Genomic DNA, 62775 nt, shown 5'->3' with positions numbered 1-62775 from the left:
GTCTCAGGAGTCTGAAACACTAAAAGAGACTCTTCTACCAGGGTGCTGTGAACACGACCTGGGCCTCTTCCTTTTTTTTATCTCAAATTTAACTAACGAAAGTAAATAAACACAGTTAGCTCAAGAATAAACTTAAATGCCTAATACCTAAACCAAGTCAACAAAATAAACAAATCACAAAAGCAAAAAGAACTAATGCAAAAATTGCATAGTCTTTCCCCCATAGTTGGCATCACCCAATCAATCTGGGATTGGAGTGGAGTGCTTCGTTTCAGCCCAGTCCAAGAAACTGTGTGGCTGCAGGTGTGGCCATCACACACACCCCCTCTTTGAAACTGCCGCCAGGACAGCGAGAGAGAAAGTCGGCCGTCACATTTTCCTTCCCAGGGATGTACTGGACCTTAAACCGATATGGTTGCATAGCCAGGTACCACCGGGTAATTCTTCCATTAGTGTCCTTCATGTGGTTCAGCCATTGAAGTGCCTTATGGTCAGTCTGCAAGATAAACTCTCTCCCAAGAAGGTAGTATTTGAAGGAATCGAGCGCCCACTTGATAGCCAAAGCTTCCAAAATCCTTTTCAAAATCTGGAGTATGAAGAACTGGATTCTTACTCAAAGATTGCTGGATGTCTCGAAAGACTTCTGTAGTACACTGAACCTGGTTCGGACACCGTGAACCAATCAAATCCATCAAGGCAGCTGCTATATCTGAAAAGTTTGGTATAAAACGATTGTAGAAGCCGGCCATCCCAAGGAAGGATCTCAGCTGCTTTTTAGTCTGTGGAAGAGGAACAGATGCAATAGCTCTGACTTTATCAACTTGTGGCTTTATAACCCCACTGCCAACTGTGAAACCAAGGTACTGTGTCTCCTTCTTGGCCAGGGAACACTTTGCTGGGTTGATCGTAAGGCCAGCTGTCTTCAGTCGGCCCAAAACCGTCCTTAGATGTTTCATATGTTCTTCCCAGGTTCCACTGTAAATGACAATGTCAACAAGATATGCACAGGCATAATCAGCAAGACCATACAGTACCTGGTCCATCAGTCTTTGGAACGTGGCAGGGGCTCCATGTAGACCAAATGGCAGAACAGTGAACTCAAACAGCCCCAATGACCTGCAGAAAGCTGTTAACTCCCTTGACTCTTCACTGAGAGCAACCTGCCAATAGCCTTTATAGAGGTCAATGGTAGATAGATATTTGGCTTTCCCCAGACGCTCTATAAGTTCATCCATTCGTGGTGTAGGGTATGAATCAAATTTTGAAATAGAGTTCAGATACCTGAAGTCAATACAAAACCTTATGGTGCCATCTTTCTTGGGAACCAAAACAACTGGATTGCACCACTCACTTTGAGGGCCGAATGATTCCCAGGGACAACATGAGGTCCACTTCTTCAGTGCTCTCAGAAGACGTTCAGGTACCCTGTAACTCATGCGTCTGACTGGCGCCTTCTCTTTCAGGACAATGTTATGTTCCACCAAATTTGTGTGGCCTGGATATTCTTGGAATATATCTGAAGTAATAAGAGTCTTTACCTCATGCCGTTGTTCATCAGCGAGGTGGCTCAGATCCACGTTAGAGGCAGACTGTGATGGTAAGTATTGATCAGTTTCTTTATCCTCTCCCACATGCTGGATGAACAAGACATCTGCTCCTCTTTCAGATTGTGGGACCCACTCTTTAAGCAGATTTACATGCAGCACTCTGGTGGATCGTTTGAGCCCCGGGGTGGCAATCTGGTAGGTTGAAGGACCCAACTTCTTCTACACTTCAAAGGGACCCTGCCACTTTGCCAGGAGCTTGCCATCATTTGTGGGCAACATTACAAGCACCTTTTGGCCTCATTCAAAACTTCTTTCCTTTGCTGAACGATCATACCAGGCTTTTTGAGACATTTGTGCATCTGCCATATGTGTTTGAGGGAGAAACTGGAAAAAATGAGTGCATTAGCTCATCTGTAGGACATAGGAAATGACATTAACTGGCTTCTCTCCTTCCTGGGTCCCTTCCCACATCTCCTTTAACAGGGAAAGAGGGCCCCTGACCTCATAACCATATAAGAGTTTAAAAGGGGAGAACCTAGTAGAGGCCTGGGGAACTTCCCTATAAGCAAAAAGGAGGTAGGGCAACCACTGATCCCAGTTAGAGCCCGTTTCATCCACAAACTTGCGGAGCATTTGTTTAAGGGTCTGGTTAAAACGCTCCGTTAACCCATCTGTTTGTGGATGATTTGGGGTGGTCCTCACGCTCCTAATCCCCAATAGCTTATATACCTGTTTTAATAAAACAGACATAAAATGAGTTCCTTGATCTGTGAGAATTTCACGAGGGAAACCAACTCTTGAAAAGAACTGTATCAGGATCAAAGAGAAGATTCAGTGCAGTCTGTTGTTTTCATATTGGCTCTGTGTGAATTAACTGGATTATGATTTCAATGAATTGAACTAATATTATTAAAGTGTTTTGAGATGACATTTGGTGCTATGTAAATGAGACTGAATTGTTTCCAGAGGGAAACAGTGTAGCTGTAAGTTAGCAGCAGATGCTAGCAAACATTGCTTTCTCATCAACAGTAACAGACCAAGCCGGAGACGTACACAGCGTAACTCGTAGTAATGCATGTGTACCGTTAATTAATGTGTTTAAACATTTTGGATACATTAATCTATTTGCTTTCCTGGTTTGAAATGTTTAGGTTTAATCATTTTTCTGCTCTTTGGAAACATCATTATTCTGCTGTGACACTCAGGAATGTGACCGAAGGATGTGGTGTCTGAAGATGAGTTGCCAATAAGCTTGTGCCTTGGATCTTAATTGTGTATAAATCCATAAAGTCTTGCAGATTGTTAGTTTTTTGTGACTTGTGTTTTCAATAAGCTAAAAGAAGCTATGTTAGCTTATCATATATGTTGTGGTTTAGAAAGGGATTCATTTCATTATGTGAAATGGTTTTCTATTGTTGTATTTAATTTATAAGTAAGTGATAGATTTATGTTCAGGCAGCATCTAATCATCATTTCTTTCAGGGTTGGAGACCAACAATGAAAGTACGGTTTGTGCGAGAAAGTTAAAGTGATGGGCAGATAGCTCAGACTGATAAAACACTGTGGTGTTAGAGTGAAGATTGAAGCCCAAAGCTGCAGAGGCACAAGCTGGGGGTGCTGTTAGGTGAATGATTTTAAATTTGGAGGCTCTGAGATATTCTTCCACACTTCTGTTTTGTCTGCCCAGAAGCTTTTATCTCTTCATTTGAGTTGTTGGTTTCAAAATTTGAAGACATATATGAGTGGAACCAGAAAAGGACTGAACTCCAAGCTGATCTCTAACAGCTGGAGATATTCTTCCTGACAGCAGTTTGGTCTTTCTTGAACCTTTTTTAAAGTTTTGGCCTTCAAAATGGAACCTGGTAAAGACTTGAACTCGGTCCCTCAGACTTCCCAAACTGATCTCTAACTGTTCAGCTCTGTATATTGTGGGACAGCCACAGACATGTTCAGTCATTTTTTCAAACTCCAAGTCAAGTCTCAAGTCTTTGAGGACCAATAACAAGTAAAGTCTGAAATGACTGAAGAAATTGTAAACTATATTACGTTTTAAATAAACACTTGGGCAGCTTAACGTGGATGAGAACTAGTCAACCTGGAATTTTATCAGGTGTCTCTGAAATTGTAAAAATTAGGCTATTTTAAAACAGCAATTAGATTAATGTTATGCTACATCCACGTAGACTTGGAGACAGACCCTGTCCATCCTGGAGAACACACAACACCCACTCCACCAAACTGATGAGACAGAGGAGCATGTTCAGCAACAGGTTGCCATCTGAGCTGCTCCAAACTCAAAAACTATTGTGTCCCCCTGGCTGTTAGACTGTATAACTCCCCACTGGGTGGCCAGAGAGGATCATGATTAAACTCATATTCACACACATAATCAGAACCATTTCCACACTTTTAAATTTTTTTATAGTTCTATCCCATTATGTTACTAATTGGGTTTTGTTTGTCATTGATACCAACCTGCCTTCAGGCATCTATGTAGCTGCTGAATACTTTTAATTTCCCCTCGGGATTAATAAAGTATCAGTTGATCTCTTCTTTTGCAGAAAAACTGGCAGACTGTTCTCATTTTTAATGTTTAGATTTCTGGATCCTCTCATCCTAATATATCTGCTATATTTTATGGCTTCACAAACACACAAAATGCTTAAAGTTGGAGACAAACAGGCATCCAGTATTTGTCCACCATTTTATTAGTTTGTGACAAGCTGCAACACAACTTAGAAAGCTTAATGTGGCTCAAGAACGCCATCTTGTGGCCAGAGTAGGCAAAGAAAACCATGTGATAAAATGCCCCCACTAGGAATGATTCTCAACCATAACGCTTACGAAATATACAGTTGACAAGTGGGTTTGTGTAAAGACAGTGTTTTATTCCATCTTTCATTGGAAACATTAAATAGAACTTTCTTTGCAGGATGACAAGACAGGTACATTTGCATTTTGACATGTTTTACAAACCAAGTGCTCCGAACTACAGCACCCCTCCTTCTGGTTTTCCACTCCTCAGCTAAACAGTTAAGATTGTTCAGATGTTTACGAGTGCTCCTCAGCCAGCTTCTCGGCCTTCAGAACCACTTCCTCAATGGGGCCGACCATGTAGAAAGCCTGTTCAGGCAGAGGATCGTACTCACCTAAAAAGGGAAACGGCACAAAATGTATTAGTGTGACGAGTTAAGCGTTACAAACGGAGGATTACAGAACACAAAGGCCGCCTCCTTTGCAAAACACTTACCAGCAAGGATGCTCTTGAAGCCCTTGATGGTTTCTTTGAGGGGCACCAGCTTGCCCATGTGGCCAGTGAAGACCTCGGCCACCTGGAAGGGCTGGGACAGGAAACGCTGGATCTTGCGGGCACGGGCTACAGTCAGCTTGTCCTCCTCAGACAACTCATCCATACCCAGGATAGCAATGATATCCTGAAGGGATTTGTAGTCCTACAAGAAGAAACAAAAACTAGTTAGCCTGAGAAATATTTAGCCAGTCCAATTGAAAAGCAGCAAGCAAGTTCCCAACCTGGAGGATTTTCTGCACACCACGGGCAATGTCGTAGTGCTCAGTTCCAACAATGTTGGGGTCCATGATACGGGAGGTTGAGTCCAGGGGATCGACAGCAGGGTAGATTCCTAACTCCGCGATGGCACGGGACAGCACAGTGGTGGCATCCAAGTGAGCGAAAGTAGTGGCGGGGGCAGGGTCAGTCAAATCATCAGCGGGCACATAAATGGCCTAAAGAGAAAATGGGAACTTGTTCAAATGTCCGAGTTTTTACTTGAGTCACTAAACTACAATCAGGATTTATCAGCAACATTCTGTTGCAATTATTCTTCCAATGCCAGTTTTTAGAGTTTGGACTAGCAAATACTACTCTGGCTGAAGATGTTGCAGCAGTGTTCAAAACATACCTGCACAGATGTGATTGAACCCTTCTTGGTGGTGGTGATTCTCTCCTGCATGGTACCCATGTCAGTGGCCAGAGTGGGCTGGTAACCCACAGCAGAGGGGATACGACCCAGCAGGGCAGACACCTGAGAGCGCAGGTGGGGATTTTACAATCAGCATCAAGCATGTCATTTAAAAAAAAAAAAAAAAAAATTATGAAATGCACTCAAAGCACAACTGCATTACAACTTATAATCCTAAATTTCAACTTTCCAAGAGCCAAATTAAATGCCGCTCATAATGTTCTGTCTGAAGTTACAGACCTCAGAGCCAGCCTGTGTGAAGCGGAAGATGTTGTCGATGAAGAGCAGCACATCCTGACCCTCCTGGTCACGGAAGTACTCAGCCACTGTCAGTCCAGTCAGAGCCACTCTGGCACGGGCACCTGGGGGCTCGTTCATCTGTCCGTACACCAGCGCCACCTAGAAGGGACAAGACAAAATCATTTGAGGTGTTTATCGTGGCAATAAAAAATAAATAAATAATTTTTTTTTTTAATTTAAGTGCATCTCCACACGTCTCACCTTGGAGGTTGTGTCTTTCAGGTTGATGACACCAGATTCAATCATCTCATGGTACAAGTCATTTCCCTCACGGGTGCGCTCTCCGACACCGGCGAACACAGAGTAACCACCGTGGGCCTTGGCCACATTGTTGATCAGCTCCATGATCAATACAGTCTTGCCTACACCAGCACCACCGAACAGACCTGCGGAAATGAGAAAGTAAGGTTAGCTCGACTTCAAAGACTCCTGCAATACGAGACATGTCCATGTATCCTGATCAAAGAAACAGATATTAACATTCTAAAAGACCTACCAATCTTTCCTCCCTTGGCATAGGGAGCCAGCAGGTCCACCACTTTAATGCCAGTAACCAGAATCTCCTGCTCCACACTCATGTCAGTGAATTCAGGAGCCTCGGCATGGATGGGTGCAGTTCTAAAAAAAAAAGAAAGAAATTTCAATTTAATATCTATACACCCCTCCATTGTGTTAGTTTTAGCAAGTTCATTTACATTTGCCAAATAGGACTTTGCAACCTAAAATAACACTTTGTTGAGAAAATAAATTAAAAAATAATTTTTCAAAAAAAATAATAATAATAATAATAATTAAACTCACTGTTTGGTGGAGATGGGACCCCTCTCATCAATGGGCTCACCGATCACATTCATGATCCTGCCCAAGGTCTCGGGCCCCACTGGGATTCTGATGGGGGCACCAGTGTCCAGAACTCTCTGTCCACGGACCAGACCTTCAGTACCATCCATAGCAATGGTACGCACTGTGTTCTCCCCTGTGCACACAGAAGGAAACTTCAATTCAGTCTTAAAATACAAGCAGTGCACTTACAGGGGTTTAGCGGGGGGAATTGTAATTATCAAACACGCTTACCAAGATGTTGGGCTACCTCCAGGACTAGCCTGGCCTCGCGGCCGGCGACTTCTAGTGCGTTCAGGATGGGAGGGAGGCCCTCGTCGAACTGGACATCGACGACGGCACCGATGACAGCCACAATGCGACCGTTGGCAACGGACGCAGCGGCGGCTGGAGCGACATAGTCTCTGCCTGTGGAGGAATGTAGACAGCGTGTCCAGTTATACCGGAGTCATCCATGTGTGCAGCGGCAGTGAGCTCAGTGAACCACTGCTGTTTATTTGGCTATAAGGGCAAGTCTCAATGTCAAACGATTGCCGTCGGCCAAATTGTGAGAAAGCATCTTCGTGCAATTAAATTTATTCAGCTACGAACTTCTCGTGTTCGTGACTTAACCAAAAAAAAAAAAAAAAAACCCAGCTTAAATTGTAACCAGCCATTTCTCCGACTCAAGCGGCGCTGAGTCTTAAGTGACAGCTGAATGAACTCTACTAACTCAGCTAACGTTGCTAATGCTGCTACTGTTATAGTTACTACAACCTATTGTTCAGCAGCGAGTGATTAGTTTTATATTTTTCCAAGCTGCCCTGGAACACAAATGTGTCCGTGGGTCAACTTTGCAAAATGCCGTGTAACCTTGCTAATCTGCAAACTGTAATGCTAGCTTGGCTGGCTCGCGCCGCCTCATGTCATTACACAAAGGTCATTTCTACTAACACACGAAAAGGACAATGTCTGCTCATTTTCTGAGGTATGACACAAGTTAAGAAGTCCATGTGGCTATGAGTACCCATACAATGTTATGAAATAGCTCCACTTGGTTTAAAAACTTACATTTCAATACTAAGGCCTAGTACGCCACTGACAGGAAAGCCAACATGTTGCTAGCACCAGCTAATATCTGCGCTCCCGCTGCCCTGTGCCACTTGCGCCTGTTTCTATCTTTTCTTATTACAATTTCGCTTAATAACACAAAGTATGCCAGACTTACGTGAAAGGACGGCTGGGGATCCTACAAGGGCTTTCAAGGGCTGGACTCCAGGCTTGAGAGCCTGCAGAGCCCCAGTGCAACAGCGTCCCACAGCTCCCAACATGATCAAAATGGCTGAAGGTGGAAAGAGACAGAACAACTTTGGGCTTTATAATGAATGACCGCTGAGGTGAACTGCGCATGCGTGCATCGTAACGAAGCTAAACTGAGCATGCGCGGACGTTAAGAACAGGCAGCTGACATTCTGCCCTCCACAGAGCTGGCCTGTTTGACAGTAGATGTGACTTTCTGAAAGGCATTCTAAGAAAAAGGTTAACATTTTTTAGGACATAATTGTAACGAGTGGTGTGGTTAATGTAGATCGGCATGGGAGCATTTGATGATCATGATGTAAATGGTTTACATTGCTGCACCCCCTGACATTTGCTATATAGTCTGAAATCAATATTTTGCTTATCATTCAATTAAATTAAATTCAAATGGAAAGCATATTTTGCTTATTACACAATTGAATAATAAGCAAAATATTGATTTCAGGGTCTAGTCTTATTATGGGTCTCTGTACTCTCATCTTCCAGAGGAAAAATATCTAGGGAATATGCCTAAGTCTTTATTTTCAATTTATATATATGTGTGTATGTGTGTGTGTGTGTGTATAATGACAAAACTGAAAATAAAGAGTAGAGTTGTCTTTTCGTATCCTTTAGGCTCTGTGCAGACAACTTACCCCACCACGACCGTTGTATGTTTGATTGGTTTCATTCATGTCTGTTTGGGAGGCTTCCGGGTTAGGATGCTTTCAAGTTTTACATGTCTTTGAACAGGAGTTTAGGCTTCTTATTTTTCCCACATTAGTACAGTTACTTCCGGGCTTTCTCCATGGAAATGTGTTACAGGACTGACAGGAAGTTCCATGTAATACTGAGTCCCAGAAACTATTGAACTGTTCTAATTCTATCTGTCAATCTGATATTTGTTCCCTTGTTTCTTTATTGTTCATAGTCTGGCCTTTTCACTTTGCAACACACGGCAAAATTGCTGTGAAAGATGGAAGATGTCAAGATAATGTGCAAGTGCACTAAAGCGCAATACCACTGATGGCCACTAGATGGTGGCACCAAAGCATCGCTGACTCCAACAGACTCCCATTCTGAAAGTTCCAACTTCTCTCATGAAATACTACATAAATATTTTCCCCACAAATACCAACTACAGCCACTCTTTCTGATCAGTTTTCTGATGATTATTTTGAAATTAATTATACAAATAAATAGATATCAGTTTTTAAAGATGTTTATATTTAAGCCCCCCCCCCCCCCCTTATCCACATAATCCATTCTGGCTTCAAAAAGACTAAAGGCTCAATTCATTTTTTCCGATTTCAGCCTCCTCATCTCCTCTTTCCTTTGTCCTCCTGCCAGTGACCCAGAAACTGTTTACAGCCAATTGTTTTGATGTCTTAATTCCTAAAATGCATCCAGACAATAGAGGATCGATGAGAAAGGAGGCTTGCAAGAGAAGCTATAAGTAAGGATAAGTAAAGTTATCCTTTGTGGAAGCCTTTCACAAAGCCTTGTGGCACCCCTGACATATGAACGGGGCGTGGCGCATTTGTCCAACATTGTAAATCGAATTCACTGTAAATATAAGGTTTTATCAGAAAAAAAATGCTCATCTTGCAGAAATAAGGGTCTGATGCAACAAAACAATGGTTTGATGAGGCAGCTGTGTTATATGTCATATAATTTGATGACAGGTTGAAGTGACTCTTCAAAGTAAAAGGCATTCCATTTTGCTAAATGCCTGTCACCATCCTCTCCTCGTGTTTGTCTTCGCCTCCTCATCTCACATCTTGCAAAGGGGATGTAGAAAAACAATCCTTTTCCCAGTTATTGTCGAGGAAAGTGTCAGAGCAGATACCATGTTACTAATGCAAACCTGCAGATGTCCAGTGGACTCTTGGGAGAGGCCAGTCTGGACAAACCAAAGCTATGTCCCATTTTCACAATGCAAAGTGAGTTCACTTTGAGAACTATAAACAAAAAAAACAAAACAAAAAAAAAACCTGGATGTTCACATGTGCTTTAGATCTTCTCCCAGAATGCAATGCACAAAGCAATGGAAGCGCTCACAGCTGCAGCGCATTAAAGCAAATTGTGGTCGATGGAAAAAAACAAAACAAAGAACAGACAGCCCCGGAGACATCTCAGAAACTAAACACACTAAACAGTTTCCATCAGTGAAAAACACAAAAAACACTTAGACTTTCTTGTTCAGCAGCTGAAAATAAGGGCAAAGATGGCAAACTGTTTGCACTTTGGGAAATGAATCGGGGCGGTGTGTAGGTGTGGATTGCAAGCCCTCATATTTTCACTAGAGGGTGCAGCTGTACCAAAGGAGATGGGAGATGGACATGTTGGTTTTGTGCCACTGGATGCATGCCTTTGCCACTCTAGAAAGCATATATTAGACATTTTTTGCCAGAAATATTGTAAATCATGACATGAAAATCTGTCCATGTACAACTCTTGAACAAAATTGCAGATAGATTTTACACACTGAACATGCTCACTTAGGCCTATAGAGTCTGAGATGTAGCTCTTGCATTCTTTCTTTTGAATAAGTCGAATCAAGTGTACATCTACTGTTTTGGGTAATACTGAGACTGAATGTAGAAGGCTTGGAATCATTCCCGAAAAACCACAGATGACTATCTGACCATCTGCATGCATAGATACGGATCTACTAGTCTGAATTTGTCTGCAAAAACACAGCACATACACTATTTGAAGTAAGCAGCCTTTGCATACCACAAGATAAAGACTGATGACTGATGAGTGAGATTACTGTGTTGCTAGGCTTTTGTGTTTTGTGTTGCTGGATCATTATTTTTACAAGTACATCCAGGAGTTTTCAGAAGTGGCCAACACCGACATTGACATTGTTACATCTTGAGGCAAAACTTGCCTGAATGTATGAGGTAAAAGAATGCTGAGATCGACTGTCAAAGTTTTATTACTGTTTGGAAAGACTGTGACAGTGTTGGTTTTCTGGTGCTGCAGCTCCAGTGATTTGGCCAAATGAGGTCACATCACTGTGAGAGGCTGGGTGATACAAGACTGGACGTGTTCCTTGCAACCCAGAGCAGCTGAAGCCAATGTGATTCAGATCTTATGTCAGCTTCATAGGTCATTAGGAAATCTGGTGACTGATAATCAAGGCATGTGCTCTTTCATTCCACAAAAGCAACCATCTCTTGCAAATATTTTCTTTTCCGAAAGCAAAGCCACACCTGCCTATTGTCAGTTGTTGCAAAGTAACTTTTTTGACGCTTGGGGTAGACTCACATGAGGTGATCTTTCCACCCTGCTAGCGGCATGCCTCTGGCCAATGTAGCAATGTCTTTCCCACTGTCTGTCAAACACTGTGCTTCAGAGCAAAACTCATCAACAATTCTAACATTAGCGCGCCGTAACAAATGCACAAATATTTATGAAGATGATCCTTCTGATGTTAAGTTTCCAGTGTCACGATATAAGAGATCTGCAACAGTTGGATTGGTTGTGGTAGATTATTGTACAAACCTTCATGTTTCTTTGTGGAGGAATGGTAACACATTGCTCCTTTCACTTTTAATGTCATCATCGGGCTGCAATGCATTTATCCCTTAAGACTTCTACATTTTTCCTCTTTAAAATGTGGACAATTGCACATTGGGATCCATGAGATGAGATGAGACTTTATTTATCCTCATATAGGAAATTAACATGTGGAAACAAATATTTAATACACTCAAGAAAGGTTATAAAAATTGTTTATTTAAAAAATAACCACTATTTTAGTCAATTATAGGACTTTTTAAAGACCTCATCCATTGATCAGTTATAACGTCCTTACCACCCACGTTCGCAAGTTCTCTTTATGCTACCATAAGAGCTCTGACCAGTCAGGGTGTTGACTAAAAAACATCGTGTCCTGGAGTCATTAGGAATAGCTCCTTTGAGCCCTGTGGGTTGTAGTGTGGGCTTCTCGTGTGGGACTTACTTGCCACAGATGCCACCCCAAAGGATATCCTGGTGCGTTTGGTGCCTGGGTGAACATCCCAGATAATTTGTCATGCTCTTTAAACCCTTCCAAAGCGGATTTTGTGGGCCGTGCTGCTGTCCCGCTGCCAGTTGTTTTACTGTAGGGGAGGGGTGTTGCCAGGTGGGTGGCAGGTGTCAAAGTTACATTGGTGTGAATGACAGAATGCAGGTTTTTGCAACTGAACAGTCCTCGAGTCGAGTGTTGCTCAGTGGCTCGGGTACATTTCCTCTTCAAGTGGAAATTAAATATAAACAAGAACACTAAAATGTAGGTTTTCTGGTTGATACTGGTGGGACTCATTTTTAGGTTTAGTATTTTGCTTTATAACTACATACATTCAAAACTAATAGCATTCCTATTACCCCAGTATTAGCTCATTCTAACATGCTAACTTTAAATCACTGCAGCCAGAACTGGACAATGCTGTAAACGCTTCACCTTATAAAGACTGGTTGCAGTTTATATTAATTATGCCGTAATTGTCAGCTCTCCTTTAGAGCACACAGATATGAAAACTTGTTGGGACACAGACATCTGTTTCTGACTCTTAGAAATCTTACGACGGTGTGAATTGATGCAACAATCAACAGTCACAGATGTCAGTCATCTTTTCATCTGTCCTGCAACTATATGTTTAAAGAACACGCGTTGTCTTGTATAAACAGTTGTTGAGCAAAGTCACAAAAACACCTTGAGGGGAAAGTTTCAAATAGTTTAGCGGTGGCTTCTGTAGTTTCGTAGAAGAAAGACCTTGGCATGGTATCCTCTCAGAGCATCACTGGTCTCTGGCTCTCTAAGACTTTAAATATAGCCGGGTAACAATGTCGGCTCATTATTTCAGATTGCCTGCCGGGAAATATTTCAAGAAAGTGAGGACCAAATGCAACCTCAAAGGTCATTGATTTGCATCTGCCTTACTTAGAGTTTCTCCAAGCTTTTTATTTTTGTAATGCATATGATATTGAAATATAGTGCCGTGTGCTGTCCTTTTACCTATTGGTGTGCAAAATGCCAAATAGAAACGTGTCTAAGCTACCAAACGTCCTGCGATTTGCACCATCTACCCAAAGCAAAAGGTAAAGCCAGGCATCAGCAACGACAGCTTCATCAGTGTCTTGCTGCAAAGTGATTCCAAGTTGACACCATCATAAAAGATAAAAAAATATATATTTTTAAGTGTGCTTTGCTTAATCAGCACGTAAAACAAGGAAAGCAAGCTGAAAAGGACCTAAGGAGGACTATCTTTTAAACAGGACATTCTTGAGTGGCAGCTCCCCTTTCACAGCTTTCAGTACGAGAGCAGGCAATAAAAATGCTCACTACAATCCCTGTTGCCCTTTTTATGTGACTTCGGGTTGCAGATTGCAGGTTGCAGACGTGTTATGGGATTATAAAAGTTCTCTCATCAACGTTTACATTGGAATTTTGAAATAATTATTGAGCGGAGACCTTTCTTTTGCACAAAAAAAAAAAAAAAAATGACTTGTTTCACTGTATAATAATCTCTTAGACTCCAGAGCTGGATCATACAGCACAATGTATTCAAAAATATGTAAACTACTCAGACCTAATCTTTTTTGAGAATATAAGAACAATGTAAATGAATAAAAATCGTGGAGGAATTCTAATGTTTCCATGTCAGAAACTATTCTTATGTGCATTTGCCTATAAATGCCACAGCTGCAGTATTCTTATTTACTTTGCTTATCTCTGACCTCTGAAACTATATGTTTACAGTGAATCATACCAAAGCATAGATAATAAATGCCGGCTCCTGGTGTTTGCAAAGGTGCATCCTGGTTGGCTGCTTTTGCAAGGTGTGTAGCCTCAAGGCATGAATCTCCAAACTTTTCCAGTTTCTGGATTATTGTCAAAGGGAGACTCAGGAGGTACAGTGAAACAAAACATAAACAAAAGATACTATAAAGCTGCTACACTATTTGTACAGTAACAACAGATTAAAAATATATTTTTGTATGTGTGTGTAAAGTGACTGTGGTTGCTTGTGATGGTAAAACAAGAGCTTCTATCATATAACTCTTGTAAATGAACTTTTTTAGTCTTTTGTTTTGGTTCACTTTCTGCGCTCTCTTTAGGCAGAGTTAATTTAAGTAAAAAAAACACAATGTCCACTTCTTGCTTAGATCCAAATAGTGAAGAGACACACAAGATAGACGGTGAACATTAGCAGCCAAAAAACAAATATATCCATAAAACAAAATTGTTTTAAATAAGTTCCTTTATCCAAGTTGAACCTGCAAGTAAATCTGTAGGTCCTCATGAAATGTCTGGGACGTACTTTGGTCAAAGAAACCACACAGATACAGTACAGCAGCTCCATTTCAAACCAAGTCTTTACAGCTTTGTTTGTAGCAGCTGGATCTAGCCCCCTTGACTTTGAAACATGTTACACTGTAAGAGAGAGCATTAAGTACCTTGCCTATTAGGACACAGGCACACATCAAACCATGATTCATTCTCAAATACATTATTCTAGTCTGCTGTTCGGCCACAGGCAGTTGGTACAGGAAGCATAGAAATGCTTTTATAACATGTCCCCTTTAACACCAACACTATAAGCCCTGTTAATATTGGACAGACCACGCTCAACAGGGTTTGCTTGAAAACAACCGATGTGTCAACCTCCAGTAAAGTAGTGGTGATGATGTCAGTTACTCAAACTGCAACAACCGAAGGAGCTTTGGACTGCACGGACCGATAGTTCTTATTTATATCCTGCACCTCTGCAAAAGATCGGCATCACATTACAAATCAGTTCCTCACAGTCACAACAAATTTATGAGTAAATGACATCTGCTGGAAGCCTTGCACACAAGTTCTCTATGATGGCAATATCTGTGCCACACAGAACCCACCTGGCCTTTGCACAAGGTATAGCACCGCTGTAAGTGTCTGTAGTCTGGCCTGGCTTGTCAGCTATAACCTGTTTTTACTCTCAGTCACTCAGATAGATTCTATTGTGACTTCAAGTGAAGCGATGTACAACATTTTCATTGCTGTTACCATGAATCATGAAGACATTTTGATCATAACACATTTATATAAAGCAAAAAAAAAAAAGAATATAGCACCGTTAAACTTAAAAATCTTTAATTTGGGTCAAGAGCCAACAGGTTATAGAATTAACTGGAATTTGTTGCGTTAAATTATCCATTGCAATTCAGATTTTTGACCACTTTACAGCAAGAGTGTGCTATATCTAAATTTAGCTTGCTTTCATTAGCATTACCCTCTGTGACGAACAAGTTCAAGTCTGTAAAAAACTGTGACTGTAAAAAACGAGTCGACTGAACTCAACGAGGGAGCATTCCATGAGTTTTTATTTGTGTTGGTGCTTTTGACAGCTCCAATCACACATTCTGTTAACTTTTTTTGGACATAAACCAAAAAAATGGCCTTTAAAAAGTATCGGTTTGATCCCCCGTAACTTTTCGGGCAAATTCCCAAGGACATTACCTTGATGTTCTCGTTCTTCCGGCTGCCACATAACACAGACAAAAAAGAATATATTCAGGCCTACTTTGATCTCAGCTACATGTCCTAGTTAAAAGACTAACTGCAATTCCCCCTGGAGACTTTACATCTTGCTATTGTTTAAAATAGCATGGGTTAAAAAGTAAAAAAGGCACTCTAAAACAAAGAAAAAGGGCACTCATTGCTCAGTGATGATGAGGGATTTCTCGACTGTCTCTGGCTCCTCATCCTCCCAACCCACACTCTTCCCAAAAGGGAGAGAGGGAGGGAGGGAGTTTAAAAAAAGGGCTGGACTTTCCTTCATTTACTGCAAGCTTAGAATGACTTGACTTTGAGGGAGTCCCATGAGAGCCAGAGGGAAGTCAAAACTTTTGGCAAGGCAATGCTGCTGCTGCTTCTGATTCTGCTTCTGGTATGAATGCATGGTGCCTACTTGACCTGGAGACTCTCAGCTAAGATCCAACCGCTGGAGGAAGCTTATCAAATTGAGAGTCTGCACATGGAACTGAACCAACTCTGAATGAAGAAGCTCTCTTCTGCCCTGTTTGCATCGTCTTTCTGAATTCGTCCATTTGCCTCCAGGGGAGCAACAGCACAGAGTGGAGCACATTGGAGACTTAAGTTAGCAACATTGTGAGGTATGCATGCTTGTTAAAGCTTGTTCTCTGACTTTGTGCAAGTTTTATTTCTGATGGTATTGAAATGGATAGATAGGTCTTGAATGCCAATTTATTTTTATTTAATTATTTTAAATCCACATCTCGGTTATTTTCAGCCCTCTCAGGGAAGTCATGGTCCTCTCTCTGCACTGGCTCCTGCTGCTGTGGAGACTTCAGTGCTTGTGGGCACAGGAGTATGAAGAAGACTACGAGGATGAGGTGGTGGCCACCAGGAAGCAAAGGAAGAACAAACTGTATTCACCAAATTCCATATCTCAAAATGGCAAATGTAAGTTTCTTGACTGAATTTATTGGGGAACCTACTGATACTTGAAAACAGTGGTATCGAATTTGTGCGGGGGAAACATATACACTGCCCCAGGTGAGGAAAAAAAATTACAGAACATGGTTTCTACATCGCTGCAGGATGCAATCCACTTGGACCGATCCTATCTCTCAGGCCTCAGAGCAATCCATCTCCAGTGTGACCGCTCAGTGCGCCATTATCCAAATGTTTCATTCGCTCGGAATCCTGTTTCCCCAGGCACATTCTCTCTGTGACATGTTTCTCTGAAGATTAATGTGGTTTATCTTCAGCCTATATTACATCTGTGACCTTCTTCCACAGCTGAAGGTTGATGCCAAGTTGAGTTGCTTTCATTTTGTCTTGAAAATTATGTGTCGCACTCATGAACTTATCACAATTTTCAGAAAAAGGCAACAGCCAATAGAGCCTAAACGGTCAATATATCATCAGTCCTCCTTCTGAAGGTTCCCAAGATAAAAATGTATCCCTTCTCATGGTGCCAATTTTCAAGTTGGGTCTTAAAAACTGGCTGGATATGAAAGTGATAAACATATATTGATAAAAATCTCAACAACCAGCATGGCAACAGCAAAAACTGGAAACAAATGTATCAGGTACAGTATGCTTAGTGTTTTTTTGTCTAGTCCAGACAGCAAACTTTAACTGAGGAAATATCAAAACATAACCGGATGTGCACCCTTTAGTATGAATGGCCTTCGTTGCTCCTACTTATTATGAAGTGAATACAAATTTGCCATTCTGGGAAATACAATTGGCTACACATTTGCTTTGTTTCTGAGAAATAAGAATCACAGTTTCACTGTCAAGCTGTGTTGTGCAAGTTTACTCTTCAGACGAGTAAAGTTCAAGTTCAAAGTTCAGACAGATTAAAATATGAATTATTCAAGTTCACGGTTCATCAATTGAAATTCTGAGCTAAGTTCACAGTCCTAAAATGAACTAGTTTGCCATCAATTCTCACATTTTTTATGAGCCCCTTTTAATTTTCCCACTTTATTTGACTGAGTTTAACAGAGGTGCATTTGACGGTTATTTCTGTTGGTTTCAATACAGCCACTTTACCCTCAGAAGTCACATGCTATTACAAAACGTCAGCTTCTGCCAAATTAAATAACACATGAATGGTTTTAAATGATCATAAACTGAGGAGCTCAATGAGTTAAATTTATCATAGATCAATTAAATCAACATGTTTTCAAAACCGCACTCTGGTGCCAAAACAGAAAGGAGTCAGCACCTTAGAAGATGGTCAAAGTGACCCTGCCCATCACAACATATGAGACACAATATACTCACAAAGTATGCAAGTATGCTATTAAATACTGCAGCCTGTCTCTCCTCTGTCTGCGAGTCGACATTTTCGTACACTGATTTAAAGCATATCAGCCAGAAGAGAGTAGGTGACAAACGCTTCAGTCGTACAGTTAACATCAAACCAACATAAGCTAAGGTAACTTCAGTGAAAAGTGGAAAATCAGAGAAAAAATGCAACTTGAAAACAACAGAAATAGTAAAATATGCCTAATAGAAGCTAAGCAGACGGGTAGCTGTGTGACCAAATCTGTTGTGTGAGCACCACCTCAGGTAAAATCCTACTTAATGGCAGTGTATGACAAGGAATACAGAGTCAGTGAGAGCGCCTTTTCTGTGCCAAGGTCAAAACAAAAGATTTTCTCTTTTCAAAGTCATCAGTAATATCCTTCAAATTCAGCTGGCAGGCTTCTAACACTCTAGACTGGTTGCCAGTTCATCAGAAGGCCACACAGCGACAAACAACCATATACTCCCACACTCACTCCTAGGGTCAATTTAGAATCACCAATTAACCTAGGATGCATGTTTTTGAAGAGTGAGAGGAAACCCGAGTGCCTGGAAAATGTGCAAAGTCCACATAGAAAGGCCCCAGTCAGGATTCGAACCGGGAACCCTTTCGCTGTAAAGCAACAGTGCTAACCACCATGCAGCCCTGATGCAGTTAGTTTAGCATTAGTATGATAATTACACCATTGTCTGGTGCAGAAATTTTCATAAAATCTGGTTGTTTTTGCCATCATTAGTCACATACCAGGTGGCATATTGTCATTTCACTTTTGTCAAGAAAACAAAAAAGACCTGAGCTAAATTCATAACAGAGAATGGAGAGTGGTGGAAATAGATTGTACCAGATGCAGCAACATATTTAGTATGATATCAATTCAACTCTGAGAAAAAGCCAGTAGTATTTCCAGAAAGTTTCAAACTGTTGCTTTCATTTTTGTCATCAAATGTCTCCTCTTTGCTTTTTCCAGCTCTCATTGATGAGGACTGTAGTTTGGAATTGGCCTTTCTAATCGACAGCTCAGAGAGCGCCAAGGACAACCATGCCCAGGAGAAGCGCTTTGCTGTAGATGTAATGGAGCGGCTACAGGGCCTCCGGCTGCAGAACGGCCGGGGCCTCAGCACCCGTACAGCTCTCTTGCAGTACAGCAGCCATGTCATCATAGAGCAGACCTTCAAACAGTGGGCAGGCATAGAAAACTTTAAGGCCAAAATTGCTCCTATTGCATACATTGGCCAGGGCACATACATTACCTATGCCATCACCAACCTGACCCGCATTTACTTGGAGGAGTCGAATACCAACAGCGTCAAGGTTGCCGTTCTGCTCTTTGATGGCATCTCGCACCCAAGGAACCCCGACATATTTTCAGCTGTGACTGACGCAAAGAACCAGGGTGTCCGTTTCTTCACGATAGGAATCACACCTGAAGCCAATGTGGTTGAAAATATCGAACGGCTACGTTCAATTGCTAGTTCTCCAGCCTCCCGCTACCTTCACAACCTGCAGGATGAAGGCATAGTGGATAAATTCATTAAGGAGATTGTGAGTAAAAAAACTTTTTACTTGTAACTTCTGCATGCAGTATCGTGAATTGTGACAGTGGTATGCAAAGTTGATTGATAGTGATTTTATAGTTTTGTGAGGTGTTGTGTTTTCCAGTACAGTGTTTTGCCACTACAACCCTCATCTTTGACAGGCTTGCTTAAGTCGTGAACATTCTTTACTTGTGTGATAGTTAAACACCATTTAAGTGTAATTCAGTGGTTTCAAAGCAAAGCAAAGCAAAAACAAATCAAATCTAATCTCTAGTCTCATCTGCAATGATGAGCTGACAGGATTGTGCAAATCTCACCAAATACTTGCAAATACATAAAAACAGTTTCATTAAACAGACGTACTGTTGTGTTTTTTGGTATCCATGCTCAGACTTGCACATAAACATCCCAGAGCCTACAAGAAACATTTCTTTGGCACTTACATCAGCTGTGGAACTGTATGCGTTTTTGATAATAGCTTTTAACCAGAGGGTAGAAATTTGTGGCAGATGAAAGCTTCAAAAAGCCATTATATAAACAGATATTTCCAAATTTTGGCATCTTTAGCTTCCTCATATAACCACAGAGCTACCCCCTCTGCTTCTGTCTTTGACACCGCCATCCATGATTTCTTGGCTTCTTGCCTTCCGCGATGTACACCTGCTGCGATAGTAACAGGTCTACACTCTAAACTTACATTTAGTCTTATAAAATCAGCTGAAAAAAATTTAAGCTTTGAGGTGTAAGAATATGAAAACATGTAAAGCTAAATGAGACGCCTCCATAACTATGCATGTTCGAAAGTTCATTTAGGAAATATTTGTCTTAATTTTCAATTGTTTAGCGAGCTTTGATGACTGGGATTACTTTTAATAGGTCATTAATTAGAATATGTGTTGGACAGCAACATCCTGGAGTCAACATCTGGTTGGAACATATGCTCCACATTAGACTTTTTTTGTGAGAAAATCGGGTGCAGTAAGTGCCGGAATCTAGCAAAAACATGCCTGCACGCAACATCATTCATGCAGGATGATGTCGCATCACTTCAAACAAGAGCTTTGTTGTTGACACAAGTGGTAAGCATCTAAAAATGATGAAGGAAAACTTTATAGAAAACCTGCATTCGGACTTCCAAAGCATTGCATTTGACAAACTGCATACTGCCTGCATTCTAGAACTCAGCAGCAGCTCTGCTCAGACTTTCATCTCATTTCCTTGTATGAGCAGCATCTGTATGTGATAAGCATGTGCCTCTGTCTCGACTGAGACACTTTCTTTTTTAGTCTCAGCGTTCAACGAATCATACATTCTTTAGGAGTAGACAAACTGTGTGCGACGACTTCACACTCCTGCCAGCTACAGAAACATCCCCCTGAAGCCTAGTAAGGCTAGTGTACGAATCAATGCATGTGGTTTGTGTTTAGTGTCAGTTGAGTTGAAAACTTTACTCCCCTGTGTAGAAAATGGGGTTTGCTTTGAACAGAAATGGAGTAAAAATCAGGGTCTGGAAAAATGTTTGTTACTAGAGGAAGTACGGGATGTATAACCCGACATACCAGATGGTTTGTTACACAGAACCATCTGTGAAGTAGTCTGTGGAAACTGTTCAGAAAATGGCTGACAGTCTTTGTATTGCTACTACTGTTGGCTGCCATCAGACCTAAAATATAATCCTAAATCCTAAGTAATCCTCGTCTTAAATTTAGTGTCACACACACAGCTTGGAGCCTTTAAGGATCAATTGGTTCTCACTTCTAACTCGTTACAAAGTGATGCTTTGTCAGGAGCTCACTGCCTCAATTTTGAATGTAGAGGGTTCTCCCATATCATCAGCTTTGGACGTGTAGGGTTTTCAGAGCCGGTCACGTGACAGTTGTTGAGTGTATCACCATGGCAACATGTGAAATACTGGAGAACTTGCCACAGTAAAATGTATTTAGTTGTGTATTTCTGTGACTTACACATGATGGTTTCCTGACTTTAAAGTGATATTTCTTATCTTTTAGTGTAGTTGTGTAAAGTAGAGTTGTAAGTGTCTCATCTGCAGTAGCCAGCAGCTGAAGTGCTCTCAGTTTTAGAGAATCAGACAGAAATTCGGACATGAGAGCGAAGCTAACAGTTTCTCAGAATGGGGACATGACAAAAGAGCAAATTTTTGTGCCATCTGACAAAACGCAAACTTAAGAAATGTCATGGCGTTTTGATCAAAAGCAATACAGTGGACTTCACTGAAAACTTTTAAATCAGACAGTTATTTTCGACAGTTAAATTTTTCTAACTGTAGAACATCCATGTTGCTCAGGGTGCTCGAACCGATCAGTCACAGATTGTCATTGGACGATAATAATGGAGAAATTGTCACAAAAAAGCCAAGGCAAGCAAAGCCTGTTGGGCAACACGAAAACTCATAACTGAAGTTAATTCAGCTAATTATCATTTATTTTAAGCTAACGAGGCTTCACATTCAAGTCATATCACACACATGCCGAATTTAATACATGCCCAATGGCTAATTAGCACATTGTTATGGAAGATATTCCTCAAAAGCTGCAGCTGTATTCATATGTCACTGAGAATATACACACAGCTCTTATTTTCCTTGCAAGAATAAAAAATAAAAAAAAACTACAAGGCACCAAGATCACTGAATCAGTTGGACAGACATTATGGCATAAATTTCTTCATTCAGTGTCAGCGCAGAAAAAGGTATTTACTCACTATTTCATTCATTCATTCGTTTGTGGACCACTTACAGCTCAGTAACTAAAGCTTCACGGCCTGGGGGTAGGGGATCCCTGACCTTCTAAAAAAAAATAAAAATTAAACAAAATTAGATGGAAAACGTGAGGGTCACAGGGAAAATGTGTTCATTTTATTGCCTCAGTATAACCTATTGTTCATTTGGTGGTATTGTACTCAATTAGCTTTTATTCTAATTCTTATTTGATAAAATGTGACTGATTTGTAAACTATTTTTAAGCTCTTAGTTGTTCCCAATAAACAGGAAGCTAGGATGCTACTGTGGTTTGAAAGAGTGAAAAGATGTTGCAGCTCTCTAATCATGATAGCTTCTCATCTCTAAATTCATCACATAGGAGGATGTTAACAATAGCACATTAGTAAAAACTATTACACGATAAATCAAAGCTTTAAATACACAATGTGATTGATGATCAGTATCAGCCAAATCAGCCCCAAAAATCTAGACTGGAGCACCCTTACATGATGAAACATCGTCTTTGGTAACATAACCCGTGTTATACTGACACAATATGGTAGTAGTCTGATAATGCTGGGGGGGTTAAAATAAACAATACAGGTAGCAAAAAAAATTCACCATGACTGGCCCACTTCTGACTAGCAGTTACCCAAGTTCCCTTGTTAGAATTTCTCTTTTTTTTCCCCCAAACTGAGAGCGTTCTGCTCTGTACTAAAGGCAAGACACTACTCATAAATACACACAATGCAACTTTAGAAAAAAGAAAAAAAATCTCTTGAGCCAAATATTTCTAATGCCTTTAGTCACATCACATAAAAACATGTTATTTACTACTCAGTCAAACATAAATTATTAAAACAATTGGCAAGTAGATAAAATTAGGTTTTAAAAAGTGAAAATGAGCCGTGCTAACTGCTCTCAGGATTGGTTCCCCTTAACACCTTGGTTTAAAGGTCTCACACTAATTCGTTTGAACTGTTTGAACTTGTTTCATTGAAAATTTCTATCACCTTCCGTCAGCGGAGTTCTCAGCATTGTTTAAAGTGTTAAACAGACTTTACAGTGGCAGGTGTGTCCTTCCAAGGATTCATCAGCGATATTGGCACAATGGGAGCACACCAGCAGCGGAGGGAGAGACTCCTCCTGGCTGTTGTATCAATATATCAGTGTATCCATTGAAATCTGTTCCATTTCAGGTGTCTCTGGAGAGGGTTTGTAAAACTACTTGACTAAAAATTAGATGAGTGTTATTGGGGAACAAAATTGAGCCGATGTCCGTACTAACTCTAGCCTGGCTGACGCGTCCACATCTCGATGAGATGGTGGTCTGGGAACTAGGTGTGCATTTTCTCGTATTTGAGGCGTGATTTACGAATGCCTAGAGCCGTTTATTGGGCGCTACGAATGTCTATCAAATGGCGTCTGGTTCTTCCCATGCTGCTTTGCGTGCGATTCATAGCCAATTGTATCACTTATACCAGATAACGTATGTAGAGAGACAGAAATTCGACGAGGAAGAAGAAGAAAAAAAAAGTTAAATAAAAGTAAACTTGCGTTATAAGCTACTTAAAACACTTTCTAAGGCTGCATCAAACGGTAACGTTGTGTCCGCTGCCATGTTGGATTAACACTCTACAAGCTTCGGTGTTGCGCATAGACGTCGTCATCGTCTTGCTGCCCCCCCCCCCCGTTTTGTTATTGGTTCCCTAACTCACGCAAAAATAAGGGCGGTGGTTCCCAGGCTGACTTTGCAGTGTGAATGAAATCGCGCGCAAAGCAGCATGGGAATTCCCAGGCTATACTAACCCCCAAATACAAGCAAATATAGTCCCACAGGGGTGGTCTGTGGCATAGTGGGTACAGCAGACACCCCATGTACAGAGGCTATAGTCCTCGCTGCAGCTGGCCCCGGTTCGAATCCCGCATCGGACGGCCCTTTGCTGCGTGTTATTCCCCCCTCTCGGCCCCCTGCTTCCTGTCTCTCTCCACTGTCCTATACAATAAAGGCATAAAAAGCCCCAAAAACTATTTTTAAAAAATATATATATATAGTCCCACAACAGCTGCAAGGTGAAAGCTGCAAGAAAAAGCTAGTTTTTGAAACCACACGGCTGAGAAACTCCCACCCCTCCCTTCAGAGCTCCCTCCAAAGCCAAATATCTGCGATGCGTGGACATGCACCACCCAACTCAGCTGGAACAGCAGCTCGTTAGCCTTTGGGCTACCACCAGAAGCCATGGTAAATACAGTCCCTGAATAACATGCAGTGTAGTTGCACAGCTGCATGAGCTCAACAAATTCCACACAAAACAAACTTAATCTTCACCTGTCCAACAGAAAAACAGCAACCGTGGTGTCAGTTCTTTGGCCCTGTAATTCTCTGGGTTACAGGCATTGTGAAAAAGCTATTCTTAGATTTATTCTAATTCAACTTCTTTCTTTGCTGAGGCATTTTTGTTGTTGTGGACTGTTCTGATGTAGTCTTCCTTTCCTTGCCTCCTGTGATGCTGCTTGATATAGAAAGTTTAAGTTTCAGCTCCCTCTCTGCCATTACTGTGCTCTCGCTCTCTGTCACTGTCGGGATCTATTGACGAGTAATTATTGCACAAACAAAGTGCATGCATGCAGAAAGAGATAACTGCCAATCTGTTGACCTTTTTACACGCCTGTGACAGACTAACGAAGCAGTGGGGGGGGGGGGGGGGGGGGTGCCTTTAACTTACCCTTCAATCCACCAAACACAGTTTTGCTTCACTGAGCTGGTGTTTTGCCACATCTGCAGGGGTGGCGCATTTCAGCTGCTTTCTTAATAAAAACATATCCAGTTTTGCTTGGTCTCATTAATCCTCTGCAATGCATACGGACACAGATCCACAGACACAGATCCACGTTGAAGTGAGATAAGTTTTAGTAGTAATCTAGTTTTGTAGTCTGAGGAAAATGCAGTGTTGTAGGCATATTAAAGTGAAAAGCAGGCTTTTACGCAACTTTTATTGAACACATACATCCTGTCTCTCATCCTAATCTCTAAATTTGCTTGACTTGAATGATTTTTCCTGTTGCTGTTTGCTGTAGGCAAAGCTGGTGCTCCACTTACCAATGCAGAAGGATAACTGGCAATGTGTGTATGAAATTGACGGTAAAGGTATTCATTGAAAACTGATGGACTCCTGACCAGGCGTCAGGATGCGATGAGCTGGGAAATGAAAACATGTTTGGCTGGATAGATTCTGAACATCAGGTTTTTATGGTTTTCATGAAGACATGAAATGTAGCTTCCTCTAAATTGTAAGCCTTGTGTTTTGACTTTTTGTTAACATCTGTAGAGTATAAATGAATATCTCTGGTACGGAACACATCTAACATCCCTCTGTTGTCTTTCCTATCCCACAGATGGCGCTGGCAGATGAAGGGGTAAGTCTGCCAACAACTGGTCCATTTATGTTTGGCGTTATATCTCCAGATGACCTGTCTGACTCTTATTTTCCTGTGTTTGAAGTGTCTGGCGAGCCCATGCAAATGTGAGAAGGGTGAGAGAGGACCCAGTGGGCCTGCTGTAAGTATTACATCTACCTGTCTAAGACTGAGAAACCGGTATTAAAAGAGCCTGTAATTATGCTCGTAAACATGTAAATGTGGGAGTCTATTAGAGGGATTTTATATGCCTTAATGTAAAGAATCCAAGAAATCTCCCTCAGAGAATAAATCATAAAATTAAGAATATTTCTTTGTTGAATTTTAAGGTTTTCAGCTATTTTACAACTGCTGCTTCAGTTATTTATTCTGATCATGTATCAATCAGACTACTACTATTTCATATTCAACTCTTCAGGGTTGACATACAACAAACTGCCTCCTTTCGAATCTTTTCAGAGGACAACAGAGCCGACAAAAGACTATAATGCTAACAGGCTGCTTGATTGCAGGGTTCAGGGGAGTTTGGTAATTTGTGTGGTTTTGAGAATCTCTGTTTCCCTGAAGCAGTGAGAGTAAAGCAAATGCCTTACATTCCTCTTACAGTTTATTCAGAACAGGTCGAAACATATATTTACATAGGAAATCAGCAGAGTCATGTCTGCTTTGCGGATAGAATGCAATGTACATGATTTCCTTTGGCTGTCCAACATGTCGTGATGTGGGCATGCCTTTAAATACTCAAGAGGGGTCAGCCACAATTAGACAAAGTGACTTTGCTTTGATGTATTTTCTCTTGATGAGAACAGAGTAATTACCCCCTTCAGCATAATTCTCAGAACAAAAGCTGTTTCACATTAGGAGCAGCAGGGACACACTGACTCAAGCTATACGTGCAGACAGAGAGGGAGATACTCAAAAGATGAGAAAATACCCAGTTCAGAGCACACATGCTTGAAAACAGAGATAAGAGCCAGACAGTTGTTCGGGTCCGCGCCAACGCTCGCATGCAGACAACTTCAAGCCTGTCTGACACATCTTTTTTCAGACTCGGTGGTCTTTATCCATGATAGATGTGAACCATGATTCCTCAAAACAAAGGAGCCCCTTTATTGGGTATTCCAAAGCATCAAGAAGCTCATACGGAAGGCTACTTTATAGACCATAATTATGTGAGAGTAAGCGCATCCATCAACAGCAACACCAACTGTCACAGATACTGAACATCCGAAAGGATCTTCATGAGAGTTACAACTGCATCCATTGTGTTTTTCACACAAATTTGAACGATGCAAATGAGAAAAAGTGTTCCATTAATGACCTAAAAAGTTTCTAAGCTTGCTTCAGGTACTGATTTTAAGAGGACATGATGTACTTCCAGAAGAAATATTGAAATCCCATCTGACCTGACACAGATTACCGTGCCGTGATTCACCAGCTGTTTCTGGTCTGAGCCATCAAAAATAAATAAATAAAGTCATGTGAAGGGCCAGCATGTCTTACAGATATGATATAATGTCCCCAATATTCCCAGAGATGGAAGTAATACCTTAAGAGGAGCTCTCTCCATTACCTTGTGGATGTCCACTGCAGTTGTTCTTGTCATTTTGTGCCTTTTCAAGCTTTGTTTCTGATTGCGCCTTTTTAGAGATCACTTCAGATCTGCTTATATTGATACTGGAAACCCAGCAATTATTTTTTTCTTTATATTGATTATAGAAAACAGAATATGCAATAACAACGCAACTTTTTCCACAGGGCAAGAAGGGTCGTCCTGGAGAGGATGGAAGCCCCGGTCTCAAAGGACTGAAGGTGCTGCTAACTCATTAACCAACAATTGTTTTTTTTTTGTTTTTTTTTTTAAATCAATGGTAGGTTACCATTCCTGGTTAAAACTAAATCTTTTCTTAGGGTGAAAGTGGGCTCAGTGGTCTTCCAGGTCAAGAAGGAGCAGAGGTAAGCAGAAGGTCTTACATTTTGTTGGTTAAGTTAAAGACCAAGTCCAGATTTACAAGTCTAGTTTTCTTTATCTTCTATGCAAACTGCTATTTATGACTTTTTTTTTTACAATGCAATTTGGGGGGTGGAATTTGTGTTATAGTGTTTTTGGTCCTCTTGACTTAACAAAACTGTTTTGCACACATAGGGAAAACCGGGATACAAAGGAGAGAAGGTATTGTATGGATTCTATTCTCACCCCTCCTTTTGACACTATAAAGAATAGGGTTCCCACATGTGTTGAAAATCTTCACAAGTGAAAGAAACTGAAGAATTGTGTTCTTTAGACGTGATGAGATGCTAAGATTTAGGAAATATCACCGCATTTTGTTGCCCGTGGTTAATGTCTGCAAATATCTGCTCTTATTCATCTTCTGGAGGATTTCAACCTCAGACTTTAATAATTACCCTAAATCCCATGGCATTAGAAGTGGCAAAACAATTTCAAGTTGGGACCTGAAAACCTATTATTCCAAGATAAATTGCCACTTCAAAACCGCAGTCTTTGTCATAAACTTGTTGTTGGAAATGCCATGGAATGTAACTGCAAGTTCGAAATAAGCAAAATGACATTTTGCCGAGGACTTTGATAAACTGTTTGCTCTTTTCTTACAGGGAGAGAGAGGGGAGTGTGGAACACCTGGAATAAAAGGAGACAGAGTACGTTTGCACTATGACGCTGTGATCATTTGAAAACAGCTTTTCAGCCTATTGTCTGCTTTATCACTTTTGATTTACCCACTTTATTATCAAAATATTGTTTGTGACCACCATGGTGGATTTCTTTCAGGGTCCTGAGGGTGTCATTGGTCCAAGAGGAAATCGTGGACTCCAGGTTTAATTCTCTCCAAGTCTTATCCCATCTAACTCTCTCAGCTTGCTATATCTCACACGTAACTCTCATGCTTTCATTCACAATCCAGGGTTTGTCTGGTCCACCTGGTGATATGGGACCTGAGGGTATAATGGGCAAAAAAGTAAGTCTTCCACATTTTGATGCTTCTGAAACCAGTATTTGAGATCTAAAATAACTTTGAGGAATCTCAAGTGTCTGATGTCTTTGTATTGTTATCCATTGAAACTGTCCAGTATCATCCCCACTTTTTTTCACATTGGTCAACACAGCAATCGTAATTATGAAACTCCCAGTGGTGCTGTACTAGAAAGGCGCTACCTAAGCTACTGAAGCAACTGTGGCCCCCGAGAATGTATCATCTTGCCGTGCTCAACCGCAGCCGACCCCTGTGCAATTTGTGTCCAATCACTTATCAAGTTCCACTCCTCAACTCCTCCTTCTTATTCAAACATGACTCCTGGCTTCTGAAAAGACCAAAATGGCAACAACCAAATGCTGAACTCCAGACTTCAGAGCGCCAGTTTAAAAAATAGTGGGTGTTGTAGCTTTGAGTTTGTCCATCTTATATGTACCATTTATTGTTGTTGTATGGATAATTAGTAACAGATATGGTAAGTAGCAAGCTACCTAGAAGTTACAACTCCAAGACAGTCAAGACTGCAGCTTTCAAGTCAAAGGGGTGTGTGCTCACATTTTGCCTGACCATGGAACGCTGTCTCCATCCACCATTTGCTTACATGCAGACTCTGGTTGATGGAAATTACTAGTGCAAGTTGGATTTACCCATATGTGCAATTACCTAGCTTAAATATGTACAAGAGTACATAAGCAAATTACAACAGTTCACGGACATAAACTGTGTTTTGTCGCCAGTGTTCAGTGTGGGTACGGGCCCAAGCAGGAAACCAGTCTTTTTTGTTCTGGCCTTTTGTTATTGTCCATTTCTGCAGACCTAAATAGGCTAATTATTTTGTCATCCATTTTTCATTTCAGTTAGCTGTCAGCAATGAATAAGCACTCTGACAATGGTCTGTACAGATATGACGCTCAACAAATTTGACCTTTTGCTGCGCCTAACCTCAGCTCGATTTGTATCGCTGTGTATCCTCACAAAAAGCCACCTTGCAGTGCCCTTCCAAGACTTTCCTTTCGAGTACATTTCATCTTTTTGAAAATAATTCAGGCTATTTGGAGCTGAAATTAAATGATGAATAAACGTCGACGTGCTCATGTATGAATTGATTCCTCGTTCTGTTTCACAAAGTAAGACTAAGCACTCGCAGCAGGCGTTATCATAGGGCAAACACCACCATGACAAACTGCAGATGACAGAAAAACAGCCCACCTGTGCCAACAGAAAAACAGAACCAAGCATTTAGAAACACTGGAAATTTACTGGATGTGAAGCCCTGCAGAAAATGGTTGTTGACTTCAAAGAACTTCAGCTGATGATGGAGATCCCCCGGGAGCTGTGAAGAATTACCTCCAAAACAATAGTCAAGACATCAACATCAATCCGGGGAGTGCAGATGTGAAAGTATGTTGAAAACTTGAACAGCGGAGTTACACAGGCTCTACTGCAAGATGCAAACATCTTATCAGCTGCAGGAATCGGAGGGCTGGATTGGAATTTGACAGAAAAACAATAACAAGCCAGAGAGGTTCTGCAGCAAAGATTTACGGAGACCGACATGAACCTTTGATGAAGGAAAGCCAAATTAATGTTGGGAACGACATAATGTGAATGAAACTTTGTTCCTTGTCAGTGAAACATGTAAGTTATGTCTTTGCCTTGGCAAGGACTAGAAGATTGTGGAATTGACTCCCTGTCTTAACCAAGGATTAAACAGATATTAGCAGCAGTGCGATGTATTCGCAGGTACCACATAACAATAACTGGAAGCTACTACAGATTTTAGTCCCAATACCAATGCCAATCCCTAACTTTCCCTACCACTTTACCCTACCCCTGAAGTTGTGGTCATCACGCCCTTCAAGCAGAGCTTTGGGGGCCATTTGGATGGTGAGATGACCCCTACTTCTTGATCCCCATTAAAAAAGAAAGGATGTTACCTCTGAAGAATGAAGGGATAGGATTGAGAGGTATGGCCAATAAGAGGAAAGTGGATTGGCCTTATTCCTGTAAATGGGTGTGAAATCAGACACCACCCTTGCTTTAAGGGATATTTACTCAAACTAACTTTTGCAAATCCCAAAAATTCGATCTTTGGAAGAAATTCCAAAATAGAGACACTTACAGGACACTGCAAAGATGAATGAGGAAGTAGACGCAAAAGCAATTGTCCCATGAAAATATAAAATATATACACTTGTTGTAGCCATTTGGAATATTGTCAGAACAACTCAAAATTCAACATCTGTTCTTTCGTCCTTTGAAGCCCAAATGCACTGATAAAAAGTCAGTCGCAGTCTCAAAACCAGAGACCAGGCTTGTTTTTGTTTTTGTGTAAATCAGACACCGGATGTGCCCCTCAGTCTGGTATGAATTGTAGAGCGTGTCACTGATTTAATAACAAAGATATTGAGTGACTGTGATACCTGTGTCAGGGTGAAACAAGCGTGTTGTAGCATATTAGGAATGTGACATATATTGAAGAAAAGGTGCCCTATCTGATTCTGGGAGTTTTCTCGGAATAACGTACAGTAAATAACATCGTCTCACGAAGCTGACATTTAGAATGCGTTTGGATTGAATTTATCTAACTCCGGCATAAATAACAAAAATGTCAGGTATCTTCATAAACTGATAACACCAATAGGGCGACTGTGTATTTTTACACTCGCAAACGGCTGCAACTGTGACATTTCGAACCCCTCTGAAGTAGCTCATCTGTTATTAACTTGTCAGCTTATTTGTCTGTTCCTACTTTTTAAAGCCTCCTCTCTGGTATTATACCTGCCAATTCTTCCCTGAGCACATGCTCCCCACCAAGTGTTCCCCTCCTAATTATTTTGGAAGAATGTTCTTGTTAATAGTCTGGCTGTCATCCTATATCACCTGAATAGCAGGCTAATGTCTGGCTTTAAGCATTGTCCTAACTTGCTTGAAAGGGCAAGGGAAAGAGAAAAAAAAGTGTTGGTATGCAGCTACTAGCATGTCCACGCCCACCTGACGCCTCTCATGTGCCCTCCTGCTGAACACCGTGGCTGTGATTTATGGCTTTTGAGTTAAGAAACAACTGCATTTTGTGCCAATTACTTCTTGAGTGAGGGAACTCTCTTTAAAAACAGTTTAGTATTATAGGAAGGGAAGGAAGTTCATTTCCGTTTATGGTGGTGTTGAGTGAATTTTCTCGATGGTCTTTATTATCAGGGATTTAATTTCTAATACTAAAAACTGTACACGCAATTGTTTAAGCATCTATTTTTTATGTCCCTGCCTGCTTTCTTTTTTATAGGGGGAAAGGGGACTTTCTGGGCCACCTGGAATCCAAGGGGAAACAGGGATCGGCCTTCCGGGACCTAAGGTTAATTTTGCCAACCTACTTTTTAGGAAAAATTTAAAAAACATGACAACTTAACAACCGACCTTTTGCGTTTCACCCTGTATTAACACTCCTCTGGCTATGTTGCAATTTGTAGGGTGATGCTGGTTTCCAGGGGCAACCAGGGTCTCCAGGTCCTCAAGGAATTGGCGAGGCTGGACCACCGGTGAGTAAGAAACCAGGACACACGTCTGGTGGCAGCACATTAATCTGACATGTATTAAGCTCTGGCCTTTTACAGCTGCTTACTGATACCTGGCAGAGTCATCAGAGGAGTTTGGTTTGAAAAAGATAAATAAATCGATCGGCATCTCTTAAAAATGTAGTGTAACACAATGTAGGGCAACACAAGTCTTAAATAAATTTAAGTATTATTTCAGTTCATGCCACAGCAAGAATACTAAGAATATACATATTTTTGTTAACTGTGGAGCAGAAATAGATTATATGAACATACAGCTTTATGTATCTTACTAAGTTATAAGCCATCCATCCTGTCACAGATGTGTGCTACAGATTTGCTTCTAATTGACACCATTACGATGACATATGTATCTCCTTAACTTGGCTTTTTTGGGTTTTAGTAACCGTTAAGGTGCTGCATGAGGAGCACGTTTTCCGAACAGGAAGAGCTGGAGGGGAGCGTGTTAGAGAGGGTCCATCTGTGTAACCAATCGGAAAAAAAAAAAATTACGATTTTTGTTGCAAACATGAACTACCACGTAAAAGTCAGACGGATATGTTGAAACTGTGTAGTTATGCTTGTGTACAATGAGCTAGGCCGTTTCCTCAGTAATGGCACCTACTGTTTAGGATGAGGACTTCAGACCTAGCATTTGGTATAAACTGTAATGGCGCCAGATTAAATCTCAATTGCAAGAACCAAAGTATCATTTAATCAATTTTACCAGAAAGTTGCCCAGTTAGGTAATGATACACATTACCTCTGGGCTTTGGAATAACACTTGGGCACAATCGTGTGAAAATGAAAGTATACCCCCTTTTGGTTCCAACGTATTATGTATCAGGACTGAAAAATTATCAGGTCATTAACCAGGTCTTAATATTAGGTAGATACAACTTTAAATGAGCAACAGCACAAATATCATTGTGCCATTTTTCATTTTACAGAAACTGTGCCAAAATGGAGAAATGGTGTGTTAAACCTGCTGTCAAACAAAGGTTACACACCGTGACTCAGCAGCTTGTTTTAGCAGCACTAACATGCAGTAATCATTTTATTTACTGTGTTATTAGTCCCTCCTATTTGTGTGGAAGACATTTTGAGGTGTTATGCTGCATTTGGTTTTCTCCAAACATGCTGCTCTGGATTATGGCCAAACATCTCCACCTTGGTCGTGTCTTTCCAAAGGACATTGTTCCAGAAGTCTTGTGGTTTGTTCAGACGCAACTTTACGAACCTGAGCTGTGCTGTCACGTTCCATTTTAGAGAGAAGAGGCTTCCTCCTGTAACCCTGAGATACTGAGATGTAGCTCCTTTTCTGCACTTTCTCTGAGCACTTACAGTCTGACTTTGGGATGAACTTGTTGGGGCATCCACTCCTGGGAAGATTGGCAGCTGTCTTCAGTGTTTTTCACTTGTAAATAATCTTTCTCACTGTAGACATATTATTTGGAAATTACCTTATGACCGTTCTCAGATTAATGGGCTGGCAACGGTTGCTTCTCTGAGATCACTGCTGATGTCTTTCCTGCTTGGCATTGTGTTCACACACACCTGAATGCTCGAGAGCAACAAACTTTTGCTTTTATAGAGGTGCGCACACCTGCTGATGATCAATAAATCAAGTTCATTTCATTAGCAGCACCTGGCTGCTACAAATCCCGTTAAATCTAAAGGAAAGCAGCAAGAATATAATTAGTTTTCACACACTGCTTCTGCATTTTGGCTAAGTTTTTGTTTGGATAAATTACAATATGACAGGTGCTGTTGTTGATCTACCTGAGGTTGCATTTATTTATCATGCCCTGATATGTAAACCAATAGTATGGTAGCGGGGGTACCGAGCATTCTTTTTGCACTTCTAATAAAAATATGCATTTACCTCTTTCAATACAGTGCATCAGTCTTGCTGTGACCGGGCAATTTCTAATTATGTTCCTCCATTGGTCGGTGACATCTTTTGTTTCATTCAGGGACCTCAAGGGCCACAGGGAGTCCAAGGAGAGAGAGGACCAATAGGAGAAGGTCTCCCTGGACCGAAGGTGAGCGCGTGTTCACGTCTTTATGTCTGAAACTTTTGGGACAGACAGTATTTCCTGAAAGACTCGTTTACTCGAGCCAGTTAAAAGCATCACACTTTTGACCTCCTTCATGGATTCAACATTACTTCACCCATCCATCCGCATTCATGCGCAAATGTTTTGGCTGGGCTCCGGATTCTGTGACATTATGACAGGAAATTGACAACATATATGGTTAAAGGGACACGATAACGCAACACAGAAGCACAGTAAGGTCCCATGCAGCAGTGGAGCATGGCTCCCATTACCTCATGCTGCTCTTCGTCGAGATGAGAACATCTCAGAGCACAGACGAAGATTCAGAGACTGTACAGGAAAACAGCCCGGATTTCCTGACACATCCGTCGGTAAGTCAGTAAGAGGGAAATGAAAGAGTCTGTTCCTGCATCTGGGTTTTCTCATACTCACACATGCACCATATATGGATCCATACTGCCCCTCTTTTATTATTATCTGTTTTTTTCTTATGTAAGTCAGAGGCATAATGACACGTACGGCAGTGTTTCCAGAGACCAAAATGTACACATCTGAAGTTCAGTGTGAATTTTATGCAGCGTTTAAACCAGTAAACATAATTTAAGCATGTGGACACCCCTAAATCTGAGATTGTGGTTCCATTTTCATATATCGGAGTACCATTAGATTAATAAAGTCTCTATTTCTGAAGATGTGGCTAATACAATGCTGTGCAAGTATCGAGCTACCGTAACTCTTTTTTTATTTTTTACTTTTGAGGAGTCAGACTTTCTTATAATCTTGTAGTTTCTATTGCTTTATGAAAGTCTTGATTTTTTTCACTCATTTTCAGTCTAGTTTGTGTTCCTGGCTATTTTTCATTTTTATGCCAAATGACCCATTGCCACAAAATCAGTGACAATATGTCTTCTGGAGGGATGAATCCTCCCCAGAACCCAACCACAACATTAATGTAGCAGTGTGGGATCATCTTTACAGAGTACGGAACAAAAAGCAGCCGACATCCAAAGAAGAGCTTTGAGATGTCCTTCAAGAAGCCTGGAGAAATATTCCTGAAGAATTGACAAGAAAGCTGGTCTAAAAGTGTTCAGGCTGTGTTGAATAAGCTCCACACTTAATTGCCTGTCTTCAAGGCAATACATAAATGAGAAAGAAGTAACACAAGATTTAGATGGTGTATTTTTGGAAAATACTAGACTGAGATGAAAGACTGTCGATATTAGTGAGCATTTTATCAGTGTTAGTTTTCCTCCAGCGGTGTTAAATCAGCACCGTCACAGGGATCCATCACAACTCCTTCAACTTTCAACAAAAATATATTACTTAATCACACTTAATGTAACACTTTAATTAAATTCAACTTTTGCCCCGAAGCCACATTAGCTCCCTAAGTGAACAAAAAAAAACAAAAAAAACACCAGATCAGCACTCACAAACTTGTCGTTCATGAGTCTTAAGTCATTGTAATTGCAAAAGTTGCTCAAGTCTTGCTTTGTAAAATGAGTTTGCTTCGTTTTAAATTGTGGGTTTGAAGTCAGGCCAAATCTCTTTGTTGTTATAAAAGCCAATGCTAAATTGTGCACATAAGTAAGTGGAATGTCTTTAGGTAAGAATGTAATAACATTTAGGCTCCCTTACAACACTTACAGAGCATATTCATAACAGGAGGCAGAACATTTTTGCCTTTTTCCACCTGCGGTGAACTGTCATCTAATTCATCACCAGGCAAATTTCCTCTGAAAAGTAACAGCTACTTTCCACCGTAAAAGAGGAGGAGGCGTATAACCCTCTGCTGTAGATTGGCCTCAGGGGATGCTTTTTTCTTTTCTTGAGACTTGACTGCAGACTCGCAGATGGCGTTCTTGCTCTAAACCAGTGTTCTTCACATGACATGCCCCGACAAGCTCCGGATTCACAGCAGCTCGGAGGCAGTGTTTACCCTTTTTTCCACATCATTAGCACCTTAGATTGTGTGCTCGAATCATGGAGTCATGACAATAAAGCAAAACATCTGGAAGCGAACATGCAAACGCAGCATGGCTGTAGTTATCTGCGTACATCTGTTTGTGACACTGTATTTGCGTTGTCCTTGGATGGCCTTGAAAGACGAGTGAAATTCCCTCAGGGGAAAAAAACTCCTCTGCAGAGCCTGCGAGGAGCCAGACTCTTATGCAGGACTGTTTTCGTGGTACTGTCAGCATGATTGCTGGTTTAATACTTCACTGTATTTTTATACCTACCTCTTTTAACGGTTTCTAAAAAAAAAAAATGCTTGCGGGGCTTGAGACAAACTGTTACCCAGTTCAGTACTCTCATGATTTTACTTCAAGAATTTGGTCTTTGAAAATCACAGCTGGTTACTGCTTCCGTGCTGTAGTATTAGTATCATTTAATTGGAGCAAAAGCATTTTTGCATAGCCACAACCAAGTGTTTCACCAGTCCATCTGTGACATTGAACCGTTTCTAAGGAGGGTTGAAACATTTGCATTGGTTTTCGCCTCAAAAGGCATGAATCCTCATGTTATGTAGAACATGAGCTCATTCAAATGATTTGACTTTTGGCTGTAGTTCAGAGATGATACTGCAACTTACTGTAGGGTTGAAGAGGACACTTGTGGGTTTTGGAAGTAGAACCATCACCTTCTGACTGATGAAAGACCGCTCTGCCTCTGCCACAGAGTCTGGTTGGCTGGTATTATTGCCTAATAATAGTAACGTAAACAAAATGATCTAAGTAACTGTTTCATGAAAGTACGTGCAGGTGTCCACGGTGCCCAGGGGATGAATTCCTACCATTACCTGTTAATCCCTGAGGTTAACCTGTGTGGCTTCAAGCATGTTCATGAGACAAGAATTAATTGAGCCACCTGTGAATGATTTAAACAATTGCCAAGTACATAAAATTCTATATTATATATATATATATATATATATATATATATATATATATATATATATATACATATATATATATATATATATATATATATATATATATATCCCTTGGTTGCAGTTTGCAACTTTGACATTAGATGTCACAAAATCCTACAGGCTGCTCCTTTAAAACTTCATATTGACAGCATAATTGACAGTAATACATGGTGAAATCTGAATTGTATAACTTTTGCGATCCCTTAACTGTTTAACAAGCCTCATCAGGGGATGGAGATTTATTTGTCTAATACTTTGGTTTATGACCAAACTTCGACCAGAGCAGCTCAACATCTATTTTGGCCATTTTCATGTTGAGCAATTTAACATACAGCAAGTTCGCATATAGCCCCAAATTTTGTTTGACTCAAGTTCATCGTCAGAGCTGTTAAAGTAAAAATAAAGGACTACGGTGAAAAGTCCACAGCGTATTGATGAACAACTTCTATCAGAGAAATCCAAATAAAGACGTCTATGCACAGCCTCATGGGTAAGTACCACATCGTCAGGATTTATGCCAATCTAATCATTCTGCTGATGAAGCTTGGAGAGAGTAAACTGGGATTTAAAGTAGACTGCTCACACCCCAAATAGGTCATGTAGTGCTTTTTGGTCAGAACGCCCCATGAATCACAAATCAAATCATGTATAGCATCACTTTTAAACATCACAGGTAAATGTTAAGAAACTCTTTTCCTGTAAAGAAAAAAAAAAAAAGGTAAAACAAGGAAAATACAGACAAAGAAATACACCACCACAAACCATGGACCATCATGGATTAAGAGACGTATGAAGACTTAGTATGAGTCTATATAATTTATTTTATTTCTAAATAAAGCTCTGTGTGGCCTCAGTGGCGGTGTAACATTTAGCATTGTATGATTTATGTGAATATCATATTGCATGAACACTGAAAATAAGATTTTACACCAGTCTGACCTGTCCTTTCTGCAGCTTTTATCAAAGAAACTGTGAAACAGACTTTCTCCGCCATGGTGCACATGGTCTTACTTTGCCATCACTGTCCTACATCTAATATTTCAAAAGTCAAAATGTAATAACTTCTCTGTCCGCCTTCACAGGGTGAACGAGGCCTTGAGGGGCAACGGGGGCTCCGGGGAATGCCAGGTGCTGGAATCAAAGGAGACAAGGTACAGTACGGAGAGGCTATAAATGAGGTGACTTACTGAAAAGCCTTCACAAAGGAATGAAGAGAAAACTGGGTTTCTGCTGTGAACAAGGCCAAAAGTTACCAAAGCCACCTATTAATGCACCGAGCGTGGTGTTATATAGACGGCCTCAGTCTACAGGTGATTAATCAAGGTTAAAGCTTATAAAAGGAGCAGAGCTTTATGGTTGGGCTTATGAATGTGGGAAAGTGAGTGCAGCAGACGCTGATGAAAAGCTCTGGACTTCATTTGTCAGAATGTGTTTGCAGATCTTTTCAGCCGCCTGGAGAAATGTTTCATACATTATGTTTTATATTTATAAAGTAGGAAACTGAGTTGATTTAAGAAACAGTGGTGCAGTCACATAAGTCATTTTGTGTCATTGGAAGATGAACAAATTTGGGATTTGGGAAGCTTTACTCGGGTGATTTTCGAATGTAGCCTCATGGTTAAATAGATTAATTAATTACAAACCAGCGTCTACAGGGTGTTTTCATTGTGAAATATTTCACATAATTTCACTCCAATGTAGTCATTGAATGCAACAAAACAGCAGGGCCAACATTAAATGCACATACGCTCTTGTTAAAGAATCCCCTGCAGCTAGGTGCTTTCCACAAGTAATAAGTCATGAAATGTTCCAGTTGCCATTTGAGTGTTATGTAATGCAAAACTATCTTCATCGCTGTACTATCATCGTTAACCTCCATTCTTATCTGAACCTATAGGGGGATTTTGGCCCTCCAGGTCCTACAGGGCTCGTAGGCCTCCCAGGACTGGGTATTCAAGGAGAGAAGGCAAGTCCATGGTTCATAAAACTGACTCCTACTTTGGATTCAACTGCCATCACATCACGCTTTTCCGTTGATTTCTTTTCTTTTTTTTTCTTTTTTAATCATTTTCTGTTGTCAATCCTTTTTTGGCCCCTTTGACTTTGGAATAAATAAAACATGGATTTTAGGTTGGTTAACAATTCTAGTCCACACTGAAATATCTAAAAAAAAAAAACAGTTTGGATCCTTTCCATGAATTTTTTGGGCGTAATTTGTTACAACTTTGGAGATCAAATCATTAGATACCTGCCAAACCCGAGGGATTCCTTTAGCGTCGGGAATCCACGTCGATTTGATTAAACACATGCTAAACTGCTAAAGTGTAATTTGAAGCACAAAATCTGCCATTTATCATCATTTCATCCATTTTCTAAACCCGCTTAAAATAATTCAGGGTCACGGGGGGTCTGGATTTGGAAGTAGCCAAATAAAATAAGAAAACTGAATCCATTATTTGAAGCAACTGGGCTGTGATATTTACTGTTTGGGGCGAGCAATTTCTGCTACGTCTGTAGTTTAGAAATGGGTGGGAGGTGCAGTCAGACAGTTATGAAACAATCTATTTGTTTATCATTTAGTTTTCTTTTCTACTTCCACTTGCCCCTGACACATGTGAGGATCAAACCTGTGTGAAAGAGAGTCACTCGGATTCCTAATTTAAGAAACAACTTGCATAATCATGCATGTTTTGGCAGAGCAGTCTGTATCCTGTTCACAGCTAAAAAAAAAAATCAAAGTAAAACCTAATCAATGACACGTGGAGGGGAGGTTTGGGTGGGTTCTTTTTACATTTAAAAAAAATCTCAGCTCAACATGTTTCAAGCACAAGGTGATGTGTTGACATCCAAACCCCAAAAAAGCGACGAAAGCAGGGTTACCAAGAGTGTGCTTCAGCTGGTCACAGAACATCCTGTTCACTGTGAATAGCTGTTGAATTGACAAGTAGAACAAGATTATGTCCAATACTGAAATCGCACTGAAATAGGTCTACCTTGTAAAAGACATATAGAATTTAAAGAGAGGAGAAAAGTTGATACAAGTCAGAGCCAGACCATCCATCCCTCAAAACGATTTCAAGAAAATCAGAAAGAAAAGAAAATACGCAACCACTCTTATTTCCAAATCCTCTACCTAATACAGTCAATTGTTTGTCCACTTTTAATCGCTTTATTTATTAACACTGACAGGGCGTTGAGGGTCCAAGGGGACCACCGGGGAGCAGAGGCCCACCTGGAGAGGGTTTTCCTGGATCCAAGGTTTGTCCATGCATAATGTCGATGATCTTGAGAAACACTATGCAGCTGTCATGGCACAAAAGAGCATTCAGTAGTCCATGTAAAGTAGGCGAGGCCGCACACTCATCAATGTATTAAATGCTTGGGTGGTTATTATGTGCACCGCAGTGTCTGCTGAGATAGACATTAAATTACTGGACAGTCCGGCCAAGCTAGCACTTAGCATTTCCTCTCCTGCCCTGTTTAGTTCTCTCACTGTGCACAATTTAATTCAATAAAAAGTTACTCTGTGATGAAACCAATGCTTTGCTGAGTCACAACTGGGATATTAGACTCACACAGCTACTGTGTGATTGTATCATTGGATGGAGAGATTTAGCTAATGGTTGTGGTGCAGCAAACTGACAACCTTCTTACTGCTTCATTTACTCTCCCCACTGCTTTGTAACATTTGCACAGATTCATTTTGCATTATTGAGCATGTCAGTCATATTATATTTCCTTAATCTGTTGGAGATAATTGTTTTGGAACTAAATCTCACCGTTATATGCGCTTGAATGCTCAGACCCATAGCTGGCTCAGGCATCGCTTTAGGATTAATCATCTTGTTAAATGATACGTGCACTTTAAAGAATAATTTCTTAGGATTTCCGTTCCCTAAAGATTGAGAAAAAAATAAATAACTCTGTTCGCACAGGGAGATCAAGGGCTGCCAGGTGAGACTGGTGCCACGGGAGAAAGGGGGGCTGGCGAGCCCGGATCAAAGGTGCGTCAAAGTTTAGTTTTTTGATAAAAACCCACGATAGCAGTTAATGACAAAGTTTTCAGTCCACGAACCGACACTGGTCCACATGTCTGTGTGCAGGGTGAGCCCGGATCAACGGGAATCTCCGGTTTGCCGGGGTTACCGGGGGAGGACGGAGCCCCAGGACAGAAGGTAGTTTGGAGGTTGTTTTTTCGCAATATCGAACCTCTATGATTAATCAAAAGCAAGTTCAACGCATGCATGTGTGTGTTTGTGGCTTCAGGGTGAACCAGGACCTGTCGGCCTCAGGGGGACAGAGGGGGCACCTGGAATTGGTACGCAGGGTGAAAAGGTACAAAAGTAACACTCTGACTTTTTGACATCTCGTGTAAAAGGCTTTTGTTGACCTTTATGTACAATGAGAGAACAAGAGAAAAAGGAGCACAGCTGACAGACGAGTGACTGTCTGTTACGGGGATTTCTTTTCAGGGGGACCAAGGACAAAGGGGAATAAGAGGCTTGACAGGTCCACCTGGTATTGCTGGACCCTCGGGACCAAAGGTGAGGAGTCATTAAGTCATCATTAGCTAAGACTGTATAAAGTAAAAAGTGAGGATTTTATGTATTAGGACATAATAAAATATCTGCTGGTCTTTATCAGGTCTTAAAGTTCACAACACGTGACATATTACACTGTGTCATTGTTTTTTAAGATAAATTGTAGCCTTTACTGTTCATTAAGTATTAAGAGGGTAAGTAGCAGCTGACAGACACTGCTAATCAAATGCATTTGATTCACATATCATCAGCATCAGTGAGCACCTTTATAAAAGCAGAGGTTTTAGCAGTTTGCTGCTCTGGAGCATTCAGTTGTGTGTTTGCACAATGCCAAGGAGGAAAGACATCGGCAATGATCTCAGAGAAGCAATTGTTGTTTCCCATTAATATGGGAAGGGTTACCCATTTTCAAACTATTTGGAGTCCACCATTCTACAGCGAGAAAGATTCTTTTACAAGTGGGAAACATACATGATGCTTGCCAGTCTCCGTAGGAGTGAATGTCCCAGCAACTTCATGCCAAGGTCAGACTGTGTAATACTCTGTGAGAAACTGCAAAAATACCAAAACCAGAATCTCAGACTCTACTCAGTAAGCCTATCAGCACAAACTCCTCATTCCAGCTATAAAGCACGGTGGTGGAGGGCTGATGATTTGGACTTGTTTTGCTGCCACAGGACCTGGGCACTTACAGGTAAACGAGTCCACCGTGAACTCCTCAGTATACTAGAGTAAAATATATTCTAGAGTCAAATGTGAGGCCATCTCTCTGACAGCTAAAGCTTGACTGAAACTGAGTCATCAACAGGACAAAGATCCCAAACACAGCAGCAAAGCTACAACAAAAGGCCTTTAAAAGAAATGGTCCAGCAACGGTCCAGTCAAAGTTCCAGACCTCAACCTGATTGAAATGCTGTGGTGCATAAATCAATAATGCAACCTTCAATGAACTGAAGCAGCGTTGTAAAGAAGAGTGGGAAAAAATTCCACTACAGTGATGTGAGTGACTGATAACATCAGTCAGAAAACAGTTACTTTAAGTTATTGCAGCAAAAGCCGGTTCTAAAAGCTGATGAATCATGGGGTGGGCTTAACATTTCCTGCACTGCTTCTCCATTTTGGCTTAGTTTCCGTAAATGAATAACGATGCGCTGCGGGTAAAACTTACAGGAAAAACTTTCGGATTGAAAGGTCTACTTTAATCTTTGCACCACTGCATGGGATATCATTTTTGTTAGGGTGAGCAAATGGTGAGCAATGATGGAAAAAGGTCCACTGTGATTGAAAGATTTGAACCTTTTAGCTTGTCTTTATATCTTTGATTAGGGAGAACCAGGATCACAAGGAAGGTCGGGCTCTCCTGGTCTGCCAGGACGCTTCATCACTGGACCCAAGGTAACGGATCTCAAAACTCTTAAAACGCTGGAATCGAATGTATTTCTTCAAATTTCCAAGTTTCTTTTTCACTTCAAATGTTATATGAGTTACTTTCAAGTGACCCTTTGATCGGTGTTTTATTCAGAAGACCAGCGCAAAAACCTATTTCCTTACTTTTATCCAGTTCATGTTATGTTTTATTGATGTTTAGTTCATTATTAACTCAACTTTTAATTGAATTGAATTCTTACCACGCTAACTTGGTGGCTGCAGGACCAACAGGGACGGTAAAGGATGGGATTAGAGTGATAGGGATCATATTTTCACACATAAACAACATAGAATCATGTGTGGGCCTGTACCAAAGTTTACACATGCATTTGACAAAAAGGAGGTTGTCTACTTGAAATGTGTTCTTATTGGCTCCTGGATAGAGCACACTGGGGGCAGAACATGATATGACAAGAGCACTGGGTTTTTGTTCACAACATTGCAAAAATAGCAGGAAGATAATCCTACGTATGACTCTTCGCTTTGATATGCATTCTTCGGATCTCATTCTATGAAAACATATTCTAGGGTGATCCTGGCCCAAGCGGCCCTGCTGGTCCGATCGGGGAGACTGGCTATGGAATTCCTGGTCCGAAGGTAACAGGACACCTTTATTGCAATAAATACAACTAAAAGGGGAACTATGACTTCACCATTGAGACTTGAAATAAGATTTCCAATGAACAAGTGCATGTGTGTTATCGCAGCTGAACAGTGTTTGGAAAGTCAATTATCAGCTAATTCTAATGAGAGCCAGATTGCACAGCACACGTGTGCACTTTGTCATAAACGTTTATCAGAAAATGGGACGTGCAGCACAATTAAACATCCTGTTTTGTACACATCCCACATATGCTTGATTGGACTGAGATGTGGAAAATCTGGTGTCCAACATTTGGTTAAAAATAAAAAAACACCATGTTTTGTAGATTTAATTATCCTGTTTTAAACGGAACTTGGACATTCAGAAGCACACAACAGAGCAGAAAGCACCATTTACATGCAATTACATCCATGTTTCACTTCACTTTGCTCTGAATGTCTGTAAATCTCATTGTACCTTCTTCACAAAAGAATTATGGACTTTAACGCATGTGTCTGTGTTAGGGGGATCGAGGTGAACAAGGCCCTGGAGGTCCATTCGGTCCCAAAGGAGACGGCTATCCGGGACCAATGGTGAGGAAATGATTTAGACAGAAAAGTGCCCATCTGTCCACTCATAAATCTATATATATAACTACCATCCATCATCACTGTGAAATTAGTCTTCTATATTCTGGTCTTAAGTTTCAGCCATCTATCCATGAGAGAGACATTTATTACCTAAAGTTGCACAGACTGACCTGTTTACATCTGCTGTGTAGGATTTCTGTAGCTAAGACCAGGGGCAGACACAAAGGAAAGAACTTCCATTCAGGCTTGTAGGGGTAGATGTGCACATTTAGAAAAACATTCATAGGAATAGTTCAGCATTCTAAGAAACATGTGGAAACATGCAGTATATCACTTCCTAGCTCAGGGTTCAATCAGACAATACCATGAAGGGTATGGAGAGTTTAGCTTTGCATAAAGACTTGAAATGAGGAAGAGGGGGGGCATTTGGCATTCACTTTGACATCTGTCTTTTCCTAAGCAAAACAAAGCTAAAGGACCACCAGTTGCACTAAGACAACCAAGAGCAGCCCTCAGCTCAGGCTACGTGCCCACGACAACGCTCTGAAGCATAAACGCAGATGTCCGTTTTTTTCCTCCACAATTTATCTGCGTTCTCACGAGCGCTTGGGGGTGGATATCTGTCTATCCATGGGAACAGGGAAAACGTATAAAACTCGCAGTTTGCCGATGTAGTATGCAGTAGCAGTAGCTAGGTGGCAGTAGCAACAATACCTTTGGTATTGTTATATGAGTTATATTGTTATATATTAATAAATATGAGAAATACCTGTTTTGTGGCTACTTCCTCCGCGTCAGTTGGAAGAAAATGGCGAAGCGCGGCGGCAGTTGATGAGGTCCAGTTGCTCCTGAACACGACACTGAACTACAAAGCCAGGAAGGCAGTGGATAATGTGGATTGGGAGAGTGTCCAAAATAAATATAGTGAGATATGGGAGTCGTTCATGGAGGACTACCCACTTAACGTGTGCAAAAAACGCACTTCTGCGTTTTGAACTGTTCCTACGGCGACGAGAGGTTGGATCGTTTTCAAGATCTCGACTCTGGAGGGCGTTTGCGTTTTCTCCGTTTTGAACTCCTAAAAACGCCATCGCCGTGTGCAAGATAGGCACATCTGTCGAACTGCGTTTATCTGTCGTTGCCGTTGTCGTGGGCACGTAGCCTCAGACAGCTTCTCATACTCTTGGGACTACACCCAAGTGGCAGCAAATCGCAATAAGATGTAGACCTGCCAAGCCAAGCGCCAATACAGAAAGACTGCAGATTTATGAACAGGGCTTTGGTATCTCTTATAAACACATTACATCGATCAGCCACAACATTATAAGCACAACCTAATACTGGATAGCCCCCCCCCTAACAGCCCTGTCCTGTTTGAGGCATGGACTCCACTAGATCTCTAAAGTTATGCTCTGGTATCTGGTAGCGAGTAATCAGCAGCAGATCTTTTAAGTCTTTTAAGTTATGGGGCCTCTGTATGTTGGACAGATACCTCAAGTTCACAACTAGACTGATTTGGGGGAATTTCGAAGTCAAGTCAACATCTCAAACTTGTTCTGTTCCTCAAACCCTTCTTGAAGCTTTTTTGCAATATGTCAGAGTGCATTATCCCACTAAAAGAGGCCACTGCCATCAGGAAATGCTATTTCCACCAAAGGGTGTACTTGGTCAGCAACAATGTGTAGCAGCACATCTTCTTCGCAAAGTGCATTCTGTTGCCATGTCTTCTCTAGATAAGCATTGCACATGGACCAAGACATCCACACGATGAAACAGAATGAAATTATGATTCATCAGACCTGGCAACCTTCTGTAGTCCAGCTCTGAAACGCACACGCCCATTATCGGATCTTTCAGCTGTGGCCATTGGTCAGCATGAGTACCCTGATGAGAACTGGGAAGCAAACTGTAGAGGACTTTGTGTTCTGGCTCTAGATACAGTAGCTCTTCTATTGAAGCAGACAACACCAGCTAGCCATCACCTTTCCCCACATGCATTTTGGCCCTTGTCAAAACTTGTACTTGCCCCCTTATTTTCTGATTCCAACTTCCATTCCTTCTTTTTTTTACTTTTCTGCTCCTTGTTGTTTAGGGCCCTCCAGGTCTGCCTGGGCTTCCAGGAGAACCAGGCCCTGAAGGAGTGGGTATCCAGGGGCCAAAGGTGAGAATTTGAATCATTAAGATAAAAGTTTGAAAGCATATTGGTGGCAAAGTCAATAATTTTGCATGTTTTTACAAACCAGTTTAAATTAAGTTAAGTTTGGACACACCAACCCTTTCTTAAATAAAAGTGTAGGTGTTTGATTTATAGAATGCTAACTTTCTTTACAAGTGACCAAAGCTTGGACCTGTTTTTTTTTTCTTGGTGTTGCATTCAGTTGTTTTATTTACAGAATTCTTTGGCTCACTTTTATCTTCATCCTGTGAGCAGCTTCCCACATAATTGCTCACATGACTTCCATAGAATCCTGTAAACACAAATAGTTGGTTTTCCTGATGATGGAAAAGGAATCCCTCTTTACTCTTTAAAACGGTGCTTACATACAATGTTTGTGTACATGGAGACTATCATCAAGGGAAAAACCCTTTTCACCTATGTTTTCACCATATCTGGGCTTTGACATGCCATGAAATAAATCCCTTGTTTTTTAAACAATCCTTTGTGCATTTGCTTGTATGCAGAGGATCATTATACTGTTGAGGTCTACATATGGTTCAGCTTTTAATGTCCAACAGATGGCCTCACGCTGTTTTCCCACCACTGAGTTTATGTATTTGAAGCTGTGATACTTCATTTTCCATATGACTGATCTTCTTTAAAGGGATAGTTCGCCTCTTTTGACATGAAGCTGTATGACATCCCATATTAGCAATATCATTTATGAACATTGACTTACCCCCCGCTGCGTCCTGTGAGCCGAGTTCCAGCTGAGTTTTGGCGTTGACGAAGGTAGTCCGGCTAGTTGGCTAGGGTCCCGAAAATAAAGCATTTTGCTTCTCAAAACAATATGCGTTCAAAAGAGTACCGGTAATACATTTGCAATCCAAAATCATCCCTCCAGAAAAAGTCAGACCTCACATCGCTTGGTGCTATTTTTGCCTCCCATATCAATGCGTTCAGTCGCCTAGCGAAAGCCGCACCTGCTACGGTGTTTACTGCTCGGAAGCAGGGGACTGCTCGGTCTGCTCTTCGGTCTGCACAGTTTACACAGTCCGTAGTAATACGAAGGTAGAGAGTAATAGTGCCAAGCAATTGTGAGGTCTGACTTTTTCTGGAGGGACGATTTTGTGATGCAAATGTATTACTCTTTTGAACGCATATTGTTTTGAGAAGCAAGACACTTTATTTTCGGGACCCTGGCAAACTAGCCGGACTACCTTCGTCTGACGCCAAAACGAGGCTGGAACTCGGCTCACAGGACGCAGCGGGGGGTAAGTCAATGTTCATAAATGATATTGCTAATATGGGATGTCATACAGCTTCATGTCAAAAGAGGTGAACTATCCCTTTAATGTACTCAAAGTATTTAAAGAAAAAGACAAAAAAAATTGTTAATTTCAATGATAATTTCTTTGGGTGTATCGCAGTACAGTCAATTTGCAAATAAAATAGGAAAGTTAGACAAATGGTATCCATGAACTGACACATTTAACTTTTTTTTTTTTTTTTTTAAAGAATAAATTCAAATTTAAAGGGAGCAATTATAACGCTGAACGATCAAACGTTGAAATGAGGAAATTGTGTCACCGGACAGTCATATGCTCTATTAAAACAAATTTTGTTCAAAGTGGTATAAAGTTAATCACAACTGTGTGTGAAATTCTAGTCCACAATAATCCCACTCATGACTCTGAGCTCTCCTATTTTATTTGTGGAATAAGTTTGTACATTAGCAGATCTGGGTTTTTTTTGTACTCAAAATATGTTAACATTTTTTAAGAAAATTTGCTCACATATAGTCAGTCTGTTTACAAATTTTGCCTCTATTGAACTAACAACACTGAATCAGTGGTGTTTGGAGAAGTGGGTACACTCACCCTCTGTTATGAATAGTGGCATTTAAAGGCAATTTGCCATATTTGTTGATCCAATGATTGGCGAGTAGGAATTTGCACATTGTCACCTCAGGTCACCTGTCTATTGCTGCTTGATATCAGAATAAGCATTAATATGAAATCACAGGTCTAAACCTGACCAGCAAATCCAATGAGACTAAATTCACTTGGAGTTCAGGGAATTCTGTGCACACCAGGACTGTACAGCATCTTCACTGTGTTCCCATCTTTGCAGGGGGATATTGGATTCCGCGGGTTGCCTGGTTTACCAGGACCTCCAGGCGAAGGCCTCCAAGGACCACTGGTAAATTCAAAATATTTTAATTACTTGTTCTTTCATTTACTGACCATTCTTTTTTTTATTCATCCATAAAAACACAAAGTTAGCACTCTAAAGGGCTCAAGGGCAACATTTGAAGGTGTTTACTTGTGCAGAGAGCCTTCTTTAATTTAGTTTGACAAACAACCAGATGTTTGTAATTGAGTCATATTCTCTGATGAATAAAAGATGAAAAAAATAAATTACTGCTTCATCCCCTGTGCAAACATGCCCATGATGTAGGGGGTTATATCCAAAGGCTGTCAGTTCATTTGCTCAGGCTATTTTTTATGATTTCCCCCACAGCATTCTAATACACGAGCGCAAACTGTGAATCTCAGCAGACATATGTGTGTGATGAGAAACACTTGGCCGAACAGGCCTTGAAGAAACAACACCCAGCACCCCATATGTCCTCACAGATCACATCCAGATTCCCTACGGGCTTCAGACTAATGTGTCTGCGGGTCAGAGCACTTCCACCGTCATGCAGCAGTACGCAAGATTTAATTTGGGACATGAGTGAACCCATCAAATGAAAAGATGAGGACACACATGTTGCCGATTGATGTCAGGCCTCGTCCATGCTGAGAGAACGCTGATGGCAGATAAAACCTTAGAAAATGCTGCTTTTTTCCCAAAGAAACTTTAAGTATTCATGTATTCATTATAGATCTGATTAAAGTCAAATTCACAATTACACTTCAGTGAGACTTAGCTGCATTGCTTGGATTCAGTTTAATTCAGTCCACGTTTACGCTTCAACATGCCTTTTTTCAGTATTATTCATACATTTTGCACGATAGAACCATATTCTTGCATGATGAAGTCAACTCACACATGGAATCTATTACATGAAATCTTTAATAGAGAGTTATTCAGCCCCCACCCACCTATTTTCAAAGCAGTTGAGCCCCCCGCCTTAAACTCTTCTTTACTTTCTTAAGTACACAAGAAATGTCATACAAACAAAAACTCAAATATTAACTCTGTTTTCACACCCAACTCATCACATGTCAGCAACAAGTCAGGAGGAAGCAGCCTGCTACATTAGAGATTCGACATCATCCTTTTATGATGCGCAGGGTCTTATAAGTTATCGGCGGTCGGGACAATTTGAAGTTCATGATTAAACATGATTAAAGTCCCAAATGGCTGACTCTGTCAGCGATGGCTTTGCATGGTTTAGGACGATATGAAGCAGTAGACGGTCTAATGAGTCAATTTCAAGTCATGAAATGCTGATTTTTCCTAATCTGGTATGAGTGTAATTATAAAAACTAGCACTGAGTCTACAGCTCTAAAAACATATCTAACGTTCCAAGTGATCTCAAAAGAGTCTTCCTTCTTAGTTTTTCTTTCTGATGAACTCTTTGTTTTGAAAACTGTCCCAGTTACTCTCTGTCAGAGTACTTTAGACCCCATTTTTCAGTTAAAGTTCCCCTCTGCTAAAAATCAAGTTTTTTAACCTTGTAAACATTTCTATAAGGAGTACAATCTCATCTTTCAGTTAAGACCCAAATCTCATGACAATAGGACTCAACAATATCTCCAGTTTGGGTCAGGAGTTCTCCACCCAGGCCAAATATAACCTGGGACAAGTCCCACTTTCCCTTTCTGAGCTGTTGAAGGGTTTGCCAGAACTTCCTCGAGGCCAACCCGAAAGTCTTTCTACATGTTGTCTGTCATGGTGACTCTGAGCATGGCCCATTCAGATTCCATTCCCCCAACCTCCTAGCCTGACTACGTCATACTCACGATTCTAGTCAGAATCTAGTCAATTGGATAGACCTACAACCAATCAGAATTCAAACCAAGCGCTCTTTAGTGACGTAGTCGATAATGTCCCTGTTGATCATCTGTCCATCATCGTATAAAGCCCGCCCTGGCAATCTGATTGGGTCGACTGATTCCATGTCGGGCATAATGATTTCCCAACTGAGCAGAGCTAGACCGAACTTCCCGACCAAAGATTTTATGGGCGGGGCTAAGTTCGGCTGGCACCCAGGCTACCAACCTCCCCTAGAACATGTGAAAAACTCTCCACGATGAGTGTGTTGAAGATCTCATTGACAGGTTCCCAGCTCACCTTCACTACTCGTTCGGGTCTGTCTGGCAGTCTTCCTCGCCTGCAGATCCAACTCACGACCAGGTGGTTATCATTTGACAGCTTTGTCCCTCTCTTCTCCTGATAATCCAAAACGTACAACCACAGATCTGATGATACAACTCTCTTCTCCTGATAATCCAAAAACGTACAACCACAGATCTGATGATACAACTACATAATCAATCATCAAGCTTTGACCTAAGGTGGCCTGGTCCCAAGTACACTTATGGACCAACTTGTGCCTGAATATGGTGTTTGTTATGGATAATCCATGACCAGCACAGAGGTCCAACAGCAAAACATAATTTGGGTTTATATAGTTTGGGTTTATATAATTTGGGTTTATATAATTTGGGTTTATATAAGTTCCTCCCAATCATGCCCCACCAGCCCACTCACTTCTTTCAGAGGGGAGGCGTTTCTACCACACTTGATCCTGGGTTTATTGTCTCGAGGTTAAGTTAACATACTGCTGGTGAATGTCCACATGGGCACTAAAGTCTCCCGGGAGAACAATCCACAGATCCCCAGGGACACCATTCAGGGACTCCAAAAGGCCAGGTAGTCTGTACTGCTTTTCTGTGGACTCATGCAAACAAAGGTCAGACCGTTCCCTCCCTCCTGCAACCCTCAGCCGCAAGGAGGAGACCCTCACATTCATCAAGAACTCCAACACTAAGCCGCCCAGGGGGCTTGTGAGTGTCCCCACAGCTGCCAGTGCGGAGCCCTCTGCAAAAATTAAGTTTTGTTCTTTTTTAATTACAGGGGAACCCTGGGCGACCTGGTCCTCCTGGGCCAACAGGGCCACAAGGACAAGGAATTCAGGGGCCAAAGGTAAGCCAACGTTTATTGTCCTTAATAGAAATTCATGTGTCAAAAAAAGCTTAATGAGAGTTTTTAACTCATATTCATTCCAACCCATCATCTTAAAAATGTTTGAACTTAAACTTAAATTTTTGTTTTCAGGGTGAACAGGGGGGCCAGGGTGGGTCAGGGCCAAGAGGGCCGCCTGGAGAGGGCTTTCCTGGACCTAAAGTCAGTGACTATGTTGTCTTGTAATTTTTGATGTGGGTTTGTGGACATAAGTGATCTTCCAATCAATGCTGTTTTGCTTTGTGATGTGCGACAGGGTGACCGAGGTTCATCGGGGGAGAGGGGGCTGAAGGGAATCAAAGGAGACATCGGAGACTCAGGAAACCCAGGGCAACCTGTGAGCGACATTAAAGATGCTTTAAGTCTGTTTGTTTTTTGTCCTTTTTAGTGAAGCTCGGGGACTGAACCTTTTAAGTAGTCTGAACAATTCATCACAGTTACTTCATTTAAGCCAACAGCTCTCTCGAAATAAAATAAACGATTTGAAAAAACTGACATGTTTAGAATAACCTTTGGGTGTCCAATTTTTCATGTTCTCATTTTAGGGTCGAGCGGGAATCAAAGGTGAAGCAGGCCTAACAGTGAGTCTCACCTTTCAATTTTCCTTTTTATTTGTTTTTTTCCCCCTCATATTTATTTACATGCTCAAATTGTGTCGGTGTATCCGTTTCAGAGAGAGGACATCCTTCGAATGATCAAAGAGATCTGTGGTAGAGTGTCTTATGATGTTTGCAAAAATTTATTTTTCTCCTCAGCATTGAGCTAACAGCACAGACGCTATAGTCGAGGATTTTGTTTCTGTCTTATCTCTGATTTCACCGACTGAACCCCTTTGAGGTGACAGGTCAGCCGTGATCTCATATACAGATGTGATGTGATTCCAGGATGCGGGATCAAGTGCAAGGAGAGGCCTATGGAGCTGGTGTTTGTCATTGACAGCTCAGAGAGCGTGGGCCCAGAAAACTTTAATATCATCAAGGATTTTGTGACTGCACTCGTGGACCGGGTTACAGTAGGCCGCAACGCCACCAGGGTTGGCCTGGTCTTGTACAGCCGGGAGGTGAAGCTGATGTTCAACTTGGCCCGCTACACTACCAAAGAGGACATCAAGCAGGCCATCAGGAACCTCCCATACTTGGGAGAGGGCACCTACACTGGCACAGCCATCCGTAAAGCCACACAAGAGGCCTTCTACAGTTCACGCCAGGGAGTCAGCAAAGTAGCCATCGTGATTACTGACGGGCAGACCGACAAACGAGAGTCAGTGAAGCTGGATATAGCGGTACGAGAAGCGCATGCCGCCAATATTGAGATGTTTGCCATGGGGATTTTGAACACTTCAGACCCAGCGCAAGCTGATTTTCTGAGAGAGCTGAATCTGATCGCTTCTGACCCAGACAGCGAGCACATGTTGCCTATTGATGACTTCAACACGCTGCCAAGTAAGAGAACTTTCTGCCTAGTTGCCATGAAGGATCATATGTTTGTTTCAATGAGAGTTATGTGTTTTCGTTGTCATGTTGTTTTCACTTGTAAGAGACACCTACAATAGCAGGAAGAACCACAAAGGCCATTGTGGCAAGTTGCACTCAATACCCCTGGAAAACTGTACCGTATCAAATGGAACATCAAGTGAGAAGTATCAACAGAGTCCTCAAAGAGTCACCGTTTTCTTACAACGGTATCACTATAACAGTTCACATTAGTGTGCCAAGCTTGGAGTGGTTGAAAACATAGCAGAACTGACATGGAAGGTACGCAGTCACCGAAAAGGATCTGGCAAGGAGCAAAGTATATGCTGAAACAGATGATCATGTCAGAGATTGGAGATTAGTAAATGAGAAAGGGAGAACAGGTGGTGACTTGCCCATGCTGGAAACAAGACAAGGGTGAATGAGGACATAATAGGGTAAATGACAGTTCGAAATTCGAAGACAAGACCCAAACTCCAAAAACAAAGCTTGAGACAAGAAAAACGCAACAGAATGTGAAATCAAAAAGCCAAAGACCATGACCAGCGGCAGCCTAAACTCTTTTAATCAGCATTTCCTCTCATTCATTATTACCTCAGACACTGAAGAAGCAGCTGGCTGCTACAGCTAATTATCCCAGGGAAAGGTTTGGGCAGCGCTTACATTTATTCATTTTGTTGTGCTATCTGTTAGATTCCTCTGGAAGCTGATCATAAGCCAAATGAACTCTCAGCTGCTGTGCAGGCCTGCCTACTAGTGTAATTCCTATTTTTACCAAACTGTTTTAAACTAGCCGCCTTAAGCCGTTTTCACACTTAAACAACTGAGATTTTACAGGAGAACAATTTACACCTACTAGCTGTTAAAAGGGGGCTGGATGGAAAACCACGGATGGCAACAACAAAAGCAAGGGTCAATGGTCTTCAATTGTATTGCACATTTTTAGTCTGAGCTAGGTTCTACAAAGCTCTTTACAATGTGTTTTCAAACCACCCACATGCACAGTACACACTTTAGGAGCAGTCTAAATATATGTAGCATTTGAAATATCACCCCCAAAAAAGTTTTAAGTTTGTCGTAAAGCAATGCTTTGAAATGAAATGTTCTTGAGGCCAATGCTATTTTATCAGTACTCTGTTGTTTGAACTCTTACGGTTTGTGTCATGGGTAACCTTCAGAGACAACACCGTAAATAAAGACCTATCTTTTTGTGCCTTTGTGTCTCAGCTCTGGAATCCAAGTTGGTCAGCCAGTTCTGCGAGGACGAGAATGGAGCCTTGATATATAACAGAGTAACTAACGGTTACAACGGCTATGGAAACAATGGCAACAATGGCAACAGGGTTGGATCTGGGAGCTATGCCACTGGTGGTTATGGGTACAGGCCTATAACTCAGCAGGATAAGCTGAACGGTCGACAGACTGAATTTAACTCTGGTGGCGGCACCAACAACCGTGGAGGCCGTGTAGAAACCACCCAGCAAGGCAGTGAGGGATCCAGCAGAACGCAGGTATGCAACACAAATACTAGTACACTTGTACATTTCACAAAACTAATTATAAACACTGTCTGCTCATTTTTGTCCTCAGCAGGTAGATGGAGGAGGGCAGCGGGTTTACACGGAAACAACCATCCTTGGAACGAGGCGCGGGGACACATTCGAACGCGAACCTTACACTCCAGTCAGAGAGGACACCTATACTAGACAGGGCTCCACTTCGTCTTCCTCATCCTCCTCAGAAAACAAAACCACATCATCCTCAGGTGTACAGTATGTGCCTGCACCAAGGCCAGCACTTCCCAAAGGTACACAACAACCTCTGTTTATATTTCCAGCTTTTGTCTCAAGATAAAATTAACTTTAATCCTTAGCAGTTAGAAGACAGGCAAAACCGTTTAACTGGAATTACAAAGAGGAACCGTGAACAAAACAAAATTACGAGGCTGTTTCTTGCAAAGGATTCTTCTCGTGCAACAGAAACAAGATGAATCAGTCTGAAACATGCGCAAGCATTTTAACTCCATTATAGCATCCAAACGTCGCACCACGCAGGGGGAGTCATCTCTGGTAGTAAATATAGTGACAGTAAACACAGAGCCACATTCGTTTAGCTTGTTTTAGGTTGACAAAAAAAAAAAGTATGTGAATATATAAATAGAAGTGCAATAACAGGTGATCAGCTAAAAATGAAAAGCACACTTAGGCAGAACAGAAATTCTGCCTCCAGAGAAAACCAGTCCACTTTTTTAGCTTTGCAATATGTGCAGTTTGTGTTTTTTTTTTCCTTTTTTTAATATGCTTGAAGACATATGAGTGAAACGCAAAGTCAACATCATGGCTGAGCACTTTCACCTTGAAACTGCGGCGTTCATATTTAATGAGTCTTATGACGTGTTCAGATCATTCAACTTGATGTACTTTGTTTGTTCGCTGGAGTATTTTCTTTCATTCCCAGCATTTTTACAAGCAAAATGCAGAGAAGTTGGCGGGTTGTGTCCATAGACTCGTTGCCTCAGCAACGTTCATGTCCACCCTCAGCGATGAGCAGCAAAGCCTCTGTCTCTGCCTTTTGGAATTATTTGGACTTCTGAAATGCTGCCGTCAACCACAGCTTCCATCTCCTCTGACTTCCAGCCTACACAGAGCAGAGAGGGAAATGATCATATTCTTCTCAGGAATCGAAACATACAAGTCGCCAACTTCACTGACAGCGCCCAGCGTTTTTTCTCTCTGAGCTTCTTTCCAGCAGAAAGATTCAATCTGAAGTGTAATCTTGTCCCGTCTCTTGCTCGTCACAGTTTAGCTCTCTCTTCTTCTTCACCTCCCCAGGTGTTTGGTAGTTGAAAAGCGAGTTACAGGCACTTAATACCTTACCAAACTTTCTCGAGTGTTGCATTAAGCTCCCAGAAAAAGTTATGTCCTACATGAAAATCATGTTTGAAAAAAAAGGTCAGTTCATGTTAAAGCGGCAGTAGGCAACTATTTTTTAGTCATATTAGCTTGAACTGTCATGGGATTCTGGAAGTAGAATATTAAATAGGCTGTTTAGGAAAAATAACGAAATCTGTAGCTCCCTCTGAAGCCTGTAATCATGCTTGCAAAAACCGAGCGCTCCCGGCTGTTTTTAACCAATCAAGTTAGGGTGAGAGGAATCCTACCTGTCAATCACAGCTTGTGCACACGCTGCTGAGCGTCTGCCCCGGCTTGTGTGCGCCGCTCACACTGGTGTGAACTCACGTGCACAACCTCGTCCACAGAGGGGGAGGGGTTTGGGGGGCGATTCGGAGCTTGTTAGAGGTTGGGGGAGGGACCTGAAAGTTGTATCAGTTCGAATTTTCCGACTTTAGACTCGTTATTTTGAAAACTTGCCTACTGCAGCTTTAAGGAAGTCCGTTGTTAAATGCACTCTAAGTGGAGCAGTGCCATCATTGAAATTAAATAAAGCGTGCCCTGAAGCCAGGCACAGATAAGATAATCAAATGCTAAGTGACAGCAAAAAAAAAAAACTAAAAACACAAAGCTAAATGGATCAACCCATCACAGTTGGTCAAACTCAGAGCGCTGCGATGTCCCTCAATTAAGTAGATGAATCTCTGTCGAAGTTCCTGTCCAGTGTGTGGTGGCAGCGAGGGAACAGCTTTCCTCCGGGTTGCCTTCATGCTGTGTGTGCAGCCAAGCAAGGAACGGGGAGGCCAATTATTTTTGAGCTGTGGCTTGTTATTATGGAACCTGCTTCTTCCTGATAGAGCAGTTAAGAAAGAGAGCAGGACTGATCATTCCAAGGTTTGATTGAATAGTTTTTTTTTAGTGTCCTTGCCCTGATCATATGACACATTTTCCTGCAGAAATCGTACCCTTGGACCCTCGCTGTGGCTTAGTGCTGGACCAGGGCACGTGTCGAGACTATAACATCCGGTGGTACTACGACAAGCAGGCCAACGCTTGCGCTCAGTTCTGGTATGGAGGCTGCAACGGCAACACGAACCGCTTTGACACGGAGGAGGAGTGCAAGCGGACATGTGTGGTGGCCAGAACCACAGGTACACCTTCATAATATATTCCAGCCGTATTATTCCGCTCCAAGTGTCTCACTTTTCGCCCGATACACTTTTGTTTTTCAGTCACGTTTCTGGCTGACGTAACATTTAAACGACAGGGTCCTAATATTTGAAATATTGATTTCCCCTTGTGTTTCCCTTCTTCAGGAGGCTGAGTGAAGACATCTGTTGTGCATCTGCTGTAGATACTTATGGAGGAGAAGCTAAAACCAGCCATTTTTCACAGGAATCCGGAAAGTTACTGTATCATTCTCAGGCATATGCAAATAGATGTGTACAAGCCTGCACACATCTGTGTTCTGCATCACATTTACATTTCAGTCCCTGTCTTTACTTCCCCTTCTTCTTATTCCTGCCTTTAGGAATTCCTTCTAAGTCCTGCTCCTGTCTTTGCTTCCACTTTCTCTAATTACAGTGAAAACAGACTTTTTGGATAGACATGTCCAGTGTCATCATTATTATTATTGTTGTTCTTATAACACAGGGGATCCTCCATTATTTCTACTCAGGAATAAAGATTCCTCAGGCATCCCTACAGTTTTTTTTTTCTTATTTTATATACTGTGAGTGCTGTGAAGATCATGAAAAGATTAACTATATATGCACCATATGATCAATAGTAACTTCTGTGCTTAATAAATCTATTAAATAAAATTCTAGCGAATAATTCCTTCACTTAAAGATGTACTGGTGCATAATCAGAGACTCAGAGAAGCAGAGACAAAGTCTCAACACTTATATCAATAAAATACTTGTTCTGTTTTCACATAGATGAAAATAACGAATGCTGTGCGACTTAGTGAAATCATTTTGTACATTTGAATGTGTCGTTATTTCTGTTTCCTGAATGAGAAATGTGATGTTTTGAGTCGATTTCACTTTGCTGACAGTAAACTTGTTGACACTGACAGACAGACACACATAGACTGCCCTCTGCTGGGTAACACGTGCCCCTGTCACTGGAGATGGTGCTTCATTTGAGTGAGATGCTGTGTTAGCACAACTTCTTTGCTGAGGGGCTTGTCTGTCCTTTTTTGTTTACCCAGCTGTACTGACTACAGGAATGCAAACTGTATTGTACTGTGTATTACATTTGATGTCAACCATTTTAATAAAGCTGATCTTGAGTGATGTAGCAAAGGTGTTGACAGGTGACTAACAGCGTTTTGGGGTGTCAGAAAAGAGGGAGAATGTTTCATTTGAATATATTTCTTCATGTGAATTAGTTACAAAGACCAAATTTGCAGCATACAAAAGCAACCCTGGAGGCACTGGAGCTATGGGAGGAATTGTAGAATTGAGTATTGTTTCTATCACAAACTGCTGAGTTTCTTCCCTGGTAAACAGTGGCACCTTTATTCTGCATTGCAACACACTCCTATGCAAAGCCAGACTATTGGACTATTATTATGCACTGTATTATCAGCATTTTTTGTCTGACTTTCTATGGTTTCACTCACCAGGATATAATATAAAATACCTGCTCCTTGCCTGGTCTTAAAATGAGGTATATGCAACCTCAGAAGATTATCAACACAACTGAGCCAGCATATAGACCCATTTTTAGCAGAATGATGTCATCGGTGTCTCACATGGCTGTGGGGGAGTTTTGGTTTAACGTGCTAACTGAGGCCCGTAGAGTCTGAGATGTAGCTCTTTGGGGGTTTTTTTGTGGGTTGGAAGACTGACAGCTGTCTTCAATGTTGTTTCACTTGTGAATAATCTTTCTAACTGCAGAATGATGGACCTTAAATTATTTGAACGAAATCTCGTTGACCAAATTGTTGGCCATTTTAAGTGAGAACCAGATTATTTTGTTTTGTGTGCAGATATGTGAAACCTTCTTCCTCACATTAATGCAAAACATGTCAGCTGTGAGTGTTTATATTTTGGATTTGATATGTTCTTCGCGCCTGTTTGCCATCTGTATGGGATTCAACGTTCAGCCTGTAACAGAGGCTCTTTTTTGGGACTTTGCAGCATAGTGGCTCCTGGTTTTGAATATTTTGTTTCGAGTATTTTGTAAGAGAGGCCAAAATTTCACGATAGATCGAATTATTCATTTGTAGCTCACCTCTGTATTAGTGTTATTTCGTCCACACAAGGGATAAACCGTTTTTATCAACTTCCTGCCACAATCACTTTCACGCAGTCCTTAAATACAAAATGAACTTGTATCTGCAAAAGATTGTCTGTAACTTTGCTTAATTAGTTCACTGTTTCTTGAAGGAATTAATAGAGTTCTCACACACAGATAAGCTCTCTCCTTTTGCTTAAATTACATGCCAGAGACTCCTCGACAAGTGGCGTAGTCTGATCTATCTTTAGTGCAGCCCACAGGAGAAGTGTTACCTAACTCTACACACTCCTCACACTTTAACAGACAAGAGAAATAAATCTCAACGCTATAAGCTGCTGTTTATCCAGACACATCACTCGTGGCAATTTAAACATTTTAGTTGTAAAATATGTGGCTGTTAGAGCTCTTGGAGACTCGTCAGAGGAACGTTTACCCCTGAAAGATCTTTGTTGTAGAAGAGCACTTTAAAAAGTTTAACTCCAGAGCAGCACACACACACACACACACACACACACACACTTCCAAAGACGTTCAGCCAAGCAGCTGAAGTATATTACACCCCACGACATAAAAAAAAAAAAAAAGATAGGGCAGTGCTGATTGGTGGAAATGATCTCTTGTATGTGTGGCGTTCACCTGTTTCTGCACACAGCTGCTGCACCCAAAACCTTTCAGGTCCAATTATAGCACAATATGTCTTTAAGCATTTCAGTCTCTCTTAAATAATACTAAAAATGAGTTCAAACGAAATAAGATGAATTTTGCATTGACGGTGGTGCCTCCTTTGATGATTTACTGCATGTAGCAAATATGCTCACATTCAACTGAGGAATTAATGGTCCAAATAATTAAATATATTAAACTTATTATAGTATTTGTGGACTAAATATGGTTGACATGGTTAAATATAGCTGCTGTCCTCAGTGTTTGGGTTCTCTTGCCTACTTTACTTTTTTTTGGCCACACAGTTAATTGAATATTTGTGTGATTTGGACTGTTTATCTGAATAAAACAAGTCATTTGAAGACAGTCATCTTTTCAGTTTTTCTAACTTTTTCTTGAAAAAGTCCTGAATGCAACTAATCATCGTGAAAATTATCGGTCAATAAGTGAAACCTCAATAATACTACTGGTCCCAAGAGTGATTATATTGCCAGTAATTATATGAATAAATAACAAAAGTTTATGAACTGCAACAGAAAGGTAAATGGATGTAGAAGGTGAAAAAACCTGTATACACTGGGTTAAATCTAAGGATGTCTAAAAGTAGATATTTTTCAATATGACAGCAACTGCTCTAAATATCTTCCCACTTATTTGTAACTTCAGCTGAGAGGTTGCTATTCAAAGGCTTTGACGGCATTGTCTCCAGTGTTAGTCGGCCACATGACACTCTGGGAGCTGAATCATGGTGGCATATCTCCAGCCACAGCATCCAGTTGCTTCTTTCAGTCTATGACGGCAGCTGCTGGAGCCCAGGCTTGTGCTGCTCTGTGATTCCACTGAGGCTGAAACGGGCAGGGGGAGAGGGGGGCTATATTTAGAGTGGGGCAGGATTAAATTGCAGGGTCTTCACATCAAGAACTTTTTCTCTGCTCTGCCTTTTCCAGCCAGGACCCCACTGCCAAAAGGACCTCTGGCGACTGTCTCTTTCCCCTGTCCACAGAACCCCTTGTTTGCCTGCTGAAACCCCTCCAGACACGGTATGGACCCCAACGCCATCAAGGAGGAGCTCCGCCTGTTTCAGAGCACCCTGCTCCAGGACGGGCTGAAGGAACTCCTGAATGAGAACAAATTTGTGGACTGCACTCTGAAGGTAGGCGACCGCAGCTTCCCATGCCATCGGCTGATCATGGCCGCCTGCAGCCCTTACTTCAGGGATATCTTCTTCACGGAAGATGGGAAAGAGGTGGAAAACACCAAAGAGGTGGTCCTGGAAGATGTTAACCCCTCCATCCTGGACATGATTATCCAGTACCTCTACTCAGCTGAGATTGACCTCACTGATGACAACGTTCAGGATATAATTGCTGTGGCAAACAGATTCCAAATCCCTTCTGTCTTCACAGTGTGTGTCAACTACCTTCAAAAGAAGCTATCTCTGAGCAACTGCATGGCCATTTTCAGAATGGGCCTGGTGCTCAACTGTCCTCGGCTTGCTGTGTCTGGACGCAACTACGTTGCTGATCGCTTCGAGTTTCTTCATAAGGAAGAGGAGTTCCTCAAGTTGGCACCTCACGAACTGTTTGCTGTCATCGGTGGAGACACGTTGAATGTGGAAAAAGAGGAGCTGGTTTTTGAGGCAGTCATGGCCTGGGTGCGCTATGACAAGGATAAGCGCCTCAAGGTCCTGAAGGATGCTTTCAATTGCATCCGCTTCCGCCTACTGCCAGAGAAGTACTTTAAAGAGAAAGTGGAAACTGACGACATCGTCAAGGCCGACCCGGAACTTCAGAAGACAATCCAGGTCATCAGGGATGCCTACAAGGGAAAACTTCCTGAGAAACCCAAGACAGAGGGGGAGGAGGGGGCCAACAAGGAAGATGGTGAGGGGGAGGACAGCCCCTTCCCCGGCTTCCTAAATGACAACCGCAGATATGGCATGTACGCACAGGACTTTATCCTAATGATCAATGACACAGCGGCGGTGGCGTACGATGTCAACGACAACGAGTGTTTCCTTGCTGCCATGTCAGAGCAGGTGCCACGTAACCATGTTAGCGTGGTGTCACAAAAGAACCAACTCTACATTATTGGAGGACTGTTTGTGGATGATGACAACAAGGATGTGCCTTTACAGTGTTACTTCTATTTGGTGAGCACCACTTTATGAGTATAAGGTTACATCCTTATGAGCTCTTTTGTCAAGAGTTTTAACAAAAAGTATTGTCACACCTAAATGTAAGTATGAGGACAGAATCAGGTGACATTTAGCTAAGCTACGTTTGGCATAAAGAATAGAAAGATGTGGAAAGACTGCTGTTTTTAGTTGAAATACACATTAAACAGACATACAATTGAGATTTGAGAAGTCCTAACTGCTAAGTTATTCAAATTTGTTTGCCTCTGAGGTGCTCGTATTTTAATTGATATTCAGCAGTGTCGTGGTAGTAATTTCCTCCTCGCACTTCCTGCCTTTATGCTAATCTAAGCCAACCATCTCCTGGCTCTAAAGCTTTATCTTTAATAGAATAAAATTAGGTGTAATCAATTTTCAAACTCTTATCTATACCCACAGATGCCACACAGAATACATAGGCGTGTCTTTACTTCATCCCAAAATGTCAGGACAGCTATAATGAACAGAAGTTTTCAAGCATCATTTTCACCATCATTTTGGGATCTTGAGAAATAAAAACCTTGTTTTTCCATCAAGAAAACAAAAGGCAGATTTCTTCTAAATTCTTTCTTTCTTCATGAAATCACGATACCAGAAAAATCATGTCGTGATCTCCAGATAACACCGTAAAATAAATAATTGCAGACGGGGCCACTCTCAGCTCCAGTATTTCATCCAACTCTCAACAAGTGTTCAATTCTAAATATCCTAAAAAATACAGTGGAAGTACTGTCTTCATAATATGTTAGTACAGTATTAGTAAAAACTCAATTAATTTTGCATCAGCTTACCAGACTGTCTTCTGAAAGGGTATTTAAGCTAACCTAAATGGCCTCCTTTGACCATCTTTAAAACGT

At 41.3% G+C, this 62775-nt stretch overlaps 3 protein-coding genes across 4 annotated transcripts in view; 2 read left to right on the top strand and 1 right to left on the bottom strand.

The window, feature by feature from the left end:
- Positions 1 to 4414: 4414 nt before the first annotated feature.
- On the bottom strand, positions 4415 to 8014 carry atp5f1b (ATP synthase F1 subunit beta). The gene is made up of 10 exons (XM_075477667.1): positions 7875 to 8014; positions 6902 to 7075; positions 6629 to 6803; positions 6324 to 6445; positions 6029 to 6213; positions 5768 to 5926; positions 5468 to 5590; positions 5079 to 5291; positions 4798 to 4999; positions 4415 to 4696 (listed from the first exon to the last, which is right to left on the bottom strand). The coding sequence occupies exons 1-10, from the start codon at positions 7975 to 7977 to the stop codon at positions 4599 to 4601; spliced, it is 1554 nt and encodes a 517-aa protein (XP_075333782.1). The 5' UTR covers positions 7978 to 8014; the 3' UTR covers positions 4415 to 4598.
- Positions 8015 to 15794: 7780 nt separating this feature from the next.
- On the top strand, positions 15795 to 58940 carry LOC142391689 (uncharacterized). 2 transcript variants are annotated; one of them, XM_075477666.1, is made up of 36 exons: positions 15795 to 16093; positions 16231 to 16403; positions 18731 to 19305; positions 25414 to 25434; positions 25520 to 25576; positions 27193 to 27246; positions 27346 to 27390; positions 27581 to 27607; positions 28048 to 28092; positions 28223 to 28267; positions 28356 to 28409; positions 31708 to 31776; positions 31892 to 31960; positions 33952 to 34020; positions 38050 to 38118; positions 38865 to 38933; positions 40157 to 40225; positions 40903 to 40971; positions 41071 to 41142; positions 41234 to 41302; positions 41440 to 41511; positions 42835 to 42903; positions 43465 to 43533; positions 44044 to 44112; positions 46202 to 46270; positions 48401 to 48469; positions 51360 to 51428; positions 51561 to 51629; positions 51724 to 51804; positions 52013 to 52048; positions 52141 to 52177; positions 52352 to 52909; positions 54167 to 54450; positions 54533 to 54746; positions 56787 to 56981; positions 57147 to 58940. In XM_075477666.1, exons 2-36 carry the CDS (start codon positions 16247 to 16249, stop codon positions 57152 to 57154), a joined length of 3672 nt encoding a protein of 1223 aa, XP_075333781.1. In that variant the 5' UTR covers positions 15795 to 16093; positions 16231 to 16246; the 3' UTR covers positions 57155 to 58940. The 2 variants fall into 2 exon arrangements, with proteins under 2 accessions (XP_075333781.1, XP_075333780.1); XM_075477665.1 differs by having other exon boundaries at positions 54530 to 54746.
- A 1731-nt stretch (positions 58941 to 60671) lies between these two features.
- Positions 60672 to 62775, top strand: part of LOC142391686 (kelch-like protein 41b) — a 4958-nt gene continuing 2854 nt past the window's right edge. Inside the window, exon 1 of the mRNA XM_075477662.1 lies at positions 60672 to 61894. Within this exon, the coding sequence (XP_075333777.1) occupies positions 60785 to 61894 (1110 nt within the window). The 5' untranslated portion in view covers positions 60672 to 60784. The remainder of the gene's footprint in view (positions 61895 to 62775) is intronic.

Source organism: Odontesthes bonariensis, chromosome 11 (assembly GCF_027942865.1).
Source record: "Odontesthes bonariensis isolate fOdoBon6 chromosome 11, fOdoBon6.hap1, whole genome shotgun sequence".
Classification (NCBI taxonomy): Eukaryota; Metazoa; Chordata; class Actinopteri; order Atheriniformes; family Atherinopsidae; genus Odontesthes; species Odontesthes bonariensis.
This window is presented reverse-complemented; position numbering and strand designations above follow the sequence as displayed.

What these genes read in the sequence shown, in the direction of transcription:
- atp5f1b (XM_075477667.1), bottom strand. Translation starts at nt 7,977, where the DNA reads ATGTTGGGAGCTGTGGGACGCTGTTGCACTGGGGCTCTGCAGGCTCTC. An exon ending in ATCCCCAGCCGTCCTTTCAC is followed by an intron (nt 7,076 to 7,874) that starts GTAAGTCTGGCA and finishes ATTCCTCCACAG; the next exon opens with GCAGAGACTATGTCGCTCCA. An exon ending in GTTCAATCACATCTGTGCAG is followed by an intron (nt 5,292 to 5,467) that starts GTATGTTTTGAA and finishes TTTTCTCTTTAG; the next exon opens with GCCATTTATGTGCCCGCTGA.
- LOC142391689 (XM_075477665.1), top strand. Translation starts at nt 16,247, where the DNA reads ATGGTCCTCTCTCTGCACTGGCTCCTGCTGCTGTGGAGACTTCAGTGC. An exon ending in CAGGAAACCCAGGGCAACCT is followed by an intron (nt 51,805 to 52,012) that starts GTGAGCGACATT and finishes TTCTCATTTTAG; the next exon opens with GGTCGAGCGGGAATCAAAGG. An exon ending in AGGGATCCAGCAGAACGCAG is followed by an intron (nt 54,451 to 54,529) that starts GTATGCAACACA and finishes TTTTGTCCTCAG; the next exon opens with CAGGTAGATGGAGGAGGGCA.